General features: G+C 33.4%; 1 long non-coding RNA gene across 1 annotated transcript; it reads left to right on the plus strand.

The window, feature by feature from the left end:
- The first annotated feature begins 22017 nt into the window (after window positions 1-22017).
- Window positions 22018-24396, plus strand: LOC127701016 (uncharacterized). Its single transcript, XR_007981797.1, has 3 exons — window positions 22018-22119; window positions 23299-23408; window positions 24277-24396. It is a non-coding gene; the product is annotated as an uncharacterized LOC127701016 (long non-coding RNA).
- The last annotated feature ends 47693 nt before the right edge of the window (window positions 24397-72089 follow it).

Consider the following 72089-nt stretch of genomic DNA (forward strand, 5'->3'; position numbering starts at 1 on the left):
GTCAAGTGCTTGCAAATTTGGAGATATTTGAAATACACTATATAGAAAATACATTTAATGCAATATTTACGTTTTTTGTCAGAAGAAAATAATAATTTCAGATGATGATGTAAGTTTCAAAAGTTCAAATTGGTTTCTGTGGTTAATCATAAATATGCAAATTTACAATAAACGTCAATAGAAGATTTATAAACAAACTTAAATTATTTGAAAGTGTATACAGGACTGACAAACAAAACTCTTAAGGGTATAACTCCTAGTTTAATCACAATTTCCTGTCAATATTATATATACATAGCATATCCTTATTATGTACAAAGTTTTATGTAATTCTGGTGTGTGGTTTCAGAAAGGTTGCAATGACAAACTCGAAGAAATATTTTTGGGCCAAAATTATAAGGTCCAAGGGGCATAACTCCTAGAAAAACAAATTTATGTAGATCACATTTTCATAGTTTGATGTAAATATTTGTTACCTTTGAAATATTTCCTTTTGGCATAGTACTGAAATACTTAAGGCATGTAAGGGTTATAGAATAACTAAGTTCATTGTCTCAATATTAAAATTCATTTGAACAAGGCTAAGTGAAAGGTTGCATGTGAGGCTTTTATGTGTGTAATTTTGTCTTGTTGACATTAATACCAAATTCGAAAGAACAAATTAACATGTATACTTTTTTAGGGTCTTTTGCTATAGCTTGAATTCTTTCCAAGTTGTAATTTGCCCTCTGATCAACACTTCAAGGGTCAAAGTTTTGTAGGCCACTGAAATCCATGGTAGGTTCTTCATTGTACCTGTAATAAAAAAAACTATAAACAATTCTAGTTAAGAATCTGATACTCAAATATGTTGATCAATATAAATAAGATGTGGTATGAGTGCAAATGAGAAAATTCTCCATCAAAGTCACAATGTTTAACTTGTAAAGTAATGCAGGTAACATTTGTTATTCATTTAAACATAAATTGATGATAATACAGATTAGATTTAATAAATATTGGACATTTTTTCAGGTCTTTTGTCCTTACAATGGTTCACTATTTCAATTTTGATTTATTTAGGGATCAGTTTTTAAATTCCAGTAAACTGGGTTCATAAAATGAAACATCATATAATGTTTGTCTAGTTTCAACCCCTAAAAAATAATGACACGTACCTTGCATTCATTATTATCATCTGTTTAATTGGGACTGGACAGTCATGGCTTCTTGGCCTTTTCTTCCATTGGTTCTCTCCATCTGTTACAGATTTAACCTCAAAGGCTTCTATTTCATACAAAGTGGCTCCAACATGCCTACACGCACCATCTGCCATGAAAGTAATAAGGATTAATCATAACGTGATAAACATGTTGGATAAAGAAAAAATAAGCAATCAGATATTGACAAATGAGACAATCTATAATTAAATTCATATTTTTTCAAAACAATTTGATTTGTCAACAAAGGTAACAGATTATAAACAAAATCTGTATGTTTTATGACGGATGCATTCATATTTTTGTAAAGATTATTTAATTCTGCAGTTCTGGTAGAATTTCTTATCTTCAAAGTTGACCAGTTACATATGTTGTCCCAACTTGGACTTTTATACTTAAAGTAAAAGAGAAAAGTCTGACAGAATGATCCTTCCAGGAATTTGATAAGAGCAAATAAGAAATAAACTACCCAAATGTTTTAAGTATTTCCGTAAAACCATATGTATCATTGACTGTACAGAGTTCTTTACACAACGACCAAGCCTTCCTTCAGCACAACGAATAACCTAGTCACAATACAAGCACCACAACACATTCAAGTGCCTAGTGGGAACAACTCCAAGTGGTACTTTTAGTTTCATATCAGATTTGTTCACTGGCAGTATTTCTGACAACAAAATTGTTCAAGATTCTGTATTTTTAGATAACATTCAATTAAGCGATGATATTATGGCAGACAGAGGTTTCTTAATCAGGGGTGAATTAGCTTTAAAAGGTGCAACACTAAACATACCACCTTTCTCTTTTGGTAAACAGATGTGCAGTAATGCAAGAACTAAGACTCGTAGAATAGCAAGGGCAAGAATTCATGTTGAGAGAGACATAGGAAGGTTAAAAAATTTTGCTATTTTACAGGGAACAATTCCTTTGCGTATGAAGCCCATCTACAACGAGGTAGTAAAGTATGTGCAATGTTATGCAACTTGGATGAACAGCTTGTTAAATGAATAAATCAATCATGTTAATTGTTTAATCTAAATGAATTCTTTTTTTATATAAAAATAAGAAATGGTATGATTGCTAATGGGACAACTATCCAAGTAGTACATTTGTATGTCTTATCACCTATTTCTACTTTTCCAATACTAATGATACAGAAACCCAGTATAAAAGTAATCAACATACATTTATGTATGTAGTATGTTGTCTTTAGAAGAAAGAACTCCTTATCCTTCAATATAACTTGAGTTCATTCAATGGCTTCTTGTTATACTCTTATCCACTATCATTAATCATGCTGTGTCCTATGTTGGACTTGCTAAGATATAAAATGCAATGCAAGGAAAATGTGGGACAGACAGACAGCCTAACACAAGTAAATCACTATCTATGGAGTGAGTTTACATAAATAAATAAAAACAATTGTACATGTTTGACTAATGCGATGAGTTTATGTATTTATTCGTTGTCACATGTTCTCTCCAAATACTGATATAATATGGAAGTAAGTGTTCTCTATAAAATTTATCCAGTTTTGTAAGCATGTTATTGAAAAAAAAATGGGTCAAAGTCTACAGTTGTCACACATATTCCTTTTGAAGTGTAAATCACTAGATCACATTTGTCAAGTCCATAAATGCCCATTTGTCCTTGTATTTGATGGTAATAATCATTCTTATGAAGTTTATCTTCTGCCACATCCTTTGGTTTGTCAAAGCGTGCTGAATATGGACATTTCACTTCAATAACTTTTGAAGTGTGACATTTGCATGTGAAAATGCCATCTACAGAACACCCAATGTATGGCATGTTCTCATACAGCAGTAATCCCTTTCTCTGCATACAAGCTTTTTGATGTGCTTTCTTGTTTACTTTCATATACAAGTGTAAAGCTGTTTCTTCTTTTTTTTTTGACCCCATTCTAAAGAAGCTGAAGTAGCGTTACTGTATTCCCCCATTAACAATGAGGGAATACATGTACAACTGTTTCAAAAGTGAAAGGGGGAGGGGGGGGGGGGGGGGGGGGGGCAGCGGTCGCTTTGAACAGCATTTAAAACTTTCTCAAAATTTGATGCGGTAATAATACCTTTCCTCGCTGCAAACCACAAATCATTATTTGATTGTCCACATGTGTATATTTCTATCAAATCATTATCAACAGAACTGTATTTTAATGTATCTGCAATAGAACCTTTGTCATCATTGTTGTTCAATTGGTCTTTTATGTACTTTCAAGTTATCACAATTTAAATCAATCTTATTCACATCCTCTACATGATCATTAGGGTCTCCTAAAATGTCAAGTGCTTGCAAATTTGGAGATATTTGAAATACAGTATATAGAAAATACATTTAATGCAATATTTACGTTTTTTGTCAGAAGAAAATAATAATTTCAGATGATGATGTAAGTTTCAAAAGTTCAAATTGGTTTCTGTGGTTAATCATAAATATGCAAATTTACAATAAACGTCAATAGAAGATTTATAAACAAACTTAAATTATTTGAAAGTGTATACAGGACTGACAAACAAAACTCTTAAGGGTATAACTCCTAGTTTAATCACAATTTCCTGTCAATATTATATATACATAGCATATCCTTATTATGTACAAAGTTTTATGTAATTCTGGTGTGTGGTTTCAGAAAGGTTGCAATGACAAACTCGAAGAAATATTTTTGGGCCAAAATTATAAGGTCCAAGGGGCATAACTCCTAGAAAAACAAATTTATGTAGATCACATTTTCATAGTTTGATGTAAATATTTGTTACCTTTGAAATATTTCCTTTTGGCATAGTACTGAAATACTTAAGGCATGTAAGGGTTATAGAATAACTAAGTTCATTGTCTCAATATTAAAATTCATTTGAACAAGGCTAAGTGAAAGGTTGCATGTGAGGCTTTTATGTGTGTAATTTTGTCTTGTTGACATTAATACCAAATTCGAAAGAACAAATTAACATGTATACTTTTTTAGGGTCCTTTGCTATAGCTTGAATTCTTTCCAAGTTGTAATTTGCCCTCTGATCAACACTTCAAGGGTCAAAGTTTTGTAGGCCACTGAAATCCATGGTAGGTTCTTCATTGTACCTGTAATAAAAAAAACTATAAACAATTCTAGTTAAGAATCTGATACTCAAATATGTTGATCAATATAAATAAGATGTGGTATGAGTGCAAATGAGAAAATTCTCCATCAAAGTCACAATGTTTAACTTGTAAAGTAATGCAGGTAACATTTGTTATTCATTTAAACATAAATTGATGATAATACAGAATAGATTTAATAAATATTGGACATTTTTTCAGGTCTTTTGTCCTTACAATGGTTCACTATTTCAATTTTGATTTATTTAGGGATCAGTTTTTAAATTCCAGTAAACTGGGTTCATAAAATGAAACATCATATAATGTTTGTCTAGTTTCAACCCCTAAAAAATAATGACACGTACCTTGCATTCATTATTATCATCTGTTTAATTGGGACTGGACAGTCATGGCTTCTTGGCCTTTTCTTCCATTGGTTCTCTCCATCTGTTACAGATTTAACCTCAAAGGCTTCTATTTCATACAAAGTGGCTCCAACATGCCTACACGCACCATCTGCCATGAAAGTAATAAGGATTAATCATAACGTGATAAACATGTTGGATAAAGAAAAAATAAGCAATCAGATAATGACAAATGAGACAATCTATAATTAAATTCATATTTTTTCAAAACAATTTGATTTGTCAACAAAGGTAACAGATTATAAACAAAATCTGTATATTTTATGACAGATGCATTCATATTTTTGTAAAGATTATTTAATTCTGCAGTTCTGGTAGAATTTCTTATCTTCAAAGTTGACCAGTTACATATGTTGTCCCAACTTGGACTTTTATACTTAAAGTAAAAGAGAAAAGTCTGACAGAATGATCCTTCCAGGAATTTGATAAGAAAATGCATGTACATTGTGCATTGTAATATAAGTATTTTTAGTATACATGTACATGTATGGATGTCAAGTTTGTTTACATTTTTTGTCTCTTCTTTTTATTTTCTTGCAATGTCATGAATGTAATTTTTAGTCTTAATTTTTTATTTTATTTAGTGTTTTGTTTTGTGATTTCTTTTTCCTTAATTAATAGTCTAGCACTAGGAAAGTCTAGCTTCTTCCACTAGTAATGAGGTCACTTTGCAATATTTAAGAGTTAAAGTAAAGCCTAGAGAGCTAAGACATTTCCAAATATTGTCTGTGTAATTTCATAGCAGTTGCTATTCCTTTTCTTTTTTTCTCCCACAAAATGTGCACAAATGAAAAGTTGGCAAGAGTTTATAATATTTCCCCATTATGGAATCAGTGTATTGCTGGAAATAGAAAGTACGTGTAGTCAGTAGCCATGTCATAAAATATCCCATGTGCGTAGGTATTAAAATTTGTCATTTTTTTTCTGTTTAAACCCTAAACATGCTATAGTCAATCATTAACTAGGGAGAGATCAACAATTATCAATATAAAGTTGTCATCTTTTTTTAAAAGATTAGGTTCGGGAATAAAGGTTTAAGAATTTAATATATTTTTCTCATAATTGTATAAAGTTACCCGCCAATGCATGAAGAGTATATATATACGTAGGCAGTTTTAACTCTCCATTTTTCTTATCCATAATGACCCACACATCATATGTTGCCTTGTTCAAATATGTTTTATCTTTCTGTGTAGGTTTTACGATAATTTTACGGACGCCATCACGAGTTAGTAGACTGCTATGAAAATTTCTTTTTCACAGATAACGATGGAAATGTTCAATCTGTGGGAACTACAATTCCTTCCCCTTTTCCCCGAATGTGACTTACCGAATTAGACTTATCCCCGGGTTTGCAACACGACGGATGCCATTTGTGGAACAGGATCTACTTATGCTTCCGGAGTACCTGAGATCACCACTAGTTTTGGAGGGGTTCGATTTGCTCAATCATTTGTTTTCTATGTTGTGTTTTGTGTACTGTTGTTTGTCTGTTTGTCTATTTATAGCCATGGCGTTGGCCTTCTATTTTCGACTTATGAGTTTGAATGTGCCTTTGGTATCCTTCGCCTCTCTTTTAAGGGTTATTCAATTTTGACAATTTTCCTATGAGCCTCCAAGAGCAATTACAATTTGGAAAGAACCTAGCAACCATTACTTAAGGAAACGTTCCTACATTAACTTTAATATGGAACAATTAAATTTCAAAAGAATTTAAATCCAATTTCATGCAAATTCAGTAAACGACTCTGAGATCCACGTTTTATTTAAGCTCGCCTGACTCTAAGGATTAATTGAGGTATTTATATCACTTGGCGTCCGTTGTTGTCCGTAAACTTTTATAAAATTCTTCTCTGAAACTATTGAGCCAACGGAAACCAAACTTTGCCACAATCAATACTGATTTGTTTTGTTTAAAATATGTTCGATGGTACAGCTTACCAACCAACATGGCCGACATTGCTATAAATAGACCAAACATGTACAGTAAAGATAAAGGAAGGATAGAAATGTTCAAAATAAATTCATCATAATACCAGGATTACAATTGTGTAGGCCAGACGCGCGTTTCGTCAAAAAAGAAAAATCCCAGTTGATACGATATTCTAGGGTTTGTATTTCCTATCATGATTTTCTTAAAAAGGGCTGCTGCGCTCACAACATGCACAATGAAGCTATTAATCAAAGAGTTCCAATTGGTGAAGTCAAAATCATCCCTTCGATAATTTTACGGACGTCATCACGAGTTAGTAGACTGTTAAGAAAATTTCTTTTTCACAGATAACGATGGATATGTTCAAACTGTGGTAACTACAATTCCATCCCCTTTTCCTCGAATGTGACTTACCGAATAAGACTTATCCCCGGGTTTGCAACACTACGGATGCCATTTGTGGAGCAGGATCTACTTACGCTTCCGGAGCACCTGAGATCACCACTAGTTTTGGAGAAGTTCGTTTTGCTCAATCTTTTGTTTTCTATGTTGTGTTTTGTGTACTGTTGTTTGTCTGTTGGTATATTTCTAGCCATGGCGTTGGCCTTCTATTTTCGACTTATGAGTTTGAATGTCCCTTTGGTATCTTTCGCCTCTCTTTTAAGGGTTATTCAATTTTGACAATTTTCCTATGAGCCTCCAAGAGCAATTACAATTTGGAAAGAACCTAGCAACCATTACTTAAGGAAACGTTCATACATAAACTTTAATATGGGACAATTGAATTTCAAAAGAATTTTAATCCAGTTTCATGCAAATTCAGTTAACGACTCTGAGACCCACGTGTTATTTTAGCTCACCTTACTCAAAGGATAAAGTGAGGTATTTTTATCACTTGGCGTCCGTCGTTGTCCGTAAACTTTTACAAAAATCTTCTCTGAAACTATTGAGCCTACGGAAACCAAACTTTGCCACAATCAATACTGATTTGTTTTGTTTTAAAATATGTTCGATGGTACAGCTTACCAACCAACATGGCCGACATTGCTATAAATAGACAAAACATGTACATTTAGGATAAAGGAAGGACAGAAATGTTCAAAATAAACACATCATAATGCCAGGATTACAATTATGTAGGCCAGACGCGCGTTTCGTCCAAAAAAAAATCCCAGTTGATATGATATTCTAGGACTTGATTAACAATATTTTGCTTCGGTATGGATGGCTAGTAGGTAAAATGTGTGTTTTTATTGTATCAATATGTACCTGTGTGTACGGTATGCATAATTAATGAGGTAGAAATGTATATATAAAGGTCATAGAGGTCGGAAAAAATGAAATGTATTTAGAAACAGCAAATATTTATTTATTTTTTTTATAATTATAATTTTGAATTGACCAATAAAGTCATATGAAACTTCAAATTTAAAGTCAAAGTTGAATATGTTTTATAAACTTGAATAGCTAAGTTTAACTATAAAACAAGTATACGTGACCTTTCGTGCAAGAGAAAATCCGTTATATCATCAAAATGTACATATATGTAATGCCATAGAATTGTTGTCTTCTCGTACACTAATTCGCCGATAATTTTTCCGTATACAGAGATCCTAACTACATGTAAGAGACCTCTCGTTAGAACTTTGGCCACCGAACAACACAAGTGCGAGGGAAAAACCGTGTAAACAAACGTGCACTAGAAGGTATATATTAATAACTGATTCTTATAGAACAAATTTAATACAACAAATCATTTAACAAAGGTTACGGAAAAGTCTAATCAACAATTAAGAACGCATGGAAAATATTAAAACAAATATCATGGATCAATTAACTTATTTTTCAGGTGCTCTAGATCTGTGTTGATTGTTTATCAATATCACGATCCGGTTAACTTCAGCAACAAAATTAATAAGTTTGCGATCAACAATCACTGAATGAAATATTATTTGTCGATAATAAGATTCTAATTGACGGGATTGTTGTTACCGAAATTAGAATATATCTGTCGTATTCCGCGAAACAAATATTACATAACAGTCAAGCATAAAATTTTCGAAGGTTTGATTTCAATTTCATCACTTGGTACTCTTGGTAAGCAGTAACCCTCTATCAAGAAATCATGATAGGAAATGTAAGCTCTGAACTGGGAGAATCATACTCTATATGCAGGCTGTGCTGCAATGTTGCTACATAGAAATGGACATATTACAATTAGGAAGTTGATATCATCTCTTTTGTAGAGAACTTTTGTCTAAACCGACCTTAATTGTCAATTTCTAGATATAGCAGATGTAACTGTATCGGTTGTATCCTTTATTTCAAGTTCGATGGGGTTGATGCGTTCAAAATAGTAACCAACCTTTGATTTATTTAGTGAGAGGGCATCTATATATCGGAACGTGCAGCTGACGGATAATATTTGCTTTTTTCATTCATCGTTAAAAGTTTCTGTTTGAAGTCAGCTTTATATATAAAAAAAAATCGTTAAGAAGAGGAGCACAGTTGGTTCACTTCAAAGTGCCGATTGTTTGTAGAAAAAAGCGTCATCCAAACGTAATAAATCTTTGTATATTGTCAATTAAGCATCCAGATAACGTCAGTTTCAGATCAGGGGCGGGTCCAGGAGAGGGCGTAATGGGCGTACGCCCCCTTTAAAAAAAAAACAAACTATGAAATATACATGCTCCAAATCAGGAACCGGTCGGCGAGGGTATCATCAGCTCAGTAGTCAGTACTTCGGTACTGAAATGATTCATAACAAACCTTTCTAAAATTGTCCGTTGTTAAATTTTGAAATATAAAGAAACTAAGGTTTCAACTCCCTCAGGCAAAGTTGACCTTAGATGAATTTGGCTATTTGTTTTAGGTATTTTTGTGATATAGCTCTTCAACTGATTTGGTACTTATACATCCCTCGGATTTCAAATGTTTGGCTTTGAGCGTTCCTGATGATGCATGAAATTATTAAACGTGTTGTTTTCAATTTTTTTACATTAGTGCATTTCACAATTATTAAAAGTTTTTTAGCAAAAAAAAAAAGGTCCAAAAAATTCCTCTCGGCGAAAGATTTTATTCTACGCCCCCTCTTTCAAATATCCTAGAAACGCCCCTGCAGATAATTTTTTTTGTTTGAATCAGAGTGATTTATCCCTCCCTCAGACAAGATAGTTGTATCTACGTTAGCTATTCTTAGTCTGATATCCAGTTGAAATTAAAGGAAAGAAATGGAACTCTTTATTAGAGAAGGTAAAAATTGCCAAGTTGGTATATCTGAATCGTTTACATCTGTTTCTGTGGGATTTAAAAGTTTAATGCAGGTGCATAATTTTAGAATTGTATGCATCTTATATACGTTTTTATACTTAAATTTAAGTATGAGGCTTCGAGATCTTTGTGAACTCTTAAATCAAAGACGAATTTACCTAAAACAGTCGATTGTGATATGTGCAAATACATGAGGATCTTGTTTGTGCATAAGCATAAATTCCGCTAAAAAAAATCCCCAGAGAGATAAAAGATTGGTCTTTTTAAAGCATTTTTTTGCATCTCTGCCCCCGACAACATTTTTTCAGGGGAAAATCTTAAATATGGGCAATTATCTCACCAAAAAGAGAAAGTTGAGTACACCTTTTTATGTTCAGCAGTGTTTGAGTTGACATTTTTGTCTTAAAAACGTAAAAAAAAAATATTTGATACATCACTATTATTTTTATATACTGAGGCTACAGGTTGATAACATTAAACATTCACAGTATCAAAATATATATAAATATATATAGGTCAAGGGAAATACCTTTCAAATGAGTCATAACAACAAAGTCGTTGTGTATCAATTACATTTGTTTTACTAAAAGCACTTGACGACAGACTTTTACTTGTCGATCTTTTTTGTGCATAGCGTCTTTGTTTGTGTATCATCTAGGGTATTTAGTCTTCAACCTCTAAAAATTTTAGTCTGCCCTACCACGAAATATTAAATTATTATTTTTTTTTTGTACTTTCGATATTCCCCCTGACAACCGATCAAACAAAAGTTTTAAGTTGCCAAAGGTCTAAAATAACATTAAACATGTGTTAAATGGTGCTAAATAGCTAGAAGTATATTAAATGGTGCTTAATAGCCAAAACATACATTTGTCTTTTAATACAACATACATGACATATAAGGATCGTAATGATATGTTTTGGATAAATTCATCGGTTTTCAAGAGCTAAATTAACAGCATGCATCCCTACAACGGGTTCCATTTCCACGATTTAAAAACTAGGTGGCGCTATGGAGAGATACATTTGACGATGTAGAATCCTGATTGTTCTTTTTAAATACAAAGCAGGACCAATTCTACCAATTAGTCTTTCAGTTCGGAGTGGAAAATACTTGTATAAGGATCATTTAATTATAAAACAGAAATAATTTCCTTTAAAAATATTTAATGAAAAAACATATTTGAAACCAGATATAATTTCATGTGCTACATTGTTATGTGGGTAAAATTCTAAATAATTTTCCAAGACCGATACTTTAACAGGAGTATTTCCTAATGAATAAAAATTAATGCATTTTGTTACTTCTTCCTTGGGCCCGGTTATTACATTGGGCCTTTCTGTGTTTGCCACTGCATATTTCAAATACATGTTAAAACTTACAACGAGGGAAGTAGGACAGTCATTACCATTATTATAGTATTTACATGACATATTTACACTTCCACTAGTTAATACCTGTGATTGTTGATGTGTTCTCGTGTTAGTGTTTGAAAGTGTAGCTGCATTTGAGTTATAATGACCACGATTTTATGTATTTGTTCTATAACCCTGTGATTGCACTGACACATTGTTTTGTACTGTGGGAGATGTGATGTGTAATAGCCAATATTCACCGTGTATGTTTCCCTAAGATAAATTTGGATTCTTTTCTATTTTTAGCCTAAATTGCCCGTCATAGGTGGCCCAGTTTTCTGACCTCGTTGACGCTAATCTTATATCGCGCATATATTTTAACAATTCCTGTGCCCGTGTCCTGTATTTCTCAATGTAGAAACTCATAAAAACCATGAATGCTGAAGTCCATTCATTTATGGACAAATAAACACCCGACGATCTTTTTTCAATGCAAATTTTCCCCCTTTTTAATTTCAAATCGCCCTCGTCAACCTCCTCCATTTCTTTTTACGTCCTCAAAAGATAATGAAGCTCTATAAACTTTCCCTCCCAAATCTTTTCCTTAATTTTAAAAGGCACATGTTCCCCTACTGTGTCATGAATGCTAGACTCTTGTGTCGGAGTGAAATCAATGGAATTATTTGCAATTTCAAAATTTTTGTGTGACGGGTCGAGCCTAAAAGAGGGGAATGCCCGTGCATCCTCCTCCGACTCATTACCTGATGATATTTCAGCATTTTCTTCTGGTTCTTGTGTCTCCACGTGTCCAACCTCCTGTGTTTTCCTGACCATTCTTTTCCGTCCAACTTCGTCCTTCTTTTGAGTGATTTCTTCGTTCCGCACTCCCTGTCCTTCTTTCCTGCTGGTCGTCCTCCTCTTCATCCCAATGGCCATTGATGGCGATCCCCTGGCATTTCTTTTGTTTGGCATCTTTTCGTTTAAATACTTTAACTAATTTCTGCAGCACCTGCTTTGTTGTCGACAGCAAAGTAACAAGTGCCCGATATGGGAATTCCAAAATTCAGATTCCACCTGAGAGCGTCATCTATGGCCATGCCAAATATGGCAATGAGCTAAAGGCTGCAACACCCACACACATATTTGATTGAATTAAACCAGATTATTCAAAATATAAAATTTTGATAATCTCTATTATTGTAGTTATGCTTTCATGTATTTATTTTCTAAGATGAGTCCAGAGGGTTGTTTTGACAGCTTTAAATAGGAGAAATACCACTGATGTAGAATAACACATGCAAAACCACAATTCCTTTAAACTTATAATTTTACCTTAATTACTATGATCATTTGCCGAAATTAGTTTTTTTTTTATATTTTGTAGATATATAATCGTAGTTTAAGAATAACAAATGGCATACAAATATATTTCTCGGTTTAGATAATACACACTTTTAAAAAATTTCCAAATTTTATCATTTTGGCAAATTTTTAAAACAGGGTATTTGGACAAAAATGAGCGAATAGTCGAATTCTTTTTAAAAGAGAGGCGAAGGATACCAAAGGGATATTCAAATATTCAAACTCATAAGTAGAAAATAAACTAACAAATCCATGGCTAAAAAAGAAAAAGACAAACAGACAAACAACAGTACAAAAAAACAATACATAGAAAACCATAGACTGAGCAACACGAACCCCTCCAAAAACTGAGGGTGATCTCAGGTGCTCCGGAAGGGTAAGCAGATTCTGCTCCACATGTGGCACAAGTAGTTTTAACCTCAAGTATTAACACATTTTGACAGTTTGAATACTGTATAACAACAAAATCTTACCAATAAAACACTAACACGATGATAAACACTCATATTTATCAGCTTAAAGTGCTAAAGGTTCCTTATTTTGATTTATGCTTATTCTGATTTGTCTATATAGGCATACATATAGATGGCTCTTCATAAAGAGACAATCATTTAAAATTTCTTTTGAATTTTTTGCACAGCGAGTAGTTATGATTAAGGTATCATGTATGCAAAAAAGCATGTCAATACGATAAAATTGCTTTAGGAGCCTATTGTATGATTTTCTAGAAGATTGGCTCTTAACAAGGCTGCTGTTCTATCTCAATCAGTCACTGTTGTAGAAACAATTCGGTTATAATGCAAAAAGACAATGAAATCTTTCTTGGTAAAGACAGATATTACATGTAGTTCCCCCTTTGTACTGAACTTTTGTTACAATAAACTTTCAAGAAGAATCAAATATTAATTAGATTAAAATATGACCAATGACAAAAATTTGCACCAAAATTAGTATATATATATATATACAAGTCTAAATTGAAAACAACGTTCAAACCTATGATTGCGTTGGATAAAAACCGCAATTTTTATACGTGTGCATGCAAAACAGATTTCTTGTTAGAGGGGTCTATATATATATATATATATCAAACATTTGTGGCACGGAATTCGCCATAAAAATGAGTTGTAATTATTGTAGATGAACAAAGCATGTAAACATGTAGATAGAATGGAAATTTAGATACGAATTTGATTATTTATTATGGGTATATGTTATCTGAAATAGTATTCTGTAGATATAAGAAGATATGAGTATGAGTGCCAATGAGACAACTCTCCATTCAAGTCAAAATTTGTAAAAGTAAACCATTATAGGTCAAAGAACGGTCTTCAACACGGAGCCTTGGCTAACACCGAACAGCAAGCTATAAAGGGCCCCCAAAATGACTAGTGTTAAACCATTCAAACGGGAAAACCAAATCTATACCTAATCTATATAAAAAAAAACGAGAAACACTTATGAATCACATCAACAAACGGCAACTACTAAACATCAGATTCCTGACTTAGGACAGGTGCAAACAAATGCAGCGGGTTTAAACGTTTTAATAGGTACCAACCTTCTCCATATACGTCACATCTTTGCAAACACGAATTAATATACACATACCATGTTTAGTGGTAATAAATAAATCAAATCAAAATTAAATATTAATTTTTTCACAACTTATCGGTACATATGGTTACAATATATACCCAGCTTGGTTTTTGTTAATAATGTATTTATTTCCCTTGTTCCCTGTCTAGTTTTGCTTTGTGGATATTTCAAAGTTGCTGTGTTATATCATATTTGATGATACACAACCAGGTTTTTTTTATACCTGGTGAAGACGTTTTTTGTGTCATTATGTAGGCTAATGTTCCAGTGTCACCAGACAGCATATAAAAAAAAGGTAAATTAGTATGGAGAGTTAAGACTATAAGTGTCAGTTTTTATTTGACTTGGATAAAAAATGTAAAAAGTGCATTTGTAAATTTCAAGCCTTACATGGGTTGGAACCTTCATTTTAGTATAGACACATAGTCATTTTGTTAGATATGACTATTTATCAGAAGTATGCAAATTTGTTGTCTGCAAATTTTGCACCATATGTATACATTAGTTTAAGTGAGGCTTGTGTTCTATTAATACGAAATATCATTGTCGTCTTAATGTACGCAAACTAGCGCTATTTTCTTTGATGTACCACCATGCACAATAAAGTAAGTTTTCGATAACTGGCAAGAGCTTACAAAAACGTTAAAAGGCCAGGAAACATATCGAAATGAGAAAACTAGTCACATGTATATTTGATATTGACTTAATTATTTGGCTTTTTTAACTTTTATTCGAGAGTTTTTTATGGATCTTTTGTAGAAAGGCATACACAATTTTAATCCTGGTAACTATGATGAGTTTATCTGTAGAATACAGGTGCAGTATGCTTAATGTTGTTCAATATAATCACGAGTAGGTTTGGATAGTACCAATGCTTTGAATACTTCGCATTCAATATGCACGCTGGTAAAAGTTCTTTTGAAATTAACTTGGACATTATACTTAAAAGCGTTTGCATTAAACTTGGGTAAAATACACAATAAAACACAATACTTTATGAAACGTCGCTTTGATAACCATAAATCTTGATCTTCTCCAGAACTCATGATGATATCTTTTACTGATAATTTGCTCTTTCCGTATGTTACGATTTGAATTGAAGCTGCCATGCCAATAACTACAAAAGACTTTTAGTTATGGTCTTGCAGTGTTTTAAATTCAAGTTACTATTATAAGCAACCGACGATCCTTGGTGCTTTTCCGAATGCAGTGCAGGAAAATTGATTCTGATTCTAATATTTCAAAAAGAGATCAAAAATCTCTTTTATTCTATGCAAGACATCACTCTCGATACCAGATGAAACAAGCTTTGAATCAGTATTTTGAATCTCTGTTACCCTAACTTCTTCATATACCCTAAACAGAACAACAAATGTTAGGTTTTACCAGTTTGGGGAATCTTGTCTTACGTTATCACCAATAATGCAAATGTCTGGATAAGAAAGACTGATTGGGCATCTGAGAAAAAATGTTTCAGGGAATTTAGAAAACGAATACAATTAGAATGTGTTCACATAGTATATATGTTAATTGCTTCAATGGTACTAGTATCTAATAATTAAGAGTCAATCTAAACAACAACATGAACAATCATAGTATCAATTTCATACACCATATCTGCAAAGTATCAATGATGGTTGATAGTAAAACCTGCGAATCAGAAATTTATAAAAAAACGATTTATTGATGAACAGTTGCAAAGCCAACAGTTACTTTGCCATTTAATACTGATTCGAAACAATAAGATTGTCAGACTTGCTACATTTTGTAGTTGAACGTAAGTATATTATCTCACATTTATGCGTGACATTCAAAAGCAGTCTTTCGATTTTTATCTTTTGCTCATTTCTGTGAACCGAAAACACTTAGTCGGGTCAATTTAAAATATAATCGAGCATATGATGTATGCATAAAAAGAATGCATCATGTATATTGGAAATCTAAACAATATAATTATAAAAGAAAACTTTGTGTTCAGCAAATATTCAAGAATCAAGGATCATGAATGTCCTTGAAAGTCATCTGAGTATATAAATATTTGTATTCATGTCATAATGTATAAATGAATTAAATTTCACAAACAAATTCATATTAACGTAAAGAATACGTATAGGTAAATCAAATATGTAATAAGATATAACATCAAAATCAGTATATAGCCAGAAACATATTAAACAATATTGTTGGTAAATTTTGAGATTGTACCCTGCCTGTACAGTCAGGGTTATGGACGGATTTTGAAAATTAAAATGAATACATGTAATTTCGCCATGTAAAAAATACAGATAAAATGCAAGTTTTGTTTATTACCCTGAAAACCGATACAAGGAGGGAAAAGAGAAAATCTGATGTGTAGAAAAATGTTCAGAATGTTGAACTCTTCTTACTATCAGTTCACCAATATTTTATGGTAATATTCTATACAAAGCACAAAAATGTCGACATTCACCTCAAAAGCTAACCCAACCTTTAAACATACTTATTCAGAAGGGATATAGTCTTTAAAGATGGCATATTTTTGTATTAATATTGATTCACTCATAGGGTCTTTGCATCGGAAATAAACACATTTATTCTAAAACCGGTTGTTCGCATGAAACGGATTATGTTCTTCTCATATATTTTATGATGTTATGATACTCAACCACTAACGGGATGGATTGTACTTGATTTTCATATGATGAAGACATAATCTTTCAATCAGTTTAATTGAGGTCTGGAGCTGGCTGTCAGTAACTGCTAGTAGTCTTTTGTTAATTTATGTGATAATAGTCTTTTGTTAATTTATGTATCATTGTCATTTTGCTTAGTTTCTTTTGTTACCTATTCGGACATCGGACTCGACTTCTTTTAAACTGAGTTTTACTGTGCATATTGCTGTGTGTATTCTACATTGGCTAGAGGTATAGGAGGAGGGTTGAGGTATCAAAACATGTTTACCCCCGCCGCATTTTTGCGCTTGTCCCAAGTCAGGAGCCTCAGGCCTTAGTTAGTCTTGTATGTTTTTTTAATTTTAGTTCATTTATATGTTTTTATACTACACTAAGGATCTAACATTTCTTTTTCTATATAAAAAATAAGGAAATGTAATATGATTGCCAATGAGACAACTTTTGAAATGAGCCTACATGACAAAATATAGAACCATTCACTGACAAATATGTTATCCTGTTTATATAAGGGAAATTATAAATAATCATTATAATAGTTATTATTATTATCATTGTTATAAGATTTTCAAGATATACAAACGGTAGGATTAATATCAAATAATATCTTCCATCTTGTTTTTTGACCAAAAAGACTTGTCTCTCTTGTCTAAAATTATATGGTTTTAGCATGTTGAGTTTTGTGAGCAATCTAATGCTTGCCTTTTTCATAAAACGAAGATGAAATTTATGCCAAAAAGTGTGGAAAATATGCTCGGCTGTGTGAGTTATGTATCATTATTTATGTTTATTTGTATAAACATTTACATATTTGAGTAATTTATAAATAAACTCTTGGTGAGGGACTTATAACATGTGTAACATCTGTTAAACATTCGAATTTTATCAAGCGTCTATTCTAAATGAAGTTCCTGAATGTGTTTGAAGTGATATTAGAGCTAGATTTACTTTTTTTTTTAATCTATAGTCATGTGTATATATAGATGTTTGTGTATACATTTTTTACCTTTTTTCTAATTTTCAGCTTATACCTTGTTAGATACTATACAAATTCAACCAAGCAAAGGATCATATTCTGCAATAAGGGACCGGGCTTCTTATCATGATTTCCTTTTTAGAGGATTGCTACTCACAAGGCAGCTATTAAACCAAGAGTTCCAAGTGGTGAAGTTGAAATCATCCCTTCGAAAAGTTTACGGACGCCATCACCATGGTTGGCCGTTGTGGAATATCTGTTTCACAGATGAGGCCTGATATGTTCCAATTGTCACCATAATCGCGTTCTCTTTTGTTCGAATGTGATGAACAGAAAGTTAATAAGTTAAATAACCTGTAACATCACCAAACAGTATAACTATAAGTTGCATATTAATTGTGGAAGATATCAAAATTGACAATGAAAAAATAGAATAAAGGCCAACAATGCCATGACTAAAAAACCATACACCAGTCGACAATTCAATAGAAAAACCCAATACTGAACAAGAGGAATACCACAGGTGAAATCCGTCATGTTGCAAGTGAGAAGTAGAAATTCGGTGTAAAGTCTAGTTTGGTGATGTCATAATCGAGAGCGGAGAACGGTAGTGTGGCTTCCACAATTAATATGCAACTAATAGTTATACTGTTTGGTAATGTTACAGGTTCAATCGATATCATAGTACATATGTTTACTTGTCAGCTTTAAAAAATGAGTAACTACGACTTAATTACCATACATGGGTATTTGTAGTTGAATGTTTCTGATTGATTGATGGTTGCTTATTGTCCAATTTCAATTATTTCATGTATGTCCAGAACGAGAACATATTAGCAATAAATACAATTTGTATTCGGGATGAAGGTCAGTGAAAATTTAAGCTGCTCCTGGAAAATGAGGGTATGTTGGATAGGGACAGAAATTGCTTTGCAATAGGCCACCTAAGGTCCCCTCAAAGAGTTGTTACAAGGGTTCTGAACGTGCAGAAAGCATGGCACTCTCTCTACCCGACGCATCGGATTTAACGTCCCCATTCTGACCAGACGCAGCTGCGTACTTGTACATCCCGCACAGCCAAACTTTGGCAAGGGTTTTTACTGCCAGTCGAAAGAAGCCCCATAGAACTTATTTTAAGAAAGAGTTCAATTGACAAATTTATGTGAAAACACACTTATAAACTTGTCTGACATGGGTCTGACCCCCTCAGTTCTAAAGACTGCCTAATGAAGACTCCAATATGACAAACAAGTTCAGGGTTGGGGTTTACAATGTGTTTTAGTTTATTAAATGCATCAATGTTTCATTTCAATATTAATCGATGAAAATTTAACCTAAAGGAAACATTATACAAACAATATGTACTTCCAAAATGTGCTCCTACGTTTAGTTGGTATGCAAAAGCCGTTAATCATTTAGCATTATATTTTCAACAACAGCTGACCACTCATCCAGTATCTTGCGAAATTTACTGCTCCCAGCAAAACCATAACAGTTTATATCATTTTAACTTTTCAAAGCAGCATACTTATCACATTTTCAGCATACTGATCTTGTAAATATATGCTCTTTTTGAGGTTAGCATGGCACATTTAGCTAAATTATGTCAGTTTTTCTAACAGCTGAAATTATGTGGTCTTTTTTGAAGGCTGTACATAGACCTATAGTTGCTCAATTCAACGTCATATGAATAGTGGTCTCATTGGTAATCACAACACGTCTCCTTATTTTATACAATAGTTATGGATATGCACATGTACTACATTTGTATGAACATGTACGTAGTATATTATCTCTATAGGGAAAACATAAAAATGGACTTGTACTGGTAACAGGCAAACGTTCAACTCCAAAGTAATACCTTTTGTTGTCCTCTTAACGCAAGTAAGCGTTAATTTCCTTAATGTACAACCTTGCACAATAATAGGCACTTGCCAGGCTTCTTACAGTAAATAGGTAACACATTCGTGTGACGCGCAGTTTATACTTCGTTTGTGGTGTCCTGGTGTACTGTCGTAAATACATAATGTTCAGTGTTATTCTGCGGTTTACATGTTAACATGTACTATTATATTATTTTTTTTTGTATTTCTCTGTCCTGACATTTCTTGCATTTATTTGTCTTGTAATGTTCGTCATTTTAGTGGTATTTTTAACATTGCCATATAGGCGGGAGGTTTGGTTAGCCATAAAACCAGGTTCAATCCACCATTTGTTCTCAAAAAGTCATGTACCAATTCAGAAATATGTCAGTTGTTATCAAATAGTCCATTTCTATGCTTTCAACAATGTGTCCTTGGGGAGGAAGATTTTATAAGAAACTTTGTTGTCAATGACATGTTCTTGACATCTATTGACGAAAATGCTACACTGGAGACACTTGTCGAAATAAACAGCAAGGCTAACTCGTGGAAATATCTACGACAAATTCTCTCACCTATAGATAAAACAAAGAATTTCAAGATGTACAAACAGTAGGACTAATATCAAATAAAGGCAACAGTAGTATACCGGTGTTCAAAAGTCATAAATCGATTGAGAGAAAACAAATCCGGGTTACAAACTAGAAGCGAGGGAAACACATCTATAAGAGGACCACAACATGAACACTGAAGTGCAACAAAAACAAACGCCAAAATACAAAGCAACGAACTATTTGAAAACAACTGCCATATTCCTGACTTGGTACAGGACATTTTAAGAAAAAATGGTGGGTTGACCATGATTTAATGGCTAGCCAAACCTCCCGATTTATGACAATGTTAAAAAATATTGTAACGCCGTAGGGTTATGTTTAGTTCTTGTGTACCTCTAACTGCAATAAAACCCCTATAGCTACCTCAATAACCAATCAGCCAACCATATGTTGATTTCTACGGGAAACGTCAAATTTCCGTTTCCTACCTAAACAGATATTTGTCAATATGTCTTTATTCCGCATTTACTTCGCCGTAAAACCTGTATAATTATATTCAAGACATTGAGAGGCATTGAAGCATCACGCGTTTATCATGATACGAGTTTTATAAGTGGAGAACCGCATGAAAAGGCTATGAATATTGTACACGTGTCGTCTACAATTAGATCAGAACAACGTCAATTTTTTTATCAACTTTAGACAACATATTTCTATATTCAGACATCGCCGTATTTTTAAATTGTTATGAAGTTATTTTGTGGATTATGCGGGTTCTATGGACTATTCTTATAAGCTGGAAAGACTTGTCTAAGCTAAGCACAACTATTACCCCAGCAAACACACAACATTTTAAAAACATTTTTTAAATGTCATATGGACATCTCTCACAAAATATTTCAATAAGATATCATTTAAACATAAAAAAAATGTTTATTTTATTGTTTTTGAAATGTTTTATTTCTTACATTTAAGTAAAATGTTTTACAACATTAACTAAATATTATTTGCTAATATCTTTTATTCATGTTCTCAAACATTGTTCTAAAATATCCTGTAGATATTTTATAATATAAAAAAATAATATTTTCTTCAATTGGTATTTTATATTTTAACAACATTTAAAGTAAATATTTTCCAAATATCCAAAAAACATTTTGCAAAAAAATGTTTTACAGAAAATGTAGTTTTGCTATTTGCATAAAATGTTTTATAACGTAAAATTAAAATGTTTTACATAAAACATCTGAAAAATATCAGCTAAATGTTTTCTATAAAATATTCTGACATACACATTACTTAATAGTCTTACTGATATTTTATTCAACATTTTACGGATATAAAAATAACATTTTATTTAAACTTTATTCATAACCCCACAAACAACGTTTTGTGGAATTAGCTCGGTTTTTTTAGGATAAGATATAGTACTACATTTCATCAATATCATGACAAGCAAGATACTATGGTTGAATCCTTAACTGATATCTTGAAGATCCTTGAAGTCAGATTTTATTCCTTCTTATATTAAAATTCAAAAGAGTCAACATTAAATTAAGCAATAATGTATTAATAAACAATCACCTTTCTTTAATATTTATTCATTTCGTTCGTGTATATTTTAGAAATTAAAAAATGAAAACTGTAACTGTACTAGTTTCAATTTTCGTATCGTTTATATGCCTTACGGAAAACCGACCATTTCCGGAATCGACTTTTGTTTTATCACCGGAAATGAGTTTGAAATTTGAATTTCGAAACGAAGACAGGATATCAACAAAGAGAGCCAAGAAAATTGTTTGCTACGCGATATATACTCACTTGGTAAGAATGATTAATCTGTTAAGATGAAACTTGTGCATTCATTGTGTGTGTTCAATCATAATCGGAACCAAATTACATCTGTTTCTGGAGGTGCGGATCAAGGTTTTGAAAAAAGGGGGGCCCCTGCCCAAGGCAAGCAAACGTTTGGAGTGATACTTGTAAATAGTCTTATACATTTATCTTATAAGTAGCTCCATAAGGGGGTCGGGGCCCCTAAATCCGCCACTGTTCAAGCATCTACGTACACCAATTATGAATTTGTTCATTGATATAAAAAAATTATAAGAATACGTGGTTTGTGTGTTTGATTGCCAATACACCTTATCGCTATTTGTCCGCCATTACTGGCCATGGACATCACAAAAGTTCCCATAAAATATTGACATCATATTAGAAAATATTTGACACCACAATTGAAGTAATACACCTTATCGCTATTTGTCCGCCATTACTGGACATCACACAACTGTCACAAGTTCCCTTAAAATTTTGACGTCATCCTAAAAAATATCTGATGCCACAATGGAAAAGTGATTGTTGTTTGACGTCAAAAGTTCAAGCAGGATAGATTCTCGGGTCAAGCGGGAATAGCGATAAGGTGTATTATTGTATGACGTATGCTGACGTAAAAAGTTCAAGCAGGACAGATTTCCAAATACTGAAATAGAGATAAGGTGTATGAGACAGCTATCCACCAGAATTTAAATGACTTGGATAAAAGAAATTTATAGGTCACTGTACGGCTTTCAAAACTGAGAAAACCAATGCCATATAGTCCACTTTGAAGCCTTGACAAACAAATTTTTCTCAACACAATTGAAACAAAACAACTAACTGCCTACATTAAATACACATTATGAAAAAGAAATTTGACAGACTTAAACCAACAACAACTATTGCAATAAGCATGACTCAATACCTTGTTTCCGAGGCACACAAACAAGTTACAATAACACTAATATAAGCACCATTTGAATATGGAGATTTTTTTTCTAGTAAAATCAGTGTATGTATGTATTTGCAAAACAGTAAATTAAATTTCCCTTAACAGCTTAATGAACATTACAAAGACTATGTAAGACTTCAGTACAAGCAAGATAATATAAACTGTTGCTTAAAATTATATTTATTGCTTCATACACACAATGTACATACAATGCATCTTTTATTTTTTAACAGGAGCTAAAAGAAAAGCCACAAAGGTCAAGTTCAATATGCAGGTTTACAATTTGGAAGTGGCGCAGGTTCTTTGGAATGTCTACAACCTTTCAGGAGAATTTTTTTTTGAAGTAAGATTTTCATACAGAATTACTGTTATTCCATATTTAATGCAAATATTTAGCCTAAACAATGCATTACATTCAAGATTTAGGGCATACAATACAGAAAAGATATCTGGATATTTGAATAAATTATTTTTTTTTGTGACAAAATAGAAACAAGTTGTTTATTTAAATCAATCTTTTAGTCCAACAGTGTGCTTTCATAAACAACATATTTGCTTTCCTTTGAAGTATTTCAAATACATATAAACAACTCATTTAATGACATCTGTGTGTTTCTCGGAAGTTAAGTTATATTATTATCATCATTGCGAAAACAATGCATAACACTTCGATAAGTTATTATGTGCCTATAGTATACTTCTAGGACTGTATCATATGCCCTTAGATACAAATGACAAGTTATAAACTATGTCACTCTACAGAGTTTAACACTTAAAAGGGACAATAAGATTTTTAATGACATTATGTAGCAGGGATTTTAAAGGCCTCTACATGATACAATGCATTTATTAAAAACTAAAAAAAAACAAGAAAAACAACAGCCTGATTTATACAAAACAATAAAAGAAAAAAAATATGATAGACAACAATCAACGAGTATAATAGAATAAGACTCTTGACTGGACACATATCTAGTCTAAAGTTTTTTATGTGTTTTTTTATTAATAACTAAATGAAGTTCAGCGTGGCATATTGCTCTCTCTTAACACGGTCAGCCATTTATCGTCCCCTTCCGACAGACTATCATCGTTATTTGTTTCAAAACTTTAAAGGGGAGGGGATGTATATCCTTCAGGCAACGTGAATCGTTCTATAATAAAGGAATGTGCAAGAAGTTTATATATGAATGTAAGATTATTTTTTTTTTCAGAAGCATGGCACAGCAAGAAAAAGATATAAGACACTACAAGACATTCCAAGTGATTCTGAATAAGACAATTGATTGACTTTTTCAATGTATTCTTAAATAAATCAAATAGTTGATGTAAAATGGTGTTTTGTTCTCATCTCGTCAGCCAATTATCAATGATAATTAACTTAAGATGTAACCCTATTAGAAGTGTAGCGTTTTAGTTTAGAAAGAGAAGTTGTACAGTGTTGTATTGAAAAATCTGAATTTGGGACACAAGTTTTAGTCAATGTAACTTGAACTTAAAAATGTGTATAATGTTTGCATAATGTCCAATGGCATATATGTCATGAATGTTCAGGTTGACATATGCATGATGTGTATAAGATAGGTAAAAAAAGTTTAGAGTGAAAAAATAAACATTATACCATTGTGGTTGGAATGTGGGCTTTCTTGCACTGTCTGTCGTCTATCCACCTATATTTGTCGGATTTTGTCCAACAAATATTTTCATCACTGTTTTTCCCAAAACTTCTGATAAAGATGAGTTCATATTTAATGAGCTGCTTGATAGTGATGAACTGTGATGTGTGAACATTTTTGTATCTGGCACCTGTTTCCTGTTTGCTTATACATTGTATTTCAAAATGTTGAATGTTCTCAAATTTTTAATTACTTTAATTAGTAATGCTGATGAACAGAATGACTTCATATTTGGTAAGTGGCTTGACCATGATGAGTTGTGTCTGCCATTTTGGATGTGTCAAAATTTGTAGATACTTCTTGTTTTTAGAGACTTTGAATTGTGAATTTCATATGCTTAGCAAAACAACTGATTTATTCTTGTTTGTATATAGAATTAATCACTGTGTATAAATTAATTTAACTAATGATTTGTTATTTAAAAAAGCGGACTCAATCAAAAGTACAGAAATTTTTATATTGATATGATCTAGATATCAACCAAAAACATCTTCTTAAAACATTTTGAAAACATTTTTTAGGCACAGTCTCACTTGCAAGAAAACATCCCAAAAACATTTTTATAACATTATTTGATGTTCATGATGTTTTTCAAACGTTCAGAAAATATTTCTAGAAAATATTTTTTAAAAGATTATCAAAATGTTTTATACTCCATTGTTTTTCACATGATCATGATATTTCTTTACAACATTTTAATTATATTATGCAAATATTTTAGAAAATATATTAGAAAACGTTTTAGCGATATATATTCTACCATACATTTAATGTTTTTCTCACGTTTTTTTGTGATATTTTCATGACATTAGACACAACATTTTAAAAACATTTTAAAGATGTTTTTGTGTTTGCTGGGACGGCCTCTAGACTATCTGCCATTGTTCTAGAAAGTGTTTGTTTACGTCACATTCCAAAGACTGACAATGACATATACGTGTGTAAAATTACACAACACATCTTTATACGTTATAGTTTTGTAACAAAACAGTTTTTTACCATGAATTTCTTCAACTGCAACCATATATATATATATATGTATATATTAATTCAAATTCTTATTAACTTTGAGTCTTACGTCTCATCGTGTGACGAAAATAAACACAAACAACCTCCCTGTCCTAGTGTGTGTGTGTTTTTTTTTATCTTTTCTACACAAGATGTTTTATTAGAACTCTACAGGGTCCTTGTTTCATGTGTACGTTATTTTAATTATACGTATTCAGCACAAGGTACATGACCGTGACATTGCAATTATAAGTATTCAGCACAATGTACATGACCGGACATTGCCCCGTCAACATTTGGCACCCAAATAGTTGTACAACTGGATAGTAGGTTAATTAACTATTTTTGAGGGAATATGCAATAATTTAGGTTATGGATTTGTATATCTATGTTTAAATACATTCCTGAGTGAAAGTGGCTTTGTATTAATTATTAGAAGTCTTTATGAAAAGCATCTTTACACCGCAAGAACTTCATACAACAGTTTATTACAAAGGAAACAAGATTACTCGGAGGTCTATTTTATGATGGTCCAGACTACAGTTCGAAAATTATAAAAGACAAATACTTAGTAATCTTTTTAAAGCTTTATATTCCATATAGTACTAATAATGTACATCTTAGTATTCATTATATCTGATCTTATTGTTTGTTTCAAAGACAAAGTTGTTAAAGTTGTTCAATTCTCTGTACTACCTGCTTTTTAAGCTCATTCAGCTGGTGGAAGTTGGCTTCTAGCAGCATCTCCTCCAGGTACCGCCTGTCCTTGGGCAGGATATTTCTTGAGAAGTTCTTTCTATTCCTTAAATAATTTAACACCATCTTGAAAAGTGTAGGGTCCCTATCCAGGAATATCGGACCCTCGGGTAGAGTTTCCTGGCATAGGGCCAAAAACAACGACCGGGTACGACGGATAGCGTCTCTTTTGATGTCTCAAACTTAGTTCCTCCAATGTTCAAAACAATCTTATTGTCTTGTGCTTGGCGGACCTGCTGGATTGTTTTCTACATACCGTCTGTTACAGATAAGATTGGTTCTAACGGGACCAACCCTGGTACATTTGCCGGAGGGGAAACGCCCCCTTCTCCAGCATGAATTTACAACTCTGAGTTGTCCGACGAGCTACTGCTCGATGAAGAGCTTGACGACAATGACTGGTGATCCACTACTTGTCTGTCCAGTGCTTTGTAACTACGGATCGTACCGTCGCACGGGCTCATCCCGTCTTCTTCTAACTGAGGACCTACTAATTCTTCTGTTGTCCCGACGTTCAACACTTCTTATAGGGGAACGACCCATTCTTACGGAAACAAATGGCCTGATCTTCCTCTTAGGTGGTGTTCTGACTTGTATGTTAACCACTTCAATATTCTGTTGGACCTGTTTGTCTTTGAATTTAGTATATTCGTCGCGTATCTTCAATCCTGTTTCCCCAGTCTGTTTATTGATGAGTACCTGGTTTGAGTTCCCCGCTTCGCAAGCGCCATGTCTTGGTGTCCTCTTTTAAAAGATTTTCTTGCACAATGTGCATTTGAAGCCGTACGGGCTGTGCAGTTCCATTATGCGTTTTTCTATCTGCCACCGAAAAGAAAATTCTCTGTCTACACATAGTTTACAAACTAGTATCTAATTCTCTTTTGTTACACTCATGTTGATAGTATGGACGTTTAATCAGTACTGATTTGACCTTCCTGTTAACGCTAATTATGACGTCACATTTTGGTCGATTACCTTGAACTTGCCCTTATCATGTAGTTGATCACAAGTGATGTTAATCAAGGATGAAGTGAGGCCACAAAAAGGTTATAAATAAAAAAAATATGGATTTACATTTTGCGTTTGTTCTCCCTCTGTATTTGTTTTATTTTAAACAAATTCCCACCAAATTTTTTTTCTTGGTTATCTGTCGGACATCTTTTGGTTGGTGATATAGGAATTTTGCGGAATTTCAACCAATACTAATACTATAAATGTATATCTACAACTACTCCGCATACCACGTATTTTAATATAGAAAGAATGATTTTTATCGTACGTTAAAAAAAATAATAAATTATGCACAATAATGAACCACAAAAATAAATCCAATAATTTACGGTAACTTACAGACATTTTATTTGTATTTGGGAGATTACATAAATATAGCGTTTACGTAATTTTAAACCATGGTGGTTTCTCTTTTCCGTTATACCTTTTCAAACGATTATGGTGTTTAACTCCTGGTTTGTTCTTTAGACCTTTTCGTTCAATCTCTTGATTGCAATAAACGGACCATTCCATGGTCTATGTAACTTCGGACAAAAACCTACTTTGATTCGAGGTTCGTACAACCACACGGCGTCACCTACCCCGTAGGAAGTTTGATTGACATTTCTGTCAGGACATTTCTTCATTAAATCACTTGATTTATAAATTTGTCGTCTAGCAAAGTTGTGTATAATATCTAATTGTTCTTGTAAATCTTTTGCGTAAGTAGAGTAATTTATGTCGTCATTGCTGTCTTTTTTGGTCTATCTATAAGTCCAGGGGCATCGTAACCTCCCTGCCAAACATCATCTTGCATGGCGACACCCCTGTTGTTGCATGTTCTGAGGATCTATACACCATGATAAGCGGTTGTGAATATTCGTCCCAGTCTTTTTTGTGTGACGATACAAATGCAGAGAGCATATTTTGTATTGTTTTGTTGGCCTTTTCTATCATGCCATTGGACGAAGGATGCATTGATGTGGTTCTTGTTTTCTCAATACCTAGTATTTTACACATCTGCTGAAAAACTTCAGATTCAAAACACGAGCCCTGGTCCAAATGTATTTGTAATGGTACTCCTACAATACTTATGAAGTGATCAATAAGTTTACGCGTGACAGTTATTGCATCTATGTCTTCATTGCTATTGCCTGGGTCCACTTTGTAAAGTAATCGCCTATGACCATTATGTATTTGTTGGCCTTCTTTGTTTGCGGTAAGGGTCCCATTATGTCAATAGCAACCCTCTCTAGTGGTGCGCCTTCATTATATTGTTTCATAGGAGCTTTGGCCCTTCGTTGTGGCGTCTTTTTACATGCGCAAAAGTCTTACACCATTGTCCCACGTCGGACCAATACCATTACCAATAAAATCTGTTTGTTACTCGTGTCAATGATTCCTTTTTCGCTAACAGTATGTCCTAGAAAAGTTACTTCTTTTCGGAGGAGATGACATTACTTTGGACTCAACTTTAAGTTGGCTTCTCCCAATCTGTTGAATACTTGGTCAAGATGATCTATATGTTCATCAAATGTCTTGCTAAAAATGATAATGTCGTCTAAATATAGTAAACATATTTTCCAAGACAGTCCTGCCAATACTTTACGTTAATCTCTCGAACGTAGCCCCATTATTACATAGTTCAAACGGCATGACTTTAAACTGCCAAAACCACCCACCTTCTATTGCGAATGCGGTCTTATGTTAATCTTCTTTAGCTACACTCACTTGCCAGTAACCACTCTTCAAATCACAAGTACTCAGCCATCGACAGCCACTCAGAGCTGCCAATGAATCGTCTATTCTCGGCAATGGCTGACAATTTTTAAAATCGCAACAGAGCCTAATAGTACCATCCTTCTTGGTTACCATTACGATTGGTGCACACCAAACACTACTTGATGGTTCAATTATTCCTATTTCCGCCATTTTTCGGATTTCTTCTTCTGCATCGAGCTTCTTTGACAAGGGGATGCGATATGGCCTTAGCTTTATAGGCTTTGCGTCTCCAGTATCTATCGTGTGTTCAACAATGTTGGTATTTCCTATATCCTGTGAAGTCTTGAAAAATACTGTTATGTTTGAGCAATAATTTTTGAAGCATCTCTTGCTGCTCATTTGACAGTTCTTCACTACTTTCATCGTTTAAATTCTTTAATAATTGCGGTAGTTGATCAACTCCTTCTAAGACTTCCTGAGTTCTTGAAGTTCAGACATTTTTGCATTGTATCTCAATCTTGTCAATTACTTCAAAATTTGCTATAACGGTATTTTCATACAATTTGTAAGGGTTTTCACTAACATTTATTATCCTCATAGGTATCAGACCATTGTTCAGATTAACAGCTGCCTTCGCTATTAATATCCCAGATTTTTTCTAAATTTTGTTTATCTGGCTCTACAATTCCTGACAAATTCATCGGAATTCCGTCTATCGCTTTCCCTGAAACCATCATCTCGGATTCAGGAGGGATAACCACATTGTCAATTAAACTGATTCTACAGCACGCATTCTGCTTATCTCCATAATTAGAAAAGCATGGTATTCTTAATTTATATAACATCATACATGTATAATCCTTACTTAACATCAAATCACATTTATTCTTAGTTAGAAAATCCATTCCCAATATACCGTTATCTTTAATTTCTGCTAACAAAAATTCACGATCGTAGGAGCATTTACCAATTTGTATATTCAAATTCACTTTCTCCTGAAACGGTGACTTTTTACCTGTTGCAGTTAACATACTCATATTTAGTATCACCAGCCCAGTAGTTAGCACTTCGGTGTTGACATGAATATCAATTATATGGTCATTGTTATAAATTTCCTGTTACAAAACTTTGAATTTTTCGAAAAACTAAGTATTTTCTTATCCCAGGAATAGATTACCTTAGCCGTATTTGGCACAACTTTTTGGAATTTTGGGTCTTCAATGCTCTACAACTATGTACTTGTTTGGCTTTATAACTATTTTGATCTGAGCGTCACTGATGAGTCTTATGTAATTAAATTATAATCCTGGTACCTTTGATAACTATTTACGGGCTCTATTTTAGGTTCCGACACATCTATTTTTTTCTGATTTTTATTCATCCATACAATCATTTAATTATACTCCCGCTTTAAAAAAAAGGGGGGTACACTGTTTTACCTCTGTCTGTCCTTCCGTCAGTCGGTCCGTCCCATGAATAATTTCGTCGCATTGTTCTAAGGAACTACTTGACAAGGATTTCTGAAATTTGGTTTCAGGGTTTATATAAGTAAGTTACACCGTGTGATCCGTTATCAGATTCATCACTCAACAACTTCCTGTTTACCGAACACTTGTATTATTTTACACATGCTAGCATTTTTCTCGGGAACTACTTGACAAGGATTTCTGAAATTTGGTTTCAGGGTTTATATAAGTCAGCTATACCGTGCGATGCGTTTTCAGATTTATCACTCAACAACTTCCTGTTTACCGAAAAAATTCGACGGGGGTATCATCAGTGAGTAGTAGCTCACAGTTTGACTTGTTTTACATGTTTCAATTGCTATAAGTTGCATGTATGTTCCTTTGTTTGAAATGTCATCCTTTTTGCCAACATTGGCACCAAATTATATATTAGTCCTTGGTATTTGAAATAAAATGCCAGAGTGAAAATCAAGGATTGGGGAGAGATGTCAACAATACATACTCCCCCTAAGGGTGACTGGGGAATAGAAGTATGGTCACCATTGGTCTTCCTCCGACCGGCAGTAAAACCCTTGCTAAAATGAGGCGTCAGTTTGGTTGGCGGGATGTACAAAATTACAGCCACGTCCGGTCAGAATGGGGACATTAAATCCGATGCCTCGTTTAAAGAGAGTGCCACGCTCTTTGAACGTTAAGAACCCTTGCAACAACTCTTTGAGGGGTCCGTAGGTGACCTGTTTCAAGGCTAAATTTCTGTCCCTATCCAATATACCCTCATTTCCCGTGGCAGTCTAAATTTCGCCGACCTTAATCCCGGACGCCCCTATTACAGAACCTACCTATTGTATATATTGTTAATTTGTTCTCGTCCTGAATATGGATGAAAAATTTGCCACTGGACGTTAAGCAACCAACAATCAATCAATCAATCAATCAATCAATCAACAATACATAGAGGATGTGACCCTCCTTGTGCATACATTTGTCCTTCACTTTTAATACATCTTTATTAAATTACTTAATAATTATATTGATATCAATGCTAATAAAACAACAGCACATTACACAGTAAGCACAATTGTCAGTTTGAGGTTAAAGCAGTAGCCAAAGTTAAATGAATGTTGATTTGCGTTCTGGGATTTTACTTTGGAGTTACATTTCTGTATTGAAGTATTTGTATCTATTGCAGTAGTACCATCAGGGCCTGCTTCTATCCTCTACTTTTGCACTGAAGAAAACAGTTTTGTTTTCGTTTTTGGTGGGGTTTGGCTTATATTGCGCCTTTCAAAAACACTAAACAAATTGTGTTTAAGATATAGGACTTATCTCGCACTTTAATTTTTACAAAATTTGCATCACTACGTAGAATATCATGCCGGTTCTGGTTAAGTCTTGTTTTGTAGATTGGTTCGTTATTACCGAATCGTCTACAAGATACCTTTCCAGCATTTACACCAAATTATGGTTTTGATGAATAATTAACATTCTTTAATCTTTATTGAAATTAAAGTTAATGAATGTTAACTTAGGCAAACTATTTGTCAAATTGTCTGCGTTGTTCGGCTTTTCGATTGGTAGTGGTGTTGTCATAGACATTTAGGATGTACATGTACTTAGGTCAGGTTAATGAATTTTTGTCAGATGTTCGGACTCCTTGGAATTTTTCCTACCATACAGGGTAAAATATTTTGCCACATAACACCCATTTTTCTTTTCATATAAGACTTGAATACCTCATAAAAGGTCATTTACCCAAATTTAAGCAGATTCTGGATTTTTTTCTTTGGATTTGAGACATCAAATAATACCAATGCAAATATAAGTTAAAAGTCCAATCAGCCTTTTCCCGCTATTATCAAACAAAAATATCTCGAAAAGGAGGTCCATGCCCTATCAATATTTTTATCTTGTTTTTTCCTTAACTAATGCTCCTCTGACTTGTAGTATCAATTTTAAATTCTATAATTTTTTTTAATTTCATCTTAGTACATCCTTATCTGTTATTCTGTAATAAAACACGGATAGCGTAACACTCCAAAGAAACTGCTGTCATTGATTCTGTTCACATAAAATAAAAACAATCCGTCTCAAAGTTAAAATGTTGCCATTGCTTCATTTTCTAATTGCTCAAACGACACCACAACTCATACCAAGAACTATACAACTTTACCTTATGTCAAATTAATTCCGGCCACTTAACCGCTCGTGCTGAAAAATCTACAGCTATACGAATGAACTCAATTTGCCTTGTAACAAGCCACTTGCAGACCCCTCAAAGAGTTGTTACAAGGGTTCTTAAAGTGCAGAAAGCGTGGCATTTTTTCTTCACGAGGCATCGGATTTATCGTCCTCGTTCTGACCGGACGTGACTGCGTACTTGTACATCCCACACAGCCAAACGGACGCCCCACTATTGCAAGGGTAAATTAGCCACCGGTCGGAAGAAGACCTGTAGTTACCAGATTTCACTACTTTGGGATACAACCTCTTCGTTTTCCACTTTCTTTGGAGAGACTTTTCAATTTATTTAAAATGTTCAAATTGAATAGTTCTCCAAAATGAACTGTCAAATATTTTGATGAAAACGGAAGAAGTGGTTTATAATCACGGTTTGTTTTTATAATTTCGTATGTAATATTATTTGTTATTTGACAGAAATTAAATTTTCCTACTAGTTTTCTTCCGTTTTTTTTTTCTTTCTAATCTGCTGAATTTCATTACGACAGATATCTTGGGTCAAACATTTTTAAATGCCTCTTTTTTTCAAAGCTTCTCTCTCTCCCTATTCCATTTTTCCTTTGTTTTGAGAAGAAGCATATGACATTTTTTTCTTTCTGAACTATGTTAAGTGTTAAATGATCCTAATAAATTTTAATACTTCAGTTTTTTTTATTTACCATTTTAAAGTAATGTCTTGATTCTGGTACGTAGATGAGCGCTTATGTCAAATTCGAGGTTTAAGTCTAAAATTGAGGCTGAGGAAGCCGTGTCTGTTGTTTCTTCAATTTCTAGTTCTTAAGGATATGATAATGGAACCCAGTCAGAAAAGTTTAGATTGTTAATTAAAAAAAAACATCATCAATATATCTGCATGTGGAATTAAATGATCTAGCTTCTTTGATCTTCTTGTTTTTGACAAGTGTCTGAAGAAACTCTGATTCATACGAAAATAAGAAGAGGTCGGCAAGGAGAGGCGCACATTTCGTTCCCATAGGAATGCCGAGAACTTGTTGAAAAAGTCTACCTCCAAATTCAACAAATATGTTGTCAAAGGTAAAATAAGAAAAATACCGAACTCAGTTTTTTGTGGGGATCGTGTTGCTCAGTCTTTAGTTTTCTCTGTTGTTTTTTGTGTACTATTGTTTGTCTGTTGGTCTTTTTTCTTTTTTAGCCATTCTTTTGTCAGTTTATTTTCGACTTATGAGTTTGGATACCCCTCTGGTATCTTTCGTCTCTCTTTAACTAGTTATGAAACTAATATCATTAAGGAAGGTCATTTTCTAAGTACATATAACAATAATAAGCTGTGGTATAATTGCCAATGATAAAACTCTCCAGAAGAAACCAAATGACACAAAAAAAAACAACAAAAAAAACTGACTATGTAGAACATCGCTGTCTCCCGAATCTAGCATCCCCTTAAGCAGTGTTTTATGGCCCCGCAACAAAGTTGTCGGGACCATATAGTTTTACCGTTGTCCGTCATTCTGTCATTCCGTAACAAACCATAATACGCCTATAGGTATTGGGCTTTTTTTTTTGGTATGTGAGTTAATCATGATGTGTTACAGATCAAATTTTCAGTTTCGTTCCGCTCTGCTTAATAGAGAATTCTCGATATCTGACTTTACTAACGTCATACATAAAGTATACGTAAGAAATCACAGTTAAGACTATATTTGAGTGAAAAAATGAAATATTAAAATGCATTCAGCTATAATTTCGCCATTATAATCATATTTTTTTCTTAATCTAATTAAGATATTTGAATTAAGACAACATTGTTGTAGGAAAAAATGATTTTTTTAGTATTTAGTGATTCTGGTAACTTAAAATTATGTAATAGTAAAAGTTCAATGATAAGTTAATATTGATATTAAAAGACCTCCGAACAAAAAGGGATGTTCAGATCCCCGAGCCCGAAGGGCGAGGGGATTTGAACAGCCCTTTTTGTGAGGAGGTCTTTTAATGTCAATATTAACTTAATCATTGAACTTTTACTGACTTACAAACCGTCAAAAACACAAGAAAAGTACACAAAAAGCACTTGCAGAAACCTACTTTCCCTGAATTGGACGAGTCGAAAGCTGTTCAACTTAATTGATAGTTAAACAGTACTCGGACTGATATGTACAATTAACAGTTACCAAATTGCAATGGAAATTATTTATTTATTATAAATTTGTTAGCATTAAAATAACACCAAATGATGGTTTTACAAACTTAGGGGGTAAATTCATATTTTTGAATCCAACTTTTCGAAATAACTATTTCTTATTTAATAAATGAGGCAATAAAAACCCTATACAGACCTCATTTATAACTGACCAATGAATATTCTGCACAACAACGTCTTGTTATATATATATATGATGTTTTTAATCTGTCAGTAATCATGTAATAGATTCGTAAAGACCAGATCTTAGAAAACAGTAAGTAAATTCTTCCGACAATTAACTTTTTAAACTGCTTGTTTCAGAACTTTAAATCGAACAGACCTAGATGTATAAGGCCCTTCACAGTATTCATTCGGTGAATGTTCATTTTGTTTTTGATTCTGTAATTTTCCAACAGTACGTTACATGCAAATGCAAAATAATTAGTGTTGTCTGTGCAGTCCAATTAATTAATAGATCTTGCTTTTTTGTTTTTTTTTAAATAAAAACTATGCATGCAAACTTCAATGAATAAAATCGTATTAAACAACTAATTGTAACATATATAGCATCAACTAGGTTTCACTGGTCAGATCAAAACGTGTAGAGTTGAGATATTTCGCAAGTTCAATGTATTATTTGAAAACAAACTCTTTATTCTAGTCGTCCGTTATTCCCTTTTCTTGTCTAAATGAAGCAAAAACGCCTGAACAAACTTTTACCTTTCTTAGTTTTATCCTTGCCTTACAGAAATCATATGTTTTAAATCGTATTAAACATTAGATAAGAAGCATAGTAAAAAGGTATTTAAAACTTTTCATAAGCAGTCAGTAATGTAATAAATTGAAGAAAAAAAATAAAACAAAAAAAACATAAAAATTCAACTGGAAATTGTACATTATAGCATTTTACAAGATCTTGTCTTTGTGTGCTAAGTATATGGAACAATTAATGAAGTTGATTGATTTTTGTTTTTTTACGTCCAGTGGCAAATATTTCATGCATGTTCATCACTATAACAAATATATTTAAATACAATGGGTAGGTCGTGCAATAGGAGGTAAACAGTGAGGTTGGACGTGAAACTTTAAAATGCTACTGGAAAATAAGGGTATATTGAATAAGGACAAACATTTAGACTTGCAACAACTGGCCTCATTCGGACAACTCAAATAATTGGTGCAAGAGTTTTTAATTTGCCGAGAGCGTTGATCCATGAAATCTTCTCTGAAGTCGATTATCGATGTTTACGTGTAGTTTTAAATATCATTTCACGCATTCAATTTAGGTTCGATACTTTTAGCTCGCTTTAGTAACTGTGAGAATTCTGTGAAACTGTTTTGTTTATTGTACTTGATTTTTTTTTTGGTATGATATTCTGTACTACCGCTCTCCTGGTTGGTCTCCTGTGACGGTGTTCGCCTCGAAAGCGGGAGGTCGTTTGTTCAAATCCCGACCAGGCCAAAACAAAGACGTCAAAATTGGTATTTGCTATTTCAACGCTAAACACCTGTCATCATATAGTAAGAGCACAGACTGGTCGGCTCAGAGTCGGAAATGTGTCCGGGTCGGGTGATTTTTCTTACTGCGAACTAACATCTTGTAAAATTACACGGAAAAAAAATTACTCAGGGTGTCAGTTTAAAAAAAAGCGGGGTTAAGGATTATGCACCCTTGTGTTGATTCAATGGTAAACATATGGAAATTTTATAGAAAATCGGCAGCCTTTACCCTTATACTCTTAATATTTAGCAATTTGATGCTTGATAGATAGAGGATTATTGCATGCAGTGCTAGCAATGATATCCTTAAAACAAGTTTATAAATTTAGATATTTGTTAAAACAAATATAAATATGGACCAATTTAAGTACACCTTCCAGGGTACGCTCGACTTTAGTGACTCAGCACGAGGTGTTTTGGAATTTAAAGGTTCTTTAGGACTTTTTGTAAAAAATAAACGCTAACACATCATAGAAAAATAAGTGAGTAATCTATGTTTAAAATTTTACAACAAAAATCTCTGTATTGAAGTCTGTGGATTTTCTACAAAAATCTTGGTTTTATTTTTACCAAATTTTCTTTTTCTACTTACAAACCTGCTCGTGCATTTTTCATTTTTATTCCACGCAAAACAATTATCTAAGAGACCTGGGACGATCTCATTTCACAAAGGTTTTCTATTGTCTACTAATTATACCTCGAACTTATTTACCCGGTGTAGGTCTTTAATTTGAGGTTCAATTTACTAAAAGTTAATCGGGCATGACTAACTAGATACGCCCTCTTAAAATCAGGGGGTCCGAAATAGGATCGGGAAAACACCCAGCAAATTACCATAATTTACAATTTAAGAATTTTTTTGATTCAACGTGCTTTTGGTTGCTTTAATATCTCCGGTCAATAACCAAACGGTATGTTAGTGGAAATACTAACTTGTCTCGAACCGGGAGATGTTGGCTGCAATAGGAATTTATTTACAAAAAGTTCATATATCTCATTTACTTATAGTGTCCGTTATTGATTGTAAATTCATGACTTTTGTATTTGACATTCGTCTACCGTGGAAGAAAAAAAAAAAAGGGAAGGAGGGCTAATAGCTTAACTTACGACTTCGACAATGGTTCAACTGTATTCTATTACGGCATACGTTTTACCTCAATCGAACGCTCTGCCTTATTGTAAAAAGTGCCACTCTAAAATTGTAATCATTTGCTTCAGGTTGATCCACTCGTCGTGAATATGCATGACCTATTTGCCACTGGACATTAATGGAGCAATTAATTTATCAGCTTCATTTAGTGATGTATAATCATTTGTCTTCAGTTGATAATTGTCTCTAACAGTTTTCCTTATTTTATATATTTCAATTTTATTTACATTTGCATTTTTAAGCGTAAATCTTAGCATTTCTTCCATCATTTTTCTCTTTGCATCTTTTTTTAACATTAAACACGTTGCGTTGTCGTAGTACACATCAGGGGTTACATTGTATCCTTTCCAGCAAAACTAATAGGATAGGGGATTAGAAAAGAAAAATAATCTTCAGTGAGTGGCAATAACTCTTATATTGAAGCGTACAATGACGACTATCTCGTCTAGGTGACAACATTATCTGTTTAAAGTTTATTTATATCTCAGACTGGTATAATAGTTGACATAAAAGCAAAAATGGATAAAAAAAAATGTTGACATTAATTTATATAAGGATTCAACTTATTTTGAGCGTTTCATTTTTTTTTTAGATATTGTCTTGCTAATCGGTTTTGTTAAATTTTTTTCATCTACAATTGTCCTGGCAAAAGTGGCAAAAGCACAAGACACAGACAAATCAAAACATTAAGATTCAACATTCAGTTTTTATAGAAAGATGCGTATACAGAATAAAAAGCTCAAAACCGCCCCATGACTAAATAATAGTTATACGGAGTTATTCAATAATATTTACCGTCAAATATTATATATCCCCAAAGGCACATTTGATTTAGTGTTATTTACCGTGAAAGGTATCCCAACAATCACAAGAAGTGTTTGGTTGAAAAATTCAACTGCCCAATTTTAATTTTGATCGGTGAAAATTTAAGAAGCTGTACTATAAACCAGTAGAAGAAAAACACTGTATAATATAACGGTAAATTAATGATGATAATGGATGACGACCAGCGGCAAATAAAATGAATATTCAGGACGATAACATGTAAATATGATATAAGTATTAATCCCGCTTTTTACTAGACTGACACGCTGAGTCGTTTTTTTAACGTGTAATTTTACAAGATATTAGTTCGCAGTAAGAAAAGTCACCCGACCCGGACACATTTCCGACTCTGAGCCAACCAGTCTGTGCTCTTACTCTATGATGCCAGGTGTTTAGCGTTGAAATAGCAAATACCAATTTTAACGTCTTTGTTTGGCCCGATAGGGATTCGATCAAACGACCTCCCGCTCTCGAGGCGAACACCCTCACACGAGACCAACCAGGAGAGCGGTAGTACAGAATATCATACCAAAAAAAAAATCAAGTACAATAAACAAAACAGTTTCACAGAATTCTCACAGTTACTAAAGCGAGCTAAAAGTATCTAACCTAAATTGGATGCGTGAAATGATATTTCGAACTACAGATGATCGACTTCAGAGAAGATTTCATGGATCAACGCTCTCGGCAAATTAAAAACTCTTGCACCAATTATTTGAGTTGTCCGAATGTGGCCAGCTGTAGCAAGTCTAAATTTTTGTCCTTATTCAATATACCCTCATTTTCCAGTGGCATTTCACGTCCAACCTCACTGTTGACCTCCTATTGCATGACTTACCCATTGTATTTAAATCTATTTGTTATAGTGATGAACATGCATGAAATATTTGCCACTGGACGTAAAAAAACAAAAATCAATCAACTTCATAAATTGTTCCATGTTCTTAGCACACAAAGACAAGATCTTGTAAAATGCTATAATGTACAATTTCCATTTAAATTTTTGTTTTTTTTTGTTTTGTTTTTTTTTTCTTCAATTTATTACATTACTGACTGCTGATAAAAAAGTTTTAAATACTTTTTACTATCATGATGCTTCTTATCTAATGTTTTAATACGATTTATAACATATGATTTTTTGTCAGGCAAGGATAAAACTAAGAAAGGTAAAGTTTTTTCAGGTTTTTTTGCTTCATTTAGACAAGAAAAGGGAATAACGGACGACTAGCATAAAAAAGTTTGTGTTCATATTATTCATTTAATTTGCGAAAATATCTCAACTTAACATGTTTTGATCTGACCAGTGAAACCTTGTTGATGCTATATATGTTACAATTAGGTTTTTTAATTCGATTTTATTCAATGAAGTTTGCATGCATAGTTTTTATTTAAAAAAATATACAAAAAAAGCAAGATCTATTAAGATTTCACTAAAGTCAAAATATAGGACACTTCATAAACATCTAAACTTTGTCTGTATTTTTCAACTTATAATGAGTAAAGTCCTAAACTATGAGAACATATGTTCATTTAATAAAATTGAGAATGGAAATGGGGAATGTCAGTTAAACATACTTAAAATATACACACTGTGTAAATTGTAAATAAACTTGAAATTGTTATGTTGTGGCCAAACCGGTTCTTGGGGTGAACACTAAATTTTCAAAAAAATCTAGAGGCCTGCGAGACGACTTAATTTGTTTAAAATTGGTATGGACGAATACTGTTATATCTAATGCAGGGCAAGCTCATGTTGATTTTTCAGAAAATGTATTGATTTTCGAGTTTCAGTTAATTTCATGTATCTAGGTGAACAAGTATCGAAGGTACAATACAGAAATTGGACAAGTATGCCATTAAAACATATGTATGTGACAAATCAACATGAGCTTGCCCTGCATTACATGTAACAGTATTCGTCCATACCAGTTTTAAGCAAATTAAGTTAAATTTACATTTCTGTTTATTTTTAATTTGAAATATATTTTCATTATTTACTTAATTTTTACTTATTTTCGATTATTTAAAGTGTTCCAACTCGTCTTTATGTGATTGAAATTTTTTTAGGTTGCTCCGCTATTCCTATTGTTAAAAAAAAAACCACACAAAATAAAAAAAGGGGGGGGGGGCGGTACTCCACATACTCCTGTGATTTTTGTCTTTTTAAATGTTCAAGTGATGAAGTTGAGGAAGTTTTGTACTTAACTTTCGATCTATTAATGACATTTTTTTTATTCGTCAGATATTTTAATTTGCATCCGAAGATAATTATAGATTATCCATTAATATTAAATTAAACATCACAAACGCGGACCGCGAAGAGGACACCCATACACAGAACGTTACATGTACACCTTTGTTTCAAATTACACGGCAAAATGAATATTGATATTGAACTTAACATTATAATTGTGTATTTTTTTCGTTTTTAATTAAATTCCTTTTAATATTTAGTTTTTATAGGCAAAGTTAAGTTAATCTTATTGTTATCGACGATCGAGGCGCATGAATTGTATTATTTGTAAAATCAAGATCAAGATTGCCATATCTTTCAATGTTGAGTTTATTGAATTATATGATCTCATATGTTCAGAGAAATAAGAATTGAACAGCGTTTCGCCGAAATTTCTGTATCATTGGTTTTAGAATCCAAATATTGATTTTCGTAACATAAAGCGTTCTTTAATCGACAGTTTTGAGAGCATGATACATTTGTAGACTTTTCACCAGTCGAAGTCCTATATAAACATCTTTGGTTGATTTTTATCGCTGTTGTGATGTTATCTTGTTGTCGTATTGTTGGTTGATACACACGCACACACTTACATTTTTGAATCCGTCAACATGAAAATTGTGAATATAAAATCAATTAAAGAAAGTATGCAAAAATACATTTTGATGAAATTGAAAATGGAAATCTTAGTTCTTCGCCTCTCTGTCTTTTTCATATATATATATATATCTAACTATTTTGTTTTCTACTTTTTCAGATAGTTATTGATAACCAAAAAAATATATGCTATGTCCATTCCGGATTTCTTGGCCACAATAACGATGCCTTCTGCTATCAGCAAATCCGGCAGATTGGTCCCGGGCTGGAAAATGCTTTCCCAGCACACTGTTTTATACTGGCTGACAGTATCTACCCAAATGCACCACCTCTTGTAACTCCTTTTAAATCTACGGATATCGTTCGAAGACCAAGACTTGAACAGAAGAGAAAATGGAAGTTTAATCTATTACACGGAAAAAGAAGGGTGTATGTCGAACACGTTATAAAGGAACTAAAGACGATTAGGGTAATTGGTGCGCTTTACAGACACCCGAGATGGGAAATGTCATCTATAGTTGAGCTGTGTGCTGCCCTGGCTAAGAGAAGAGCTGATTTGATTAAAGACGTTTACAGTTAATAAATATACTTGCTATTGAATATGTTTAGATACTGAAATAAATCTTAGTTTATGTATCTGTTTGAATTGTTTTCTCAAAGTTCACAAATGGGTTGGTTTAAATTATGAACTTGTTCAATTAGTATTGTCCATTGACTTTAAAATTCCTATATTTGTCTAAAAAGATATACATCGTTCTACTGTTTAATTGTTCATAAATGTGTCAATAATAATACCTTAAAGGAAGCGGGGCATCTCAAAATTATCGAATAACTAATAAAAAGTTAGATTATAGAACAAATAATGGAAACGAGGAATGTGTCCAAGAGACAACAACACTAATGGCTAATAAATAAGAAGATGTGGAAAGAGTGCTAATGAAACAACTCTCCAAGTCACAATGTATAAAAAGTTAACAATTATATATTTCAAAATACGTCCTTCAACACGAAGCCTTAGCTCACACCGAACAGCAAGCTATAAAGGGCCCTAAAATGACCATTGTATCACAATTCAAACAGGAAAACCAACGGTCTAATCTATTTTACAAAACGAGAAACGAGAAACATTTATCAAACATACCAACAAACGACAAGCACTGTTCCTGACTTAGATTCCTGACTTAGGACAGGTGCATATAATATATGCAGCGGGTTTGAAAATTTAACAGGCGCCAACATTCACCCTAAACCTGATACAGCAGTATAACATTACAAACAGAAAAGACGCACTATAAAATATTAATTGAAAATGGCTTTACTCTTAGATTATAAAAAAAATGAATGTTATATGAAATCGTGTACCAGTGTATGACTGACATTTCTGCAAATTTACTTTTCATATGTTGTAATGGCTCTTGCTCTTTCTGCATGAAAGAAAATGAACTTTCAGAAAGCAAAAAAAAAAAAAAAAATAATTTTGCAGCCATCAGCTACATTTTCTTTTATCTGTTTTGACTCCTTATAATTATAAAATCTTGATTTATTTCCTTGCAAAAACTTCTAAGTTTGTTCGATTTCCTGTAGTATGTGCTGCAACGCATTTAAAAAGATTTGAATTGATGACAGGGGACTCTACAAAGATCCTTTAGTAATCTAAATAAATGTTCATCGGTTGACAAATAACATTGCACATTAACGTATAACTGAAATTGTAAAAATACAAATGTCGTCTTCACCGAAAACTTAAATAATCAATTTGGAAACAAATGTATCAAATATGTCAACTTTAAATTAAAAGATACTGATATATTTCATTTTATCTATAGAAATCGTATTTTTAAGCTTACTGTCAAACAAATTTAAATCTGTCAAACAATCACCGACTTACCATCTTACGTATGCAAAGTTAGTGATTAAGTTCGTAATACACAAGTTTTCACCTGTTTAACAGTCTAAAAATGATTTTGGGAAAAGAAAGAATTTTCACTTTCATACGTACAATGTATGCTGAAATGACGCTTGAAAGGTATAAATAACATGTAGTTGACGCTTCATACGTACAAATACCATTGTTAAGTAACATTTAATGTATAAAGTAGATACTTATATCGCTTGTGTTGTTTTCTCTATTACAACTTAGAATGTGAAGCATGCATGTTCCACTTAAAACAAGGTCACTTTGACCTTCCTTTAATGCAAATGTGTTACCGGCAAATTTATTGGTTTTTGAAATGTGTTTTAAAGCGATGTTTTTATTTAATTTATAGACTTTGACGAGGGGACAGTCAAGTCTTACACCAGTGATATTGTGAACAAAATAAGTTTTCAAATCTCAGGAAAATGTTCGATGGAACTGCACAGTTTGGCATTTGTGGTGAGGAACAAGCAATCTTTTCTAACAATATCTACTGTTTCCACATTTGTGTCAACTTTTTTGTTTTTGTATTTGATCTTTTTACATGTATTATGTATAATACACAAAAAATCAAATCTACTAAAAAGCAAACTTAGTATGAACTAGTATACATTATTGTATAGGAGCCAGCTGAAGCCCACCTCCGGGTGTGGGATTTTTTTCTTGCTGCGTTGAAGACCCATTGGTGGCCTTAAGCTGTTTTCTGCTGTTTTGTCGGTTTATTCTCTTTGGCACATTCCCCTTTGTCATTCACAATTTTATTATTGACTTGAGATGTTATGAGTCAGGCTTATGGTCAGTGACAGTATAAAGGAATTGTTTATAAGTCAATGCATTATTACGGCGCAACTCAAACAAATGCAGTATAAATCATGCCTCAATACATACTTTTACTATAAACAATCTTCATACACTTTGTAGTCAACTTGAATTTACGAAGGTGACTTACCGAATTAGACTTATCACCGGGTTTGTACTTACATGAGTAGCACGACGGGTGTCACGTGTGGAACAGGATATTCTTATAAAAATAAGGAGATGTGGTATGATTGCTAATGAGACAACTATCCACCAAAGTTCAAATGAAGTGGATGTAAGCAATTAAAGGCAAACGTGCGGCCTTCAACAACGAGAAAAATCCATACCGTATGGTCGGCTATAAAAGGCCCGACATGAAAATATGAAACAATTCAATTAAGAAAACTTACGGCCTAATTTAAAACAAAACAATTTACGAAAAACAAATATGACAGACAGGAACCACCCTTGCGGAACACCTGAAATCACCCCCGGTTTTTGATGGGGTTCGTGTTGCTCAGTCGTTAGTTGCTATGTTTTGATTTGTATACTAATATTGTTTGTCTTTTGGTCTACTTCTTTTTTTCCAAGTTGTCAGTTTATTTTCGACTTGTGAGTATAAATGTCCCTTTTAGGTATTTTTCGCCTCTCTTGAAAGTGCCTCCTTAAAATGCACTAACATTGTATGTAGCTACTCTTATCAGAAAACTACAAAATATAAACATGATAAATGAAATTTTTTATTCATTATAAAACGCACAAAATGAAGAAGACACAATCAACACAAAATGAAGCCTAGGCTTCTAGTAAGGATTAATCAGCTATCTTAACACTGTAAGCCTACTTCAATGCTTAGATAGGGGCATTATATGTTTACAAATATAAATATTTACCTTTAAAAGAAAAGAACAAAAAGGAGCTCAATCTTCAGAACATTTTAGTACGGTGACAAATAAGGTAAATTTGAGAATTTAATGGACCGAAATACCTCACGGCTAATTTTGGTCTTATTTTGTAGATAAATATAATATCCTTTGATTAAGGCGTGTCGTAGAGTGCCAAAGTGGTGCAGATTTTTGAAAACTGCGGTCAAAGGTCAAAAGGGGATTTTTAAAAATCGCAAATTTTAGACATTTAGGACAATTTCTCGGTAGTCTCTCATGTTAACTGAGAAATTTTTTCGATAGAAGCATGCGCTAGGAATGCTATACAAATACAGCTAGTCATATTTATGTCTGATTACCAGAGATTAGTGATACATACCCTCGCTTGCAACATGTAAGAAAATGAAACAAATATCTTTATCTACGGAAATTATCGACAAAAAATATTCATAATTAAGATTTAGCTACTGTAAATTCAGAAATTATTGCGTGCATTTATTATTGCGATTTTTGAAGAATGGACTGAAATGCGAGATTAATTAATGCGATTTCAGGAAAATCTGCATACAGTTTTATGTATCAGATATCAAATGCGAGTTTTTATTATTGCGATACTTATTTAGTCGCATTATTCGCATTAATGAAAACCTCGCAATAATTTCTGAATTTACAGTATGCAATAATATATGGCCACATATGAAGATATTTTTGGGAAAGTTTTGTTAAAATGCCATAAAGAACAGAGGAGAAATAAGAACTGTAATGTTCACACCCGGTCCATGATGTTATGAAAAAAAAATGATGAAATTCTTGGCTGATTATTTAAACTTAAAAGGATGTTAGAACTATAAATATTAGTCTTTATGTTAATGACACTATAGTATATGAAGTTTGTTTTTATGTTAATAAATAAATCAGTAACGTAGTAGACCAATAGCACATTGAGAAGATGTGTCCCCCTTTTTTATAAAACAACGACAGATGTTGTTCATAAATGTTTCTCGTTTCTAGTTTTTTATATAGATTAGACCGTTGCAATGGTTTTACACTAGTCATTTATTGGAGCCCTTACTGTTCGGTGTGAGCCGAGCATTCGTTTTGAAAGCCGTACTTTGACCTATAATGGTTAACTTTTACAAATTATGACCTGGATGGAGAGTTGTCTCATTGGAACTCATATCACATCTTCTTATATCTATAAACAATGGAATATGTAGCAGACTTGAAAGCCCGAAATATATGTGAACTACAAACAAAGATTCACAGGGATATTACGCTTCAAAAGTTGCTGTCTATGTTTAATTATAATACACTAAAACTAGACATCAGTATGCACATCAATTTGAAAAGGTAACGGAATACTAGAAAAAAAAAGTGGATGTCATTGTATGGCGCCGACAAAACTCACGAGTTTATTCAGATCACCATGTACTGATTGACCATTGCTTCTGGGGTCATTTTGATCCGCGGTGAATTGATTTTCACTGCAACATATGTGTCAATATAAGAACCAGCAAGAATGGCAAATTTTGATACATGCATGTTTTCCCTGGCCCCTTGTAATTGTCTTCCTTTGCCAATTTCGATTAGAGAAGACATGTCGCATCCTGTAAGAGCGCGAGATGCTGTTGGTGTGCCAGACATCAGGGGTCCAATAACTTTTAAAAAGTTGCATATGTCGTGAATAGGTAAACACTGTTTTGTGGCTTTGGTTGAAGAAACGTCTCCAGTCTAAAATCAAAATTCAACATGTTTGACATCTGAGGAAAAGACCTTATTAGAAATAAAACATAACTGTCATGATTTTAATATCATGCAACCCTTGGAATAACTTTTCAATATCTGTTCATTGGCAAAAAGAGGCGGCAGAATAATTCTTATATCTGCCTCTTCAGTCACTTACAGATCCTACACAAAATTGCTTCACAGTCTAGAGATTTTGAAAAAATCCCGCTAGAAATATTTCGTCATGTTCTTGCAAATCAAAATCATTGTAGTGTGATAGTGCATAGTTACAATGTACCTAAAAATCTTATCAACCCATGTTTATTTTCAGGTGCACAAAGAAATTTCTTACAATCTCTAACTGATCTGCATTCAATGACTTGAAGAACAATTTCGATCTACCACCATTTGAAATAAACCTTATTGTCCCTTTGACGCCTTTACTAGCTGACTATGTGGTATGGGATTTGCTCATTGTTGAAGGTCGTGCGGTAACCTATAGTTGTAAATATCTGTGTCATTTGGTCTCTTGTGAAGAGTTGTTCCATTGACAATCAAACCACGTCTTCTTTTTATATACTAGTACACCAATGTTCGATATAAGGAGAGGGTTGGGCGCCCGCTGACATGTTTAACCTCGCCACATTCTGTATGTGGCGGTCCCAAGTCAGGAGCCTGTTATTCAGTGGTTGTCATTTGTTGCTGTTACATTTTTGTTGTTCGTTTATTATTTTGTACATTAATTATGCAGCTGTTTTTCTCGTTTGAATTGTTTTACATTTGTCAATTCTGGCCCTTTAATGTTGACCATGCAGTAAGGGTTTTGCTTATTGTTGAAGGCCGTACGGTGACCTATAGTTGTAAATGTATGTGTATTTTTTGGTCTTTGTGGAGATTTGTCTACTTGGTCATCATACCACATAGTTTTTTATTATGGTTTTAAATCAGTCATTGGCCAAATCTCAATAACTGTTGTACCATTTTACGTAAATACTTCGGACAATACCAATACCATCTATCTGATCAGGGGTGTACTGGTTTTTCATAAAGGAATATCGCACACTTAGCTAAAGTATGCAACTCCGTTCAGTATCAAATGAGAGTGCATTGTAATCATTATCCATTTGAAAATAATTGTCATCTACTAACCAGGCAAAATATTTATCAGAGAGGTTGGAATACATTGTAAAGATAGAAATAATTTGAAATTTCGAACGATCGTAAATAGCTTTTCACAATTTTTTTTCGCAAAATGCAATATCTGTAAACATATGTAATTGGCAAACTATACGACAACGAAAATGTTTTTTTCTTTCTTTCGCAAACAGATCATCATGTAGACTTTCTATAAGTATTTGAAAAGCAACATCATGCCCCGATCAATTTGAAGCATCAGAAGCAAATTATTTTTAATTTCATCAAGTAGTTTTATAACAATGCATGCTGAATGTTGAAGCGGCTTGTCCTTGAAGTTATTTATGAAGAGTAAACTCACCACTGGATGGCCTGCCTGATAATTTGCGTCATTGGAAACAATATCGGCACGCTCAAATGACTCGACATGCCTTAACTGCTTAGCTTGTTGTATGACTTTTGTCTCCAGAATAGACATTTTTACCAGTCATGGTAATGCCATGGAGCGCGTTTTAACGAAAGTTGATTCATCGTTACACGCATGGTTTTTTTTCACTAATTCAAATGCATGAAAATGTTTTCTTCTTGGACATTAAAGGCTTAATAACACGATCTAAGCTACTTTACTCGTTCTTATTTAATGGAATAAGCACTGACAATAATTTCCCAGAATTTTTTGGATGTGTTCCAATGTTGTTTAAAATTAGTTTTTTTCGAAAAACAAAAAAAAAGCACCTCAAAAGTTATTAAACCTTAGCATCTGTACTCATTCAAGCACACAGACACAACTATTGATACAAATAAATATTCTTTTTTATAAAACTTAAGAAAATGCATATTAAATTTATTGCATTTCATATGACAGGGGAAAATTGGAAAGGGGAACGTTACATGACTTATTGAGGTGAAAATTGAGTAGTAATACTGCTATGTGATGAGTTTAATAAAAATGCTTGTAAAAGTTGATTTGTATGTTCTATCAAACTTTTATATATCAAAACTTCTGAAGTATTGGTTGTTCCACTATTTTTTGTGAAAATTTACTATTGGTGATCTATATAAGAAATGTTATATACTTTGACAGAAGGTAAGATTGAAAAAAAATGTTACATACATTTGAATATCGTCCAATTTACTCAATTTATATGTTCATATGATATTAAAGTTTGATGTCATATAAAAGCTAATACATAATTCTTTCATCTGATACCAATTTTTTGATGATATCTTCATTCGGGAATTTATTATAAGCGTAGCCGAGTTTGAAAATGAGAAAGAAAAAAATCCAAAAATCACACTTTAACGCGATTTTACAAAAAAACTGCACCGTGGGAAAACTCTACGACAGGGCTAAAATGAAAGTATAATGTTTAATCTATCTTCATGTGAATTTTCAGCCGTGAGGTATTTCGGTCCATTAAACTCTTTGAATAAGCGACTTTTCCCAATTTGTCACTCCACTATTTCACTTCACAAAGGTCAACAAAAAAAAAACACAACAATATAATGAAATTCTACTGTGGGATATACAGTAATGAGGCATCAACGTTATAACGAAAAAGTAAATGACACGTAGGATTACATTTTAGCATATTGTACATGTAGCAGGATTTTTTATATTTCAACTGATAATCATTTTAATGTATAGTATCCAATGATAAACTAAATCCTGTTTCTTAACATTTGTCGTGTATTTGTTATAAAACCTAGGTTGCGATCCCCTCAGGCAAAATTGACATTCTCTTTTCGTTGTATTCTCTTGGACGTTTTGATTGAACCTGATGAATCAATCAACTTAAGTTATTCATGATGATGACTCGATCGTAACGATAGATACGATCGATAACGATTGAACGTCATATGTCGAATCAATAAACCCACTTTGTTTAAGACGAAGACTCAATCGTAACTATCGATAACGATTGGTCCTCATTTGTAGCATCAACCTTCAGTTTGTTTATGACCCCATCTCAATCGTAACGATCGATATGATCGATAACAATTTCAAGCAACAATGCTACTGTGACATCAGTGATACATGTGTCTGACGTTATGATAATTGAACATTGAAAACATGCCGTGTCACTGAAGCGGTTTTGTTGTTTTTGTTTTTCTATTTGTCCTCATTTGTAGCATCAACCTTCAGTTTGTTTATGACCCCTTCTCAATCGTAACGATCAATATGATCGATAACAATTTCAAGCGACAATGCTACTGTGACGTCAGTGATACATGTGTCTGACGTTATGACAATTGAACATTAAAAACATGTCGTGTCACTGAAGCGGTTTTGTTGTTTTTTTTGTCTAGCACTGAAAGAGTTAAGAATATAAATGCTGAATCAACCTTTTGTACCTACATCTTCAAAAACAGATTTCACAAAAAAACAAATGCCCGCTCGCATAATGTTTTGTCTTCCAAAAATCAATTTGGTGTGGATTTTTTTTTAATTTCATACTTTCTCCCCTAGAGCAGTTTACCGTTGATAAAAATTCGTAAAGGGTTTGATTAGATGCTAATATCATATAGTTCTTTAAGATCTAAAATTTCAAACAGTTTCGTAAAAATTAAATAAAAAATAATGAATTTCAATATAAAGCGGCGGCTTTCTTTATCATAAATTTTCACGATTACGAAGCTGTCTTCTTACTTGACGATAGTTTCTGGGAATAAACTGGCACTTTTAATCTAAAAATGACTGGAACTGGTATAAATAAAAAATAAAGTTTTACATATTTAAGTACAAAATAGTATTCGATCTATTTTTTTTATTATTTATAATAGTACCTACTTGAAGTTATATCTTGTGAATAAATATTAGAACATGTTTAAATTATGTTGGTAAGAAAAAAATCGATGGGGTTGATCAATGCCCATAAATCCAAAGACAAGACAACATCGAGAAAACAAACTATTTTAAAAAAAAAAGTTTTTATACAGGACATTAACTTTAGTTGTGCAACACCAAAACCAGTTAACTGACACTAATTTTTCCTTACATATTTTTAAAAATTATTCATAATGTTAAATTCCTCAAACTTTATTGAAAATTGTAGCATTTTCTTTTCTTTTTATTCAAAACAATGTGATTTTCCCCTATTCACATGATTAATCTATATAAATTTGTATTTTTTTTCACGAGCTGTTGCTATGAAAAATGCGCGGTGCCCCATATTTTTTTTTCTTTTTCAATTTAAAAAAAACAAGTTATGAAGCCCCTGATCTAAAAGTAGTAAAAATGGTCCAATGTTCACTCTTCATAAAAAATCAGGAAATGTGGTGTTCACTTTATTATTTATAGATGATAGGTATTTATTAGGAAATAACAGTCCTACACTAGTCTTTAGACTTTTATAAACTAGGAGGAAGTCTTGTGGATAGGAAACAATTTCTCAATTTGAATTAGTATTCGGCGTTGGAGAGGATTTAAAAAAAAATCGGATACAGCCATCTTCCCGGGACATATTTCAATCGTACTGGAATGATTCAACCTGTAATTTTGACATAGATGATGGACGGAGATGTAGGTATTCATTTATTTTTTAATGTAGTTTTTTTTTTTAGTCATCATTAAGTTTGCAAATGAAGACATCACCATATATCATACAAGTCAGAAACAGATTTTAACTTTTGATGAAATGTGGCTATTTTGAATTTAACGATAGTTATTTTTAGTTCTGATGAAATCGTGCTGAAGGTGTATATATATCCAAATTAACAAGTAACGTCATTTAAAAGAAATAATTGCAATATCCTTTAAATGATATACACGGGAAATCAACGGTAGGAGAATAAAACACACACTAAGCTATAGCAATTTAGACAGTTTATGTGACACACTTTCATTGTATCAGAAATTATAGGGTACTCCTGGCAGTTTTCAAGATAATTCACAAAATATACTTGCGCTTTTACAGTAACACCCAGTTGTCTTAATACATATGTACCACTTGAACTGGACATTTATTTGCAGAAGTTGCCCATTTACAAAAATTTTTCACATGCTACATATTTGCTACACAAATGTATATTTTATTTCTATTTTTAAAATGAAATACATATTGTTGGCAGTTTAACTGCCAAAACGTTGATAAAATTTGATAATAAACTCTTATTTTCATATTAAATTTAGCAAATCTTGCATAACATGCTATACCAATTCACAACTAACACAAGTTATGTAATCAAAGAGGGATGCCATCTTCTGTATATACGTTCTTGGCACATGTCTTATCATGCAAAATATGGACTTTATACCATCTTACTGTAAGAAAGCAGAAGACTGAAAACTGATTTCTTCTTACGTTATACACAAATCTTAATTTTGTTTATTAATAATACAGGTAGTTTCTTTCTTTCAAACGTGGAACAATGAAAAAGTACATAATGATTTCACGGAACCCTATTTAATTTTATCATTGTTATTATATTTGTGTCAAAACGTGTTTGTCAACTCTAACAACTTTTATATGAATAAATAATAGTTTACAGATACCTCATTGCATGCACATAAGAGGTGATTTTTACATAAAAAATGTACCAGATTCCCCGAGAACCTGCGAAATAGCATGGACAAAATATTTAAAGTTATTTCTGACAAACATGAATTTAAAAATGAAACATCTTTCAGATTTGATGAGGTGGCGAAGTTTTTATTCAATAACTTACACGACAACTTCAACATAGAAAAGAAAAGGTAGTTCTCCGATGATGACAACCGAAGAGGGGTTCTCTCTAAAAGTCTTGGTTACGTTGTAAGGCTTTCATGAAATATAATAACAATACAAAATTTATCAACTGTAGTGAAAGGTACGATTGACATGTTGACAAATTTACATAAACATATTAATCTTATTGAAAACCCGTGCAATCTGCATTAACTTAAAATGATGATACGAATATTTAATCATGTGTCAAATAGATGATATACACCTGGCTTTTAAGCCAGTACACAGATAAAGAAAGAAAATGCATTAAATCTGTTACAAATTTATTATTTTAAATGTTCTAGAACAGGAAAAAATAATAATTTCCTTACAGAGGAACTGGACTTAGATGTATATAGATGGGATCGTTCAGTTTCGGCTCAAAATGTTACCAAGGCTATATCTCTTATGGAATATCTCACATAGACACAACATTTTGCCTACTCCTTCTATGATGCATCACAAACTCAATCAGGTGAGAATGTTTAACTTAAATACAAATGAATCAAGAAGGACTACATTTTACTGAAGAAAATAATATTCCAGGAATTCTCTTGCTGATTGATTTTGAGAAGGCATTCGATTCCATTTCTTGGTCCTTTCTTTATGATACATTAAGATATTTTAATTTTGGTGAATCATTTATATCCTGGGTTAAAACCTTCTATAACAATATAACAGCTGCAGTGACACAAAACTGTTTTCTGTCAGAATTCTTCACTGTAGATAGAGGCTGTAGAGAGATAGATCCTTTATCCCCTATATTTTCTTGCTATGTGCAGAAATATTGGGCATTTTGGTAAGAAATAGTAAGGAGATAAAGGGTATTACTATAGATGATTCAGAATTTGTACTTTCTCAATATGCAGATGATACATCATTGATATCTGATTGCTCACCAGAATCGCTCGATGCATCTCTTCGTGTCCTCCAATTGTAAGCTGAAATCTCGGGACTTAAGATTAATATAGAAAAAACAAGTGTTATTTTGGATAGGTAGCAAAAAACATAGCCAGGATCAAATGTGTGTAAAGTGGGGATTGAAATGGGGCTCCAGTACATTTAAGCTCCTTAGAATTACTTTATTAGTCGACCTAGATAGAATGATTAATTTAAATTATAGGACAGTGATAATATAGACAACACTTTGAAAAAATTGTCAAAACAGTATCTCACACCTTGGAAAGATTACCATTTTAAAAACTTTGGTCATATCTAAAATTAAATCATCTGTTTCTATCTATTCTTAGTCCAGATGAATATATGTTACGTAATTTAACAAATAAAATGTATGCTAAATTTAAAAGCATCTATGCAGGGACTGAAACTTACATGGGTAAGACCGCTGTATAATTCGAATTCAAAGTGGGTGAGATTAGTCTCTATTATGGAGCAAATAAATTTTAGTGAACTAAGCTATATTGGGCCTATTAAAAGGTCATCAAATAAATATTGGCAAGAGGTTTTTGATGCTTGGAAAACCCTTAATCAAATTAGAAAATCAAGATGTATTGATGAAATTCTATTTTATTATTTATGGGAGGTAGAAAACATTAAAATTGGTGGTTCAAGAGTCTACTATAAAAACTGGGCAAACGCTGGAATTTGGACAGTGCATGACTTGTTAGATTATTAGGGCAAAGTTATGTCATTTCAAAATTTCCAACAATTAAATCAATTTAGGGCAAATATTTTACATTATTATGGAATAGCACACTCGCTAAATGAGTGGTTAAACACAATCAATATTGAAGTAAAGGAGAAAAAGATTCAAGCAATACTACCTTTTAACATAAGTATCTTCTTTGAATCAAAAAAAGGTTCAAAGGACATGTACAAAGTATTGAATGAGAAATACATTACTTTTGCTGCAAAGGAAAAATGGGAGAACCATCTTAATATGACTGGTATTAACTGGAAAAAAATTCACACTTCGTGTACAAAATATACTAGAAGCACTAAGTTTTGCTGGTTCCAATATGGAATTATACAGAAAATTTTAGGAACTAATTCACTACTTTACAAGATAAAATTAAATAGTAGCAACATATGGACATTTTGCAAAGAAGGACAAGAGACCATAGAACATTTATTTTGGAGCTGTCCGATGGTCGCCAGTCTCTGGCATGCACTTAACATCTGGATTTTTGAAATGACAAATATTGAACTGCCTTTGAATATTAAGATTATTCTATTTGGTATCTACGAAAATGTTAAATTGAATTTTGTAAAAAAATAAGATTATTCTGCTTTCAAAATACTATATTTACCGAACAAAATTACAAGAAGTTTTGCCAAATTTAAATGCTTTAAAAAACTATTTAAAGGACCACTTGAACTTAGAAAAATACATTTCATTTAAAAACCTCTCTGTAGATGAATATAACAAATACTGGAGTCCCTGGCCCCATATTATAGAATAAATAATAAATGTCGAGTTTTGATTGAAACACTACTAATAGATATTGCAAGAACAAATAAGATTCTAATGTTATAAGAAAATTATTTATTTTCAACCTATTGTTGCACCATCATATATTCAATTGTTGTTTAATTATTTAATACTTCCTTTGTGTGAATATGCCATTCTGTATACCTTTGTTCATACATGTTGTGCAAGTCTATTTGTTACAATAAAGAAAATTCATTATAAAAAAAAGAAGGTCGCTGGACTCATTTACCATTTTCCTACGCTCCGAGGATAGGCTTTTGTAACGTCGTTCAGGGCGGCACTCTAAGTATTGGATGCATACGCTCGATCCACAGGCCGGTCAATCGAATTGTTTTTACTTAGTATTTTCTGTCCCCATCAAAGTAGGCGACATTTTATGCAGTTAGTGAAAAAGCTGGTCGACTAATTGTAATTACACAAAAAGACATAATATAATAGACAAATATAAAATATATTTAAAAACATATATGATTGGAATATCAATTACAGATTTTCATCAAAATGCTTTACAATTGTTCTTTTATTCAATGATGTTTTTAGAAAGTTCTACCGAGAGGCAGATAATACAGGACCGTGGTAGCATTAGGAAAAGAACAACAACTCTCAACTCATTTGGAATTGTGTCACGCAATCGGTTCCGAAAAAAAGCGCAAAAGCTGAGTTGCAGTAACTATGTTTGTAAAGAAATATTTGATTGGTTGATGAAAAAAAGCACAAATCAAAAAAGTTCTGACAGGGAAAATACATGTTTTCGACTTTTTCGACAGCAAAACCGCCCCCTAGAAATAATACATCACAACATGCAAATTGAATAGCACTACCGGATTCACCAACAATTGTGTTGCCTTGACCTACATTTTACGATTGAGTGACTTGGGTTATATTTTGCGTTTAGATTCTTTTTTCTCTTTACCAATTTGCAGGATCCATCTTGTTTCATTGATGAAACAACAAACAGTGAAATTGACAAACCTAAAATGAAAGATGTTGGGTCGCAAACAATTATCACGGAACACATTTTAAGTACACCAGCTTACACAGATGACTTATATGAAATAACATCAGCATTGTAAGAAATAAAGTTAATAATAAAGAAACCGTACTCCAGCGCATGAACTTGAAAATAATTGTCATATTTCTATAAATATGGCTGAGATTTCTGATGAGCTGGAAAATATTTCAAAACCGTTGTATTTAATGTAACTTGTAGTCTTCAAGATTAACCACAAGCTGTGAACGTACTTCTATATTCCAGATGCGGATCAAGGAATAGTTTCATCAAAACAATTTCAGACTTCCGATTTAGCGATGGCTTACCAAGAAAATGATGCGGCTTTTAGAAATAAAATATCAAAATTAAAGAAAAAAAAAAGAGTTCTTTAAGAAATGAACCACTAAAAACGTTTTAGTGAGGAGAAAACCTATTCTTCTGCATGTAACTCAAATATAATTTCAGTGATGGTGTCACTACCAACTATGTCAGAGAATACATGTATTACTGAAAATAAATAAAGAAGTATCTGAAGGATTACAAAATAAATGTGCAATAAATAAAGACAACAGTAGTATACCGCTGTTTAATAGTCTTAAATCAATTAAGCGAAAACAAATCCTGATCACACTTTCTTCGAAACTAATTAGAGAAAATTAAGGCCATCACTCTCGTCGGAAAAGGAACAGGCTAGAAAAATTTCGAGTATGAAAACTAAACTTAAGAAAAATAAACTTTTTAAAAGCCCTTAGCTTATCAGTGAATTTTGTTCTCACAAAAATCAATTGTAGCATTACATGTCTTGAAATATTACTTGACGATAATGTGGTTTCCGTTTATGATACAGAAAGAGCGTGTTTTACTGAAGAATTACAGTTATGTGAGATGAACCTTGTAAGCAGTGGTGTAGGAGTTCGCCATATTAATGCAGTTTTAACTGAAGTTTTAAAGTTATGTCGTAAGCAACTTGATAAAATACCTTCTGTAAGGACCATCAATTTATAATCCTATCACTGCTAAGCAGCTGCACATTGTCAAATATCGTCAAACAAACAATTTACAACGCTTATGGCATATGAAAACCGAAAGTTCGGCGATTGTTTTGAAATGTTTGGTTTGAGAGATGATGGGAAGCAGTGAGTTTTAGGTTTGCGGGACATGCAGAATAAAGCATCCCAGTCAATTTGTAACGACATTGATGCCGTTAGCGCGTCATTATATTATGCAATATAAAAAAAACAATGTCTGATCGAGCAACATCATAAAAACACTTCCACCAGTTGTTGGTGACTATTTTACTGAACGTTTAGTGCAGCAGGTTTGTTGTTGTAATTTGGGGTTGCTGAACACCCACTGGCAAATACACCATGTTTTATCAGGACGAGAAATCAAAAAGTAGGCTTTTATAGTTCGTTCTTATGTTGTACTGTTACATCACTGTCCCAGGTAAGGGGGAGGGTTGGGATCCCGCTAACATGTTTAACCCCGCTACATTCTGTGTTTGTGTCTATCCCAAGTCAGGAGCCTGTAATTCAGTGGTTGTCGTTTGTATATGTGTTACATATTTGTTTTTTGTTCATTTTTTGTACATAAATTAGGCCGTTAGTTTTCTCGTTTGAATGGTTTCACATTGTTATTTCGGGGACTTTTATAGCTGACTGTGCGGTATGGGCTTTGCTCATTGTTGAAGGCCGTACGGTGACCTAAAGTTGTTAATTTCTGTGTCATTTGGTCTCTTGTGGAGATTTGTCTCATTGGCAATCATACCACATCTTCTTTTTTATATTTGCAAAGTAGGACGATCGAGATAGTCTTCTATTTAGACCGCCACTGATAAATATTGGATTTGGGCAGGTATTATTTTAATTATTATAAATTACGCACAGCCCAAGGAGACCTCTATTTTGCAAGGGTGTTTACTGTTATATTCTAGAAATCCATTGATGACGTTATTTCTGTATGCAAGTCGTCCCTTGAGATGTAAGCCTTGAACAAGTTGAAGGCTACACCACATTATACAAATAAGGTCGAACAAATTTAAGGCTAAGGTTTATTCGGTAAAAATAAACTTCAATTTGTTAGGTTGGATTTATGGAATATTCTGTCATATTGGTTATAAAGATGTTTCTCAGTTACCAGTCGTTGTAATGTCTTGATTTTGACGTATAAAAATCATAAGTTACAAAAACTAATATTAAATTACTACCTAATGTCATTTTATCTATTTATTTTTTGTTTGTTTATAGCAAATATATGCATGCTTAATTACATCAAATCCCGTTATTCTTGATTTGACATATTACATCGCTTTTACTGTAATGAAATCTTTTAGAAAATGTGTATTCGTTGCGTAGGCAATAACCTTTTAATGTATAGACCTTTAACATTTAATGAATAATGCTGAAAGCCAAAAACTAGGAATAACAAAACAGCTATATGAAATTTTAAAAATAAAAAAACATCTTAATATTTGAAAGAAAAGGTCAAATTAACAATCCTGCATTCGTTGAATTCCAAGGATTATAAATTTCGTACATGGGATACAATGTAGTTCAATTGCAGTAAAGTATTTCCGACCTATGAGGAACAGTTTGTTAAATCATCACAATTTATAAGAACTAATTTGTTTAAAACCTTGAGCTTAGCACTGACAGAAAAAAACTAAGATCATAGTGACATATGTTCTAAACATTCAAGAAAATCAATGAGACAAAATACAAGTTCAAGGTGGTTGTAAGTTACATAACGCGATTTATTAGGAACTGACTCATCTTAAATAAATTATTTTACCATTAAACATAATTTAAAAAAATAATAATCTCAATTAGAATTGCATAATGTAATAAAAGTAATAACAATTCCTCTTTCACAATGAAGTATGAGTAATTTTAGAAAATCAGGCAAGTCTAGCTATACATTCTGTAAAAGCCAACCAAATTATGTCACAGTTATTGTGTTTCATGAATACTGATTTAAGAGTAGGTGTTAATTTTTCAACTTGTATTTTATGTATCTAGTTTACTATAAAGCCATGCTGTGATGAACTCGTCATTTATTTATTTTGAACTCCATAGATATGGATAACCGGACCTCCTGACTGACTGACCGAATGTCTAATGCTAAGGAAGGAATCATAGTACTATTTTTAAGTAGTTATGCTGAGCAGTATAATTAAATACGCTCTTAGCAGGCTTATTGAGCAATAATAAAGTCAAAAATAACGACAAACAAAGTGAGCAATAATCGAGGCAGACAAAATATAAATAGTATTCTTATAGTTAAGATAGAAGATGTAAAGAAACGTATAAAAGAATTAAAATCAGGGAAAGCCGCTGGACCTGACTTAATATCTAATCAAATTATGAAATATAGCAGCATTGTCACAGTTACAGCCGTAGTTAAACTTTTTAATCTTATTTTATCATCTGGTATTTACCCCACCAGCTGGAGGAAAGGTTTTTTTATTTTAATCCATAGGTCTGAAGATAAAGAAGACATATATAACTATAGAAGTATTTCTATTTTAAACTGTCAAGCAAATTACATAGCTCTATTTTGAATAAAAGACTAATAACACATTATGAAACAAGTTCTCCAGTTACCAATTCAGATTCCCTTGAAACCATAGAACATCTGATAGCATATTTATTTTTAAAACTCTTGTCACCAAATGCTTAAAAAAAGAATAAGACAAAGCTGTTTACTTGTTTTGTAGATTTGCGTGGTGCTTTTGACTCTGTTTGGCATAACGGCCTGTTGTATACATTGATAAGTGATGGTGTTGGTGTGAAATTTTATACTACATCGAAAAAATGTATAGCTTATGTCAGTCTGCACTGAAGATTGGCAATGAACACTCTTTGTTTTTTCCCATTATTAGAGGTTAAAGACAAGGGGACTGTTAGAGTCCAACTTTTTAAAATTCTATATCAATGATTTACATTCATTTTTTATGAAGCTTGTAACCCTCCAGTTCTAAATACTTCAAGTATCCAAACTCTTAGTTACGCAGATGATTTAGTGTTACTGTCTGAGACACACCAGAGGCTTCAAAATGCCTTAGACAAACTTACTAAATATTGCATTAAATGGCAGTTTAGTGTAAATACAAACAAGACTAAGATTCTAGTGTTTCAGAATATTTATAAACAATCCCCACCCCTCTTGTTCCATGATAAATTTTTGACTGAAATCAAGGACTTTTAACTATAGAGGAAATTTTACAAAAACTACTGAAAAGCTGTCTAAAAAAGGTATTTAAGTTTAATTTTTATTGAGAAAATATATGTCTTATTTTAATTTTGTTCTCCCTAATTTGTCATGTAAATTATTTGATACCCTTATAAGACCTATTTTGACATTATCCAAACTTTGTCTTTATGGAAAACTCAAAACTAATTGTCAGTCTGAGGAATATTTAAATTGCAATAATTTTATACATAGGCAGTTAATCTCAAAACTTAGATTTGGTGACCATTCCCTAGGCATTCAATTGGGTAGATATAAAAACATTTAAAGAGCATAACGATTATGTAAAAAATTTGGAGTCCTAGATGACGAATTTCACTTCTTTTTGTATTGTGACATTAACATAGCATTGCGTTCAATTGTTTTTGCTTATCTAAAAGACTATGTACCATTATTTCAACATCTTGATGCATTTAATAAACTAAAACACATTATAAACCCCACTCCTCAACTTGTTTGTTATATTGGAGTCTTCATTAAACAGTCTTTCGAACTGAGAGGGTCAGACCCATGTCAAACAAGTTTATAATTGTTTTTTTACATAAATTTGTTAATTTAACTCTTTCTTAAAATATGTTCTATTTAATTGTATTGTTTGTTTGTATTGCTTTGACCCTTATGGGTGTAATTTTGCAATAAAGATTATATAATAGACAATGATAAAGTCCTAAGCGTATATTTTATGGCAGTAACTTTCTAAGTCAGAATGTACGTAGCTTTCAGAAACTAACACCCCCAGTAGTGACTAGGGAATGGAAATATGGTCGCTACGGGTCTTCTTTCGACTGGCAGTAAAACCCTTGTCTAAGTTGGGCGTCCGTTTGGCTGTGCGGGATGTACAAGTACGCAGCTACGTCTGGTCAGAATGGGGACGTTAAATCCGATGCGTCGGGTAGAGAGAGTGTTATGCTTTCTGCACGTTAAGAACCCTTGTAACAACTCTTTGAGGGGACCGTAGGTGGCCTATTGCAAGGTAGTTTCTGTCCCTATCCAACATATCCTCATTTTGCAGTAGCAGCCTAAATTTTCACCGACCTTCATCCCGAAGGACCTACAAATGGTATTTATTGCTAATATGTTCTCGTTCTGGACATACATGAAATATTTGCCATTGATAAGTAACTATCAATCAATCAGATACTTTCAACCACAAATACCCATGTATTGTAATTAAGTCGGAGTTACTCATTTTTTAAAGCTGACAAGTAAACATATGTACTATGATATCGACCGAACCTGTAACATCACCAAACAGTATATTTATTAGTTGCATATTAATTGTGGAAGCCACACTACCGTTCTCCGTTCTCGATTATGACATCACCAAACTAGACTTTACACCGAATTTCTACGTCCTACGTGCAACATGACGGATTCCACCTGTGGAGCAGGACGCACCTCAGATCATTTTCAGCTCTTTGTGGTATTCCTCTTGCTCAGTCTTGGGTTTTTCTATGTATTGTAAGGGACCTGGGGTAGGCTTCAGTATAATTATATCATTTGGGTAAGTCTCTGTAAAGGTTGCAGCAATAACCAATTTTAAACGTGTATATATATTATCTGGATGGTCAGCCATAATGGACAAATTGTGCTTGCCTGTAACAGAGAAATATCTGTCAAGCCAAAGGACAACTGACCAAAACGTATAATCCTAATCTTATGAAGTTTTAGTGCACCAGCACTAAGATGATTAGTGAACGGAAAGACCCGTTGCTAGTCAGGAAAACAGTCTTTGCTCATTTAGAAGTTGTAAGTTGATTTACCATTTACTTGACATTAATTTTTTACTAACTATAATGCATAACTCACAGGACTAAATATTTATTAGCACATAAATATAATAATATGGTAAAATACAGGAATGAAATATATTCTTCTTGTATTGTTTCTATAACTATGTCACCCTTGACTAAGCCTGGTGATGAAACATGTTTAATTTAGGGTAAGAAAAATATATACTAAGATTGTGATGGCACATCCAAATTGGGACTGGAACATCCAAAAACCAAACAATTGGCACATCCATATAACTAATTATGTCAGGCCTAAAATAACACAGTTTATCTTTAGTGAAATCCTAATTAATGGTCCCTTGTTAATTATCTGTGGTTAAAAAAGTCGATGTGATGACGAATAACTGCATTATTACATTGTTAACACTCTGGGGCAACTGGAAAAGGTAGGAAAAGACAGCCGGTTGTTATCCTTATTTCCCATTTAAATTCTGTACGTTCATGTGATGAGTTAAATATGGTATAACAATTATAATAATTATTCATACCTCTACTGTGTTGTTATTTCCTTGCGAATCATTATAACTCTAATATATTTGGATTTTGAAGTTACCCGCCACGGCAGCTATTCGCCATATTATGAAAGCGGCGCTCGTTATAAAATAAAATGTATATGTCACGTGACATGTATTGACCAACCGTAACAATGAATACAAAAATGGTAGGACAAGTTGAGCCAGGCAATTGCCTGAAATTTATTGAATTTGGAGTTACTTATGAGTTAACAGCTTGCCCGGGTGAAGCGCTTTATTAGCTATGACTTTAAGGAAAGCGGGACTATAGGTTAGAACGTCGTACATTATGTAAATTTTAATCGGACAAGCAAAACATGATTTGGGGTAAAGCGCTTTGACACAAAAATGGCGTAATCACATTGTAAACAGGCTTAGTGCAAAAGTAACCAAAGGGCGACACATTCATATCATTTAGATACATAATTATAATAGGAAATTGTTAATTGAAATTTATGTTTCAACGTTTACTGATCTTGCAAAAAAATACTAAAATCTCGAAGCATTTCCTGGGCAGCTTGCAACAAGCAAAATTACCAAATATCTTAACATAGCAAAGGGCCTTAGCCAAACATTATCAACATGAAATTGTAAATTGGCAAAACATAAAAAATAAAAGGAAATGTGGATTTCCAATAATTTAAAAAATGTCAAGGGGGGGGGGGGTACACCCTGCACATTACACCCTCGCCACCTTAGAGTGGTGGAATTCTCCTGAATTCAATAAATATTACACTCATTTCTTGTACAACACAACTCAATGCATACAGTACGATCAGCCATTGTTAAATAAAGAAAGAAATTGCCATTTGTGTTGTCTGTCCATTCGACTTCAAATTGTTACATGTATAGCAAGAATACCTACTCCAAGCCTTGAGTTCACTTAACATATCAGACCTAGCTGATATCATCTTACTCGTATTAGATATGCTAGGCCACTGCATGCCTAATTTGTGCTGCACAAGAAATCCTTATACAAATATGTTTCATAAATGCATATCATATCATTACAAATTTCAGTATCAAGTAAAATCCACCCCCATTGTCACATTGATGATTCATATACTCAAGTGTTCATAGTCTGTATAATCTACTGTATCTTCTAACGGACGGTATTTCTTTTTGTTTAAAGTCCAAAATAATTGATATAGTGTTCTCATATAATGTCCAGCAATATTTTATGAATCAAATTTAAGCTTCTAAACTCAAAGGAATGCCAGCCTTATCCAAATCATGGCAAATATGGTCTGTGGTTTTATTGCGACTAGCGCTTGTTTCTCCAGCATGTCCAGCATGAAAGTAGTGGAAAGATCCGGCTTAATCCATTCGGTGGCAATTAATCGTAAATTATCGTACGTGTAGTAGCGGTTCTTTATAATGGTTCTGCTAAGATCTTTGATTTTATTATGTGGTGAAGTTCCCGGTAAGGCAAACATATTACATTTGTCTAGGTGTCCTGCTCGACTATGTACAGTTGTATTATTGGAAACCTGCTCATATTGGAAACCAGTAAATTCCCAGTTTAGCTTCCTGGTGTCTGGGGTCATTTCCTTCCAGCCCTGAGGAGGCCAGTCCTTGGTAAAAACATCTCCAGGAAGTTTCACCTGAACTTCCCCAGTCCAGTCCCGCCGTGTTGGAGGGAACAATGGCATTCCACCAAGACGTAGCAGAGAGGTTACCCTCTCAGCAGGCGTCCGAAGCTCTATACTAGGAACATCTTGTGTTGTTATTGTCACCGGCAACTGTTTTGGTGTAGGGATATACGTCGGTCCGGGTTGAGCTGGTTTTTTCTAGGGGTGTATGGTATTGTCGAAATCTTTGGCTTCTTTGCTGGGGGAGGTACAGGTGGCATAGCTGGTGAGAATGATCCGGTAGAAATTGGAGATAGTGCTAAGGAACTTGAGATAACGGCCGGCGTTGTAGGTGGTGTTGATGGTTTCGGTGAAGAGGTCTTTGGACTTGATGGTACAACTGTCAGTGGTGCAGAGGATGGTGTGTTGCTTGGAGATGATTTGATAGATGGTTTTTCTGGTTTCTTACTGACTGTTGATGAAATTTTTTAAGACTTCTTGGCCGAAATAGTTGGTTTCAAACTGTTTTTTTTTCTAGTATCACTGTATAAAAATCTAGTATACAAATCACTCTCTAAACGATGAATGTTGATTATGTATTTTTCTGGAAGTCATAGTAATTTCACGGCCAGCGTTACTATGTCACTGTATGTTTTCCCAAGCAACTTCCGTCCAGCGGATTATTTACCTCCCTGCGGTATGGCCAGCTTTCTCCTTGTCAATACAGATACATATTTGACATCTGTCAGCAATGTATCCGCAATGGCAAATCGATAGGTTTCTCTCCTAAAAACGGCTTCTGCCATGATACTCTGAGGCACCAGTGCCACATAGGTTATGCGCCAGGCATCAGGTTCAGTTATGTCCATATCCATGGAAGAGGATGAGGCCGCCCGTGTCTCATCCCCGGAATATACTGGTTGGAAGAGTTCCTCACCTGGAGGCCCTCCAAATTTTGTTCCTTCCTTCCTTCCATCCCTGCTTCCACTCTTAAGGCGTCCTGTAAGTATTTTTTGACTTCTTCAGCCATGCCTGCATGGCTTTCTTTAGGTCTCTTGCTGATGGTGAGTAAAAGGCAGTTGGCCTAACTACCTTCCTGTAACATGCCGGATGCACAGCAAGGTAGTAGGCATTCCCTTCAGAAAGTACGTCCGGTCTCATGTCCCGCATGGCTGTTTTGTTTAACCGATTACAATGGTCCTTCAACTCCCGGACTATCTTACGTTTAGTTGACCTGTCCAGACAAAAGGGACACACCACCTCCATCTTTGAATGTAAGCTACTTGCTACCTTGGATTTCAGCTGTTTGGTGGTGTCACACTTTTCTGGACATATCCAGCATTCTTTTTCCATCTGAAAACAGCTTGCGTAATGGACGATAATCATTTAATCAAGTGAATGTCTTTGTTGAAGTAAAACATCTTGACTTGGTTTTTCTTTGTTGAGTTTTTTTTTTTTCTTATAGTAAAATTATATATTATATAACATCTATATATTATATTATGATAGTACTCAGAACATGGACACTAATTTATTGAATTATTTGGTAAATAAAAGAAATCCCATCATCTTAGTTCTTAACAAGCAAGTGAATTATTTTATACATGGTTAAACAGCCTTGACACATTTTATAATTTCCAATACCAAATCCAGTTGACGTATCAGTACAAGTCCTCTGCCCGCAAAAGACGTGGCCCACCACTGTAAAACCGCAGAGCGACTACCAATTTCATGGATGGCCAGTCCAGTCCCTTGTAGCCCTTTCCAGTTGACGGATATCCGCCTCTCGACAATGCGTCCATCACCAAGATTGTTAAAATAACACACATATGCATGTTATGTATCAAAACATCAATGCGTCCATTGAAGAACCAAAATAAAAACTGAAATACGTCCACACCTGGTTGGTCTAACTTCCTTTTTACACCTCATCATAGGCATAAAATGTACAAGGCATCAATTCATGAGTAACAATAAAATAAATTCAACAATTTATTTATCATATCACATAAGTCAAATATTCACAATATATATACATCTTCATTTCATAAAAAAAATTCACTAATTCATTTGATCTGTTGTATTTTCTTCATCCACAGCTTTTGTCCCTCATATGGCATTAGTCTATTTACAATGTAGGCCTTTGCCATCTGCTAAGCAGTCTTTTTTACAATATAGGTAGTGTCATCCATACATCTAATAATGTATGGTCCTTTCCATTTAGCACTTAGTTTAGAATATACACCAATTTTCCGGGTTAGGTCATTTAGCCACACTCGTTGTCCCACTGTAAACATTCTTTTTTTTTTATTTACATCATAATACTTCTTTTAATACTGGACCTTATTTTTCAAATTCTTGCGGGCTAATTATTGAACTGTTTGTAATCTATTTTGCTGGTCTATTACAGCTTGTAATGGAAGAGGTACTTCCCTTCCAAAGGTTATGAAATCCAGTGGTTGAATGAACTGATGATCTGTAGGCAAGTAAAACTTGAGGCAAATATTCATCCCAAACAGCTTGATCTTTTGCACAGTACATACTTAACATATTCGTTAAAGTACGGTTAAACATTTCAACACAGCCATTAGACTGGATGAAAAGAAGTTGATCTGGTTTTGTAAATACATAACAAATCACACATTTCCTTGAAAATTTTGGATTCGAAATTTGCTCCTTGGTCTGTATGGATCTGCAAGTGGGTACCAAATTTACAAACAAATTCATAAACAAATATCGTAGCCACTGTTGCTGCTTCTTGGTCTGGAATTCCGTAAGCGTCTGACCATTTAGAGAAACTATCAGTAAAAAACCAGACAAAATCTGTTACCTAGTCGTGTCTTCGGCATTCCAAGATGTCAATTGCAATTCTTTCCATTGGGGCACTTACATTATAATTTCCTAGTGGAGCACTAGAACCTTGTTTCAACACTGGTTTTCTTGAGGCACAACTATCACACTTTATTATATAATCTTGAATGCAGACTTTCATTCTGGACCAGTAAAAGTGCTTTTTAATCTTCTCCACGGTTTTCTCTACACCTAGGTGTCCAGCAGAGGGTATAACATGGTTATATTTTAAAACAGTATCTTTGTAAGACTCAGGTACTACAAGTCTCAAGTGAGTTTGTTCCAAATTATCAATCTAATTTACATATAATACTCCATTGTAAATTTCAAATCTGTCCCACATGTTCATAATGTTTAAAGGTCTGTTGATTCATCAGATAGTGAATTCCATTCCGGTTTTGTCTCTTTGTCTTCAAATTTTATGAATAACTGACCAATAATTTTGTCTTGTAACTGCTGTTCTCTTAAAGTATTGACATCCCACCCTAAAAGTACAAACTGGTTCCTTGTTGGACTGGCATTTGCTTTACTACGTGTTACTGTTCTAACTGATAAATGTTCTTTTACTTCAGAGTCTTCATCACAACTGTCGTGGGCGTTGTTAACACTCGTTTGTCAGGAACATGAAGCATAAGGATTTCTGGAAAGTGCATCTGCATTCCTATGTTTTAGACCAGGCCGGTGTACAAATGTAAGATCATAAGTTCCTAGTTCTTGTAACTACCTTGCAACTTGGCCAGTTGGTGCCTTTAAGTTCCTCATCCAGCTGACAGCAGAATTATCAGTCCTTAAAAAAATGGGTTGTCCATAGAGATAGGAAGAATGGAAGTGGCAAAGAGCACAAACAACAGCCAATAGTTCTTTGCGAGTCACACAGAAGCTCTACTCAGGTTTGGTCATGGCTTTGCTCATGTAAGCAATAACGCTTTCTTATCCGTCCTGCTCCAAATGCCTTATCACTGGCATCAGTATCAAGGATAAATTTAGATCTTATAATAGGATATCCTAGGATTGGGGGGTGAGGTTAAAACTTCTTTAAGCCTAGTGAAAGCTTCTTCACAGTTATCTGTCCAATTGAAAGCAGCATATATTTCACAAAGTTTATGTAAGGGTATGGCTATTTCAGCAAATTTTGGAACGAATTTTCTGTAGTAGGAACATAGTCCTAGGAAATTAGGCATCTGTTTCTGGTTCTTGGGCCTGGGCCATTTTGGTACAGCTTCTATTTTCTCTTGATCTATTTGAATACCATTTTCAGAAACAATGTGACCTAAAAATTTGACTTTTTTCTGAAAAAATATACATTTTGAGGGTTTCAATTTCAGTCCTGCGTCTAATAATCTTTGGAACACATGCTTAAGTCTTTCGATTGATTCTTGTACTGTAGAGGCAGGTACAATAAATAAACATCCCTCCCACGGTAATCCCACGCAATACACTCTCCATTAATCTCTGAAAACTGTTGGGGGCATTGGCCAACCCAAATGGCATTACAATAAATTGGTATAATCCTTGGCTAGTTGCAAAGGCTGTCTTTTCTTTATCAGATTCTTTTATCTCCAGCTGCCAAAATCCACTATTTAAGTCCATACATCCGTAGAAACTGGCTATAGAAAGAGCATCAAGGCAGTCATCTATTCTTGGAATTGGGCAGGCTAGTTTTTCCGTCTTTAGTCCGTTTACGCCACGAAAATCTACACAAAAACAAGTTCCGCCTTGGCCTCCTTTCTTGGCAATTAAAACAACAGGTGAAGACTAGCTATTGGTAGGGAGTTCTATTACTCCTAACTTCAGCATTCTCTGGATCTCAACTTTTTCAATCTGCCTCTTGCCAAAAGGAAGTCTTCTTGGTACTGCATTTCCATTATTTATTTCATGTTGGATTAAATTGGTCCTTCCTATGTCGTCTGAAGACTTTGAGAATACATTTTTGTATCTTTTAAGTAGATTTGCAAAATCTATACTTTTCATTCAAATGAATGCAACTTCTTTCCCATAACTCCTACAAATATTCTGGTAAATTAGATTCTTCTGGATTTTCATCTAAAGAAACATCTGTATAACAAACATCAATACTGTTCTTCTTATAATATGATTCACAATCTCCTAACTTCATTTTTGGATATATCTTGATATCAGTATCATTAAAATTATGCAGACTAACAACTTTGTTTTTGAGCAGAAGTTTGTAGTATGACAGGCAAAATGGCTATATTTTTCTCGTCAAACAGTCGTACAGATGGTTCAATCATACAGATCTCACTCAATTTTTCACAGAAGGGGATATCCACATTCTTGAATTTGCAGGTATGGTGATTTCTTCTTTGATTTCTACACGCACACAATCTGAGTTTCTCCAGCAACCCAACATTGAATGTTTGTCAAACTGGTCTGTATCACCATACGCTGATAATCAATTTTGTTGACATAATGTAACAGGAAGTCTTGTCCAATAATAGCATCTGGACTGATATCACACACTATGATAGTTTGGCGAAAAAGTTTACCATTTAAATTCAGGTTCATTGTGCTCTGACCATAAGCTTTAATTGTATTTCCATTTACATCCTTTATATTTAATCTTGAAGGTTCTAAATTGGGCTTGTTTCTTTCTAAAATTTGGCCAAACATTTTGCAAGCTATCAGTGTAGTAGTATAGCCAGTGTCTACTAGAAATTCAACATGAAGTCCATAAATCTCCCCAACGGCATAAAATCCGTTATCAAATTTCCAACAAGTTTTCCCCAATTGCCCAATTCTTTTATTACAATTGTCATTAATTCCATAATTTTCTTTTCTAGGCCCATTAGATGAGTCATCCGTCAAATAGGGGCCCTCTACATAGACGGTTTGTAGTTTTCCTGCTGCTTTCCAGTGTTATTAAATCCATAGTATGGTCTTGGTTGGTTGTATAACTCATCACTTTCTTCAGCATTGGACAGTCTTTGATTATATGCCTGGGTGATTCACAAATCAAACATTTACGTTCAAACTTCCCTTGGGATGGTACATTTGCTTTATAAATGGTCTGGGGGTAGCTGTCGGGTATTATAACTTGTCTGTTCAAGCTTTGCTACTCTCGCATTCAACTGGTCAAAACTGTCGTCTTGGCCATCATCTGTAGAAATTTGTCTTACAGCTGTTATCGTAGCACATTCTTTGTCAATACATCTACATTTCATTTCAAGTGACACTGATTTGTACAGTTGGTTTAGGGCAAGAGCTTCTTGGGCATGAGGGTCAAGGTTGGTATAAGCTTTTTGAGAAATTTGTTTCAATTCATCTCCTAGCATGGCAAACGTTTTCTGGATTCAAACTTTGAGAGCCATCTACTCTGTTGTCTGGTACATCTTAATCGTTGCTGCAATTTTGATACAAGTATATCATAATTTCTTCCCTCTGCAATAGTCAGGCTTATGTAAAAAATACGTGCTGGACCACATAAACTAGCTGCCAAAGTTAAACATTTGTCCTTGTCAGATAATCCTCCTAACTACACACAGTCTTCAAAATGAGAAAAGTACTCATCCCAATCACTGCTACCACTATATGAATCTGGTGTAATATAAAAACTCCGATTATTTCCTTTGGGCCTACCAATTGCATCACCATTTCCAAAATCTCTGCTATATCTTCTTTCTTCTTCATATTCATGGTCATTATGGTCATTTTGGTCATCTCCTTGGCCAAATTCTGCTGGGGATGCATGAAACTGGATTTCTGGGTCGGGACTGTCGGCTATATCTTTACAAAAAATACGATTTTAAATAAAAACATCACGAAAAGAATTAACACTAACATATTTACACATTTTTAAAAGTTGTGGCGGGCGGTTACCATCACATCGAGCTATGTAACATTTAGGTTCGTATCTCTGGATTGCTTGGGAAAATTAAAGCAATCTCACTTCTGACATCATTGTAAGGGACCTGACGTAGGCTTCAATATAATTATATCATTTGGGTAAGTCTCTGTAAAGGTTATAGTAATAACCAATTTTTAAACGTGTTTATATATGTCTCTGGATGGTCAGCCATTATGGACCAATTGTGCCTGCCTGTAACAGAGAAATAGCTGTCCAGCCACAGGACAACTGCCCAAAACGTATAATCCTAATCTTATGAAGTTTTAGTGCACCAGCACTAAGATGATTAGTGAACAGAAGGATCCGTTTCTAGTCAGGAGAACAGTTTTTGCTCATTTGGAAGTTGTAAGTTGATTTACCATTTACTTGACATTCATTTTTCACTAACTATAATGCATAACTCACAGGATTAAATATTTATTAGCACATAAATATAATAATATGGTAAAATACAGGAACGGAATATATTCTTCTTATATTGTTTCTATAACTATGTCACCCTTGACTAAGCCTGGTGTCAGATGAAGCATGTATAATTTAGGGTAAGAAAAATCTATATTTTAGGGTAAGAAAAATCTGTATTTAAGATTGTGATGGCACATCCAAATTGGGACTGGAACATCCAAATACCAAACAGTTGGCACATCCATATTGCACGGATGTGGCGCTTTATTAGCTATGACTTTAAGGAAAGCGGGACTATAGGTTAGAACGTCGTACATTATGTAAATTTTAATCGGGCAAGCAAAACATGATTTGTGGTAAAGCACTTTGATATAAAAATGGCGTAATCACATTATAAACAAGTTTAGTGCAAAAATACCCCAAGGGCGACACATTCATACCATTTAGATACATAATTATAATAGGAAATTGTTAATTGAAATTTATGTTTCCACGTTTACTGATCTTGCAAAAAATACTGAAATCCAAAGAAAATACACAGCAGACGAATTCCTAGACGTCTAGACGGTCATGTGACTTTGTTTACATGGTGATCGATTACGAGAATCAATAAAATTCTGTTTACTTCTTATTTTAAACATGTACAAAAATATAAAGCAGCAATTAAACGTGGAAGTTCTACGGCCTTTACTTTTATATGATTTAAAGCCCTGTGAAATTTATGAAAAGAAAACAACAAACATGATTAACTTTGAACTTATGAACAAGTTAACAAATAATGAAATACTCCATTGAAAATATTTCCTGGCTTGCAATAAGCAAAATTACCAAATATATATCTTAACATAACAAAGGGCCTTAGCCAAACATTATTAAC

This window comes from Mytilus californianus, unplaced genomic scaffold (assembly GCF_021869535.1).
Source record: "Mytilus californianus isolate M0D057914Y unplaced genomic scaffold, xbMytCali1.0.p SCAF_5, whole genome shotgun sequence".
Lineage (NCBI taxonomy): Eukaryota > Metazoa > Mollusca > Bivalvia > Mytilida > Mytilidae > Mytilus > Mytilus californianus.